This window comes from Salvelinus namaycush, chromosome 8 (genome assembly GCF_016432855.1).
Source record: "Salvelinus namaycush isolate Seneca chromosome 8, SaNama_1.0, whole genome shotgun sequence".
Classification (NCBI taxonomy): Eukaryota; Metazoa; Chordata; class Actinopteri; order Salmoniformes; family Salmonidae; genus Salvelinus; species Salvelinus namaycush.
The window spans coordinates 1,074,908-1,144,974 of record NC_052314.1 but is presented as its reverse complement, the minus strand read 5'-3'; the positions used below and the strand labels follow the sequence as shown (position 1 = coordinate 1,144,974).

Here is a 70,067-nt window from a genome sequence, read left to right as displayed (position 1 = left end):
ATTCACTTCCTTCGGATCTTAGTAGTAGAATTGAAACAATCAAAATGAATATCCTGCCGAGGTGACTGAATATCCTGCCGAGGTGACTGAATATCCTGCCGAGGTGACTGAATATCCTGCCGAGGTGACTGAATATCCTGCCCGGGTGACTGAATATCCTGCCCGGGTGACTGAATATCCTGCCGAGGTGACTGAATATCCTGCCGAGGTGACTGAATATCCTGCCCAGGTGACTGAATATCCTGCCGAGGTGACAGAATATCCTGCCCGGGTGACTGAATATCCTGCCCGGGTGACTGAATATCCTGCCGAGGTGACTGAATATCCTGCCGAGGTGACTGAATATCCTGCCCAGGTGACTGAATATCCTGCCCAGGTGACTGAATATCCTGCCGAGGTGACTGAATTTCCTGCCCGGGTGACTGAATAACCTGCCGAGGTGACTGAATATCCTGCCCAGGTGACTGAATATCCTGCCGAGGTGACTGAATATCCTGCCGAGGTGACTGAATTTCCTGCCCGGGTGACTGAATAACCTGCCGAGGTGACTGAATATCCTGCCCAGGTGACTGAATATCCTGCCCAGGTGACTGAATATCCTGCCCAGGTGACTGAATATCCTGCCGAGGTGACTGAATATCCTGCCCAGGTGACTGAATATCCTGCCGAGGTGACTGAATATCCTGCCCAGGTGACTGAATATCCTGCCGAGGTGACTGAATATCCTGCCCAGGTGACTGAATATCCTGCCCAGGTGACTGAATATCCTGCCCAGGTGAAAGTATTTGTTCCAGCCACTGCCCATAGAAACCCCCATAGAAACTAACAGTTTAGGGATAAACAGATATCAAGGTTTATCTCGAACAGTAAAAGACTAAGAATTAGATATACAACATTACAATTACCAAACACTGTGGGAGGGGGGGTATGGCCTTACCAAACACTGTGGGAGGGGGGGTATGGCCTTACCAAACACTGTGGGAGGGGGGGTATGGCCTTACCAAACACTGTGGGAGGGGGGGTATGGCCTTACCAAACACTGTGGGAGGGGGGGTATGGCCTTACCAAACACTGTGGGAGGGGGGGTATGGCCTTACCAAACACTGTGGGAGGGGGGGTATGGCCTTACCAAACACTGTGGGAGGGGGGGTATGGCCTTACCAAACACTGTGGGAGGGGGGGTATGGCCTTACCAAACACTGTGGGAGGGGGGGTATGGCCTTACCAAACACTGTGGGAGGGGGGGTATGGCCTTACCAAACACTGTGGGAGGGGGGGGGTATGGCCTTACCAAACACTGTGGGAGGGGGGGTATGGCCTTACCAAACACTATGGGAGGGGGGGTATGGCCTTACCAAACACTATGGGAGGGGGGGTATGGCCTTACCAAACACTATGGGAGGGGGGGTATGGCCTTACCAAACACTGTGGGAGGGGGGGTATGGCCTTACCAAACACTGTGGGAGGGGGGGGTATGGCCTTACCAAACACTGTGGGAGGGGGGGTATGGCCTTACCAAACACTGTGGGAGGGGGGGTATGGCCTTACCAAACACTGTGGGAGGGGGGGTATGGCCTTACCAAACACTGTGTGAGGGGGGGTATGGCCTTACCAAACACTGTGGGAGGGGGGGTATGGCCTTACCAAACACTGTGGGAGGGGGGGGTATGGCCTTACCAAACACTGTGGGAGGGGGGGTATGGCCTTACCAAACACTGTGGGAGGGGGGGTATGGCCTTACCAAACACTGTGGGAGGGGGGGTATGGCCTTACCAAACACTGTGGGAGGGGGGGTATGGCCTTACCAAACACTGTGGGAGGGGGGGTATGGCCTTACCAAACACTGTGGGAGGGGGGGTATGGCCTTACCAAACACTGTGGGAGGGGGGGTATGGCCTTACCAAACACTATGGGAGGGGGGGTATGGCCTTACCAAACACTGTGGGAGGGGGGGTATGGCCTTACCAAACACTGTGGGAGGGGGGGTATGGCCTTACCAAACACTGTGGGAGGGGGGGTATGGCCTTACCAAACACTGTGGGAGGGGGGGTATGGCCTTACCAAACACTGTGGGAGGGGGGGGTATGGCCTTACCAAACACTGTGGGAGGGGGGGTATGGCCTTACCAAACACTGTGGGAGGGGGGGTATGGCCTTACCAAACACTGTGGGAGGGGGGGTATGGCCTTACCAAACACTGTGGGAGGGGGGGTATGGCCTTACCAAACACTGTGGGAGGGGGGGTATGGCCTTACCAAACACTGTGGGAGGGGGGGGTATGGCCTTACCAAACACTATGGGAGGGGGGGTATGGCCTTACCAAACACTGTGGGAGGGGGGGTATGGCCTTACCAAACACTATGGGAGGGGGGGTATGGCCTTACCAAACACTATGGGAGGGGGGGTATGGCCTTACCAAACACTATGGGAGGGGGGGTATGGCCTTACCAAACACTGTGGGAGGGGGGGTATGGCCTTACCAAACACTGTGGGAGGGGGGGTATGGCCTTACCAAACACTATGGGAGGGGGGGTATGGCCTTACCAAACACTATGGGAGGGGGGGTATGGCCTTACCAAACACTGTGGGAGGGGGGGTATGGCCTTACCAAACACTATGGGAGGGGGGGTATGGCCTTACCAAACACTGTGGGAGGGGGGGTATGGCCTTACCAAACACTATGGGAGGGGGGGTATGGCCTTACCAAACACTGTGGGAGGGGGGGTATGGCCTTACCAAACACTGTGGGAGGGGGGGTATGGCCTTACCAAACACTGTGGGAGGGGGGGTATGGCCTTACCAAACACTGTGGGAGGGGGGGTATGGCCTTACCAAACACTGTGGGAGGGGGGGTATGGCCTTACCAAACACTGTGGGAGGGGGGGTATGGCCTTACCAAACACTGTGGGAGGGGGGGTATGGCCTTACCAAACACTGTGGGAGGGGGGGTATGGCCTTACCAAACACTGTGGGAGGGGGGGTATGGCCTTACCAAACACTGTGGGAGGGGGGGTATGGCCTTACCAAACACTGTGGGAGGGGGGGTATGGCCTTACCAAACACTGTGGGAGGGGGGGTATGGCCTTACCAAACACTGTGGGAGGGGGGGTATGGCCTTACCAAACACTGTGGGAGGGGGGGTATGGCCTTACCAAACACTGTGGGAGGGGGGGTATGGCCTTACCAAACACTGTGGGAGGGGGGGTATGGCCTTACCAAACACTGTGGGAGGGGGGGTATGGCCTTACCAAACACTGTGGGAGGGGGGGTATGGCCTTACCAAACACTGTGGGAGGGGGGGTATGGCCTTACCAAACACTGTGGGAGGGGGGGTATGGCCTTACCAAACACTATGGGAGGGGGGGTATGGCCTTACCAAACACTATGGGAGGGGGGGTATGGCCTTACCAAACACTGTGGGAGGGGGGGTATGGCCTTACCAAACACTATGGGAGGGGGGGTATGGCCTTACCAAACACTGTGGGAGGGGGGGTATGGCCTTACCAAACACTGTGGGAGGGGGGGTATGGCCTTACCAAAACACTGTGGGAGGGGGGGTATGGCCTTACCAAACACTATGGGAGGGGGGGGTATGGCCTTACCAAACACTGTGGGAGGGGGGGTATGGCCTTACCAAACACTGTGGGAGGGGGGGTATGGCCTTACCAAACACTGTGGGAGGGGGGGTATGGCCTTACCAAACACTATGGGAGGGGGGGTATGGCCTTACCAAACACTGTGGGAGGGGGGGTATGGCCTTACCAAACACTGTGGGAGGGGGGGGTATGGCCTTACCAAACACTGTGGGAGGGGGGGTATGGCCTTACCAAACACTGTGGGAGGGGGGGTATGGCCTTACCAAACACTGTGGGAGGGGGGGTATGGCCTTACCAAACACTGTGGGAGGGGGGGTATGGCCTTACCAAACACTGTGGGAGGGGGGGGGTATGTTCTTACCAAACACTGTGGGAGGGGGGGTATGGCCTTACCAAACACTATGGGAGGGGGGGTATGGCCTTACCAAACACTGTGGGAGGGGGGGTATGGCCTTACCAAACACTGTGGGAGGGGGGGTATGGCCTTACCAAACACTGTGGGAGGGGGGGTATGGCCTTACCAAACACTGTGGGAGGGGGGGTATGGCCTTACCAAACACTATGGGAGGGGGGGTATGGCCTTACCAAACACTGTGGGAGGGGGGGTATGGCCTTACCAAACACTATGGGAGGGGGGGTATGGCCTTACCAAACACTATGGGAGGGGGGGTATGGCCTTACCAAACACTATGGGAGGGGGGGTATGGCCTTACCAAACACTGTGGGAGGGGGGGTATGGCCTTACCAAACACTGTGGGAGGGGGGGTATGGCCTTACCAAACACTATGGGAGGGGGGGTATGGCCTTACCAAACACTGTGGGAGGGGGGGTATGGCCTTACCAAACACTGTGGGAGGGGGGGTATGGCCTTACCAAACACTATGGGAGGGGGGGTATGGCCTTACCAAACACTATGGGAGGGGGGGTATGGCCTTACCAAACACTATGGGAGGGGGGGTATGGCCTTACCAAACACTGTGGGAGGGGGGGTATGGCCTTACCAAACACTGTGGGAGGGGGGGTATGGCCTTACCAAACACTATGGGAGGGGGGGTATGGCCTTACCAAACACTGTGGGAGGGGGGGTATGGCCTTACCAAACACTGTGGGAGGGGGGGGTATGGCCTTACCAAACACTGTGGGAGGGGGGGGTATGGCCTTACCAAACACTGTGGGAGGGGGGGGTATGGCCTTACCAAACACTGTGGGAGGGGGGGTATGGCCTTACCAAACACTGTGGGAGGGGGGGTATGGCCTTACCAAACACTGTGGGAGGGGGGGTATGGCCTTACCAAACACTGTGGGAGGGGGGGTATGGCCTTACCAAACACTGTGGGAGGGGGGGTATGGCCTTACCAAACACTGTGGGAGGGGGGGTATGGCCTTACCAAACACTGTGGGAGGGGGGGTATGGCCTTACCAAACACTGTGGGAGGGGGGGTATGGCCTTACCAAACACTATGGGAGGGGGGGTATGGCCTTACCAAACACTATGGGAGGGGGGGTATGGCCTTACCAAACACTGTGGGAGGGGGGGTATGGCCTTACCAAACACTGTGGGAGGGGGGGTATGGCCTTACCAAACACTGTGGGAGGGGGGGTATGGCCTTACCAAACACTGTGGGAGGGGGGGTATGGCCTTACCAAACACTGTGGGAGGGGGGGGTATGGCCTTACCAAACACTGTGGGAGGGGGGGTATGGCCTTACCAAACACTGTGGGAGGGGGGGTATGGCCTTACCAAACACTGTGGGAGGGGGGGTATGGCCTTACCAAACACTGTGGGAGGGGGGGTATGGCCTTACCAAACACTGTGGGAGGGGGGGTATGGCCTTACCAAACACTATGGGAGGGGGGGTATGGCCTTACCAAACACTGTGGGAGGGGGGGTATGGCCTTACCAAACACTGTGGGAGGGGGGGGTATGGCCTTACCAAACACTGTGGGAGGGGGGGTATGGCCTTACCAAACCTAAAAGATTATTATGTGTCAGCCCAATTGAGACCTCTGGTTTGTTGGTGCAATTCAGAATAGGAATCCAAAATGGAAAGCCAGCGAGACTACTTTGACAGAGATACCCACACAGAGACACCCATACAGAGACTACTTTGACAGAGATACCCACACAGTCAGTTCTGGGTAAATAAGGACATGGAAATAGAAATATACAATAGACAAAAATGTGTGGATTAATTTCTCTCTGTTAAGACATGGTTTAGTGTAGTTAGGCAAATTAATTTAGACAGAGAGGTCAAACTGCTGAGTCGGCCCGCATACGACCGACCCCAGCTTCATCCCTGCAACTCAGGACAGCAGATTTAAACAGTGGACACAAAAAGGCATCACATCATTCAGTACAATTATAAGGAATGTGGACCTAGAAAACTTCCAGAACCAAAGTAAAAAAACATGGCTTGGATAAACAACACCCTTGTGGGAGAGAAATGCGGGGGGTTCGCGGGGGGTTCACGGGGGGTTCACGGGGGGTTCGCGGGGGGTTCGCGGGGGGTTCACGGGGGGTTCACGGGGGGTTCGCGGGGGGTTCGCGGGGGGTTCACGGAGGGTTCACGGAGGGTTCGCGGGGGGTTCGCGGGGGGTTCGCGGGGGGTTCGCGGGGGGTTCGCGGGGGGTTCACGGGGGGTTCACGGGGGGTTCGCGGGGGGTTCGCGGGGGGTTCGCGGGGGGTTCACGGGGGGTTCACGGAGGGTTCACGGGGGGTTCACGGGGGGTTCGCGGGGGGTTCGCGGGGGGTTCGCGGGGGGTTCGCGGGGGGTTCGCGGGGGGTTCACGGGGGGTTCGCGGGGGGTTCACGGGGGGTTCGCGGGGGGTTCACGGGGGGTTCACGGGCGGTTCGCGGGGGGTTCGCGGGGGGTTCACGGGGGGTTCACGGGGGGTTCGCGGGGGGTTCGCGGGGGGTTCGCGGGCGGTTCGCGGGGGGTTCGCGGGGGGTTCACGGGCGGTTCACGGGGGGTTCGCGGGGGGTTCGCGGGGGGTTCGCGGGGGGTTCGCGGGGGGTTCGCGGGGGGTTCGCACTCATATCTTTTGGTCCTGTCCCACAATTGAAATTTACTGGGGGAGAAATAAGATCTAACATTGGAAAAATAATGGGTTTTGACATAGAACAAACATTAACATTAACTTACACAATAGAGAAAAGTATCTGTTGAAGGTCCTACTGGCAGCCAGTAAAAAGGCTATCACCAGGAAATGGCTACAAAAAGACCCTCCCACTGCGACACACTGGATAGACATTGTTAAAGAAATACATTATAATGGAGAGTATGACCTTTGCTTTAAGAACTCATGAGGAGAGAGGCCAGGTGTAACGGCTGTCAATGTCATTCTCCTCCTCAGACGAGGAGGAGCATGGATCGGACCAAGATGCGGAGTAGTAGGTATTCATGCTTTAATGAACAAACAACAAACACTACAAATTACGAAACTCTACAAACGTGACTAACCTGAAAACAGTCCTGTGTGGCCCAAACGCTGACACAGGAACAAACACCCACAAAACACCAGTGAAACCCTGGCTGCCTTAGTATGACTCTCAATCAGAGACAACGATAGACACCTGTCTCTGATTGAGAATCATACCAGGCCGAACACAAAATCCCAACATAGAAATAGAAAACATAGACTGCCCACCCAAAACTCACGCCCTGACCAATAAACACATACAAAACAAGAGAAAACAGGTCAGGAACGTGACATAACCCCCCCCCTTAAGGTGCGAACTCCGGGCGCACCAGCACAAAGTCTAGGGGAGGGTCTGGGTGGGCGTCTGTCCACGGTGGCGGCTCTGGCGCTGGGCGAGGTCCCCACCCCACCATAGTCACTCCCCGCTTCCGTATCCCCCTCCCAATGACCACCCTCCAACTAAACCCACCTAAATGAAGGGGCAGCATCGGGATAAGGGGCAGCACCGGGATAAGGGGCAGCAGCTCCGGGATAAGGGGCAGCAGCTCCGGGCTGAGGGACTCTGGCAGGTCCTGGCTGAGGGACTCTGGCAGGTCCTGGCTGAGGGACTCTGGCAGGTCCTGGCTGAGGGACTCTGGCAGGTCCTGGCTGAGGGACTCTGGCAGGTCCTGGCTGAGGGACTCTGGCAGGTCCTGGCTGGACGGCTCTGGCAGGTCCTGGCTGGCGGCTGGCTCTGGCGGATCCTGGCTGGCGGCTGGCTCTGGCGGATCCTGGCTGGCGGCTGGCTCTGGCGGATCCTGGCTGGCGGCTGGCTCTGGCGGATCCTGGCTGGCGGCTGGCTCTGGCGGATCCTGGCTGGCGGCTGGCTCTGGCGGATCCTGGCTGGCGGCTGGCTCTGGCGGATCCTGGCTGGCGGCTGGCTCTGGCGGATCCTGGCTGGCGGAAGGCTCTGGTGGATCCTGGCTGGCGGAAGGCTCTGGCGGATCCTGGCTGGCTGGCTCCGGCAGCTCCTGACTGGCTGGCAGCTCCTGGCTGGACGGCTCTGGCTGGTCCTGGCTGGACGGCTCTGGCTGGTCCTGGCTGGACGGCTCTGGCTGGTCCTGGCTGGACGGCTCTGGCTGGTCCTGGCTGGACGGCTCTGGCTGGTCCTGGCTGGACGGCACTGGCTGGTCCTGGCTGGACGGCTCTGAAGGCTCGGGACAGACGGGCAGCGCTGGGCAGGCAGACAGTTCAGACCACGCTGGGAAGGCAGACAGTTCGGGCAGCGCTGAGCAGGCAAGCAGCGCAGGCGGCGTTGGGCAGACGGCCGACTCTGACCTGCTGAGGCGCACAGTAGGCCTGGTGCGTGGTGCCGGAACTGGAGGCACTGGGCTGGAGACATGCACCACAGGGAGAGTGCGTGGAGGAGGAACAGGGCTCTGGAAACGCACTGGAAGCCTGGTGCGTGGAGTAGGCACTGGTGGTACTGAGCTGGGGTGGGAAGGTGGCGCCGGATATACCGGACCGTGAAGGAGGACACGCGCTCTTGAGCACCGAGCCTCCCCAACCTTACCAGGTTGAATGGTCCCCGTAGCCCTGCCAGTGCGGCGAGGTGGAATAGCCCGCACTGGGCTATGCAGGCGAACCGGGGACACCACCTGTAAGGCTGGTGCCATGTACGCCGGCCCGAGGAGACGTACTGGAGGCCAGATATGTTGGGCCGGCTTCATGGCACCCGATGCCCAACCTAGCCCTACCAGTGCGGCAAGGTGGAATAGCCCGCACTGGGCTAAGCACGCGTACTGGGGACATCGTGCGCTCCACCGCATAACACGGTGTCTGACCAGTACGACGCCCTCTCACTCCACGGTAAGCCCGGGGAGTTGGCTCAGGTATCCAACCCGGCTTCGCCACACTCCCCTTTAGCCCCCCCCCCCCAAGAAATTTTTGGGTGAGCCTCTCGGGCTTCCGTGCTAGCCGCGTACCCTCATACCTTCGGTTCCTCTCTCCGGTTGCCTCTGCTCTCCTCGCTGCCTCCAGCTGTTCCCATGGGAGGCGATCCTTTCCAGCCAGGATCTCCTCCCATGTGTAGCAACCCTTGCCGTTCAAGACGTCCTCCCATGTCCATTCCTCTGTCTGTCTCTGCTGCTGTCGCTGCCCTTCTCCACTCCGCTTGGTCCTCTTGTGGTGGGTGTTTCTGTAACGGCTGTCAATGTCGTTCTCCTCCTCGGACGAGGAGGAGCATGGATCGGACCAAGATGCGGAGTAGTAGGTATTCATGCTTTAATGAACAAACAACAAACACTACAAATTACGAAACTCTACAAACGTGACTAACCTGAAAACAGTCCTGTGTGGCCCAAACGCTGACACAGGAACAAACACCCACAAAACACCAGTGAAACCCTGGCTGCCTTAGTATGACTCTCAATCAGAGACAACGATAGACACCTGTCTCTGATTGAGAATCATACCAGGCCGAACACAAAATCCCAACATAGAAATAGAAAACATAGACTGCCCACCCAAAACTCACGCCCTGACCAATAAACACATACAAAACAAGAGAAAACAGGTCAGGAACGTGACACCAGGTATACTGGGGGGAAATGGGCTTCGTACTTGAACATTGTGTCTAATTCAAAGATTATGTTACTGTAACTAATCTGAGGAAAACTAATCTGAGGAAAACTAATCTGAGGAAAACTAATCTGAGGAAAACTAATCTGATGAAAACTAATCTGAGGAAAACTAATCTGATGAAAACTAATCTGAGGAAAACTAATCTGATGAAAACTAATCTGAGGAAAACTAATCTGAGGAAAACTAATCTGATGAAAATTAATCTGAGGAAAACTAATCTGATGAAAACTAATCTGAGGAAAACTAATCTGAGGAAAACTAATCTGAGGAAAACTAATCTGATGAAAACTAATCTGAGGAAAACTAATCTGAGGAAAACTAATCTGATGAAAATTAATCTGAGGAAAACTAATCTGATGAAAACTAATCTGAGGAAAACTAATCTGATGAAAACTAATCTGATGAAAACTAATCTGAGGAAAACTAATCTGAGGAAAACTAATCTGATGAAAACTAATCTGAGGAAAACTAATCTGATGAAAACTAATCTGAGGAAAACTAATCTGAGGAAAACTAATCTGATGAAAACTAATCTGAGGAAAACTAATCTGAGGAAAACTAATCTGAGGAAAACTAATCTGATGCACGTATGATGTGTGCTTGTATTTTTTTTCCCCCAAGCTTTTCTTCCTGATAAGTATTGCTCTGCCTTCTGACCCTGAATTAGCTCTAGAATGGTTCACATCTATTTATTTTACTAGGCAATGCAGTTAAGAACAAATTCTAGGAACAGTGGGTTAACTGACTTGTTCAGTTGACCCAGAGGTGACTTGGCTGATTATCCTGTTAAAGTCTTATTACTGACCCAGAGGTGACTTGGCTGATGATCCTGTTAAAGTCTTATTACTGACCCAGAGGTGACTTGGCTGACGATCCTGTTAAAGTCTTATTACTGACCCAGGGGTGACTTGGCTGATTATCCTGTTAAAGTCTTATTACTGACCCAGAGGTGACTTGGCTGATTATCCTGTTAAAGTCTTATTACTGACCCAGAGGTGACTTGGCTGATGATCCTGTTAAAGTCTTATTACTGACCCAGAGGTGACTTGGCTGACGATCCTGTTAAAGTCTTATTACTGACCCAGAGGTGACTTGGCTGATGATCCTGTTAAAGTCTTATTACTGACCCAGAGGTGACTTGGCTGATGATCCTGTTGAAGTCTTATTACTGACCCAGGGGTGACTTGGCTGATGATCCTGTTAAAGTCTTATTATTGACCCAGAGGTGACTTGGCTGATGATCCTGTTAAAGTCTTATTACTGACCCAGAGGTGACTTGGCTGACGATCCTGTTAAAGTCTTATTACTGACCCAGAGGTGACTTGGCTGATGATTCTGTTAAAGTCTTATTACTGACCCAGAGGTGACTTGGCTGATTATCCTGTTAAAGTCTTATTACTGACCCAGGGGTGACTTGGCTGATGATCCTGTTAAAGTCTTATTACTGACCCAGAGGTGACTTGGCTGATTATCCTGTTAAAGTCTTATTACTGACCCAGAGGTGACTTGGCTGATGATCCTGTTAAAGTCTTATTACTGACCCAGGGGTGACTTGGCTGATGATCCTGTTAAAGTCTTATTACTGACCCAGAGGTGACTTGGCTGATTAAACATATAAGAGATTAAATAAATGTTGTAAAGTATGACGGGGGAGAAAGGAGTTGACGAGCGAGGGGAAGCGAACGATGCATAATTACGCAATCACCAACTGTAAATGAAGAACAGGGTCGGACCATTCTATTGTATTGTTCTATTCTAATTATAATCTCTAACTGGTATGTACCCGATATCAGTCCACCAATCCCAAACAGTCTTTTCAGTCTACTCTGGTCTACTTGGTGTACACAGTGTGTAATTTAGAACGGCAAGCAAGACCAAGACGAATGAATGCAGGTGCTGCGTTAGCGTTAGCGTTAGCGTTAGCTACAAAGATCTGAATGAAAACGACTCAGACGACGGGGGCAAGAAATGAATCATTACATCTCTGATGATTATTATTCTGGTTCTGTGCCTCAGCCTGAACCTCCGACCCTCCGAGGCCCGCGATCACCACCGAATGAAACGGTGACACCGGAGAGAGGAAGGGAAAGGTACTGTTTTGGAAAGAAGCCAGAATGCTACAGGGACGATTTATCATCACAGAGAGAGCAGATCCTACGCCTCAAGCAGAAAAAAACGACATTATCAACACCCTCGTCAGCGTTCCTTGTTTATGTGACATGGACAGGCTCCAACTGATGACGTGAAGACGCCATGTAAGCACAAGGTAACCTTTTTTTGGGGAGGGGACTGACTGCTGTCATATTGCCACTTACATTCATTTGAATCGCATTATTGCTTTTGTGCTGATTTCCACTATTTATCAAACACACTTGGTGCTTATAATGATGTTTGGGCTACTGATGTTTTCATCATTTGACCGTGAGTCTTGCTGACCGTGTGTCTTGGTGACCGTACGTCTTGCTGACCGTGTGTCTTGGTGGTTGAGGTATTTGTTTTGGCCTGGTGTCCCAGGTCTAAATCAGCCCCTGATTAGAGAGGAATCACCCACCTGGTGTCCCAGGTCTAAACCAGTCCCTGATTAGAGGGGAATCACCCACCTGGTGTCCCAGGTCTAAATCAGTCCCTGATTAGAGGGGAATCACCCACCTGGTGTCCCAGGTCTAAACCAGCACCTGATTAGAGGGGAATCACCCACCTGGTGTCCCAGGTCTAAATCAGTCCCTGATTAGAGGGGAATCACCCACCTGGTGTCACAGGTCTAAACCAGTCCCTGATTAGAGGGGAATCACCCACCTGGTGTCCCAGGTCTAAATCAGTCCCTGATTAGAGGGGAATCACCCACCTGGTGTCCCAGGTCTAAATCAGTCCCTGATTAGAGGGGAATCACCCACCTGGTGTCCCAGGTCTAAATCAGTCCCTGATTAGAGGGGAATCACCCACCTGGTGTCCCAGGTCTAAACCAGCCCCTGATTAGAGGGGAATCACCCACCTGGTGTCCCAGGTCTAAATCAGTCCCTGATTAGAGAGGAATCACCCACCTGGTGTCCCAGGTCTAAATCAACCCCTGATTAGAGGAGAATCACCCACCTGGTGTCCCAGGTCTAAATCAGTCCCTCATTAGAGGGGAATCACCCACCTGGTGTCCCAGGTGTAAATCAGTCCCTGATTAGAGGGGAATCACCCACCTGGTGTCCCAGGTCTAAATCAGCCCCTGATTAGAGGGGAATCACCCACCTGGTGTCCCAGGTCTAAATCAGCCCCTGATTAGAGGAGAATCACCCACCTGGTGTCCCAGGTGTAAATCAGTCCCTGATTAGAGGGGAATCACCCACCTGGTGTCCCAGGTCTAAATCAGCCCCTGATTAGAGGGGAATCACCCACCTGGTGTCCCAGGTCTAAATCAGTCCCTGATTAGAGGGGGAATCACCCACCTGGTGTCCCAGGTCTAAATCAGTCCCTGATTAGAGAGGAATCACCCACCTGGTGTCCCAGGTCTAAATCAACCCCTGATTAGAGGGAGACAATGACAAAAAGGAGTTACATTTGAGGGGCCTACAGTAACATAAACTAATGAAAATGCTATTGTGTTATTTGAAATAAAATAAAAATCTTATTCCAATATTACCTTCATATTTATTTATTATTTATTATTTATTATTTATTTATTTATTATTAACTAATTCATTTATTTATTAATTTATTATTAATTAATTATTTATTTATTTATTTATTTGCACCAAAGAAAACAAGGGATAGACAACAATACAGATTAACATAACCGGGGAAGCAAACGGTGTGCAGGTGTGGTTGTAAGCCCAAGGGTATATAGGAAAACCACACCTGACCTTCATAAACACAACCAAATTACTATTTTGTTGCGATTGTGTAAATAATACATTTAATATATGCTGTTAGAATGTTGCAGCTGTTCTCATGTTAAATGGTCCAATGCAGTAAGAATTATGTTCTGTTTTGTTGTGTATCATATAGTGGACTGATATACGCTGGCACCGCTTTGGTGCCCTTCCCCTCCCCCTCTCAGAGATTTTAAAAAGTATGGCTGCATTGTGGTTTTAAAATGCAGGAAATCCGTTTTCAAGGTTCACAACAACAACATTCCTCAAGACCACAGTCTAAACCTTTAGGAGACGATCCACCCCATTCCTCAAGACCACAGTCTAAACCTTTAGGAGACGATCCACCCCATTCCTCAAGACCACAGTCTAAACCTTTAGGAGACGATCCACCCCATTCCTCAAGACCACAGTCTAAACCTTTAGGAGACGATCCACCCCATTCCTCAAGACCACAGTCTAAACCTTTAGGAGACGATCCACCCCATTCCTCAAGACCACAGTCTAAACCTTTTGGAGACGATCCACCCCATTCCTCAAGACCACAGTCTAAACCTTTAGGAGACGATCCACCCCATTCCTCAAGACCACAGTCTAAACCTTTAGGAGACGATCCACCCCATTCCTCAAGACCACAGTCTAAACCTTTAGGAGACGATCCACCCCATTCCTCAAGACCACAGTCTAAACCTTTTGGAGACGATCCACCCCATTCCTCAAGACCACAGTCTAAACCTTTAGGAGACGATCCACCCCATTCCTCAAGACCACAGTCTAAACCTTTAGGAGACGATCCACCCCATTCCTCAAGACCACAGTCTAAACCTTTTGGAGACGATCCACCCCATTCCTCAAGACCACAGTCTAAACCTTTTGGAGACGATCCACCCCATTCCTCAAGACCACAGTCTAAACCTTTAGGAGACGATCCACCCCATTCCTCAAGACCACAGTCTAAACCTTTTGGAGACAATCCACCCCATTCCTCAAGACCACAGTCTAAACCTTTTGGAGACGATCCACCCCATTCCTCAAGACCACAGTCTAAACCTTTTGGAGACAATCCACCCCATTCCTCAAGACCACAGTCTAAACCTTTTGGAGACGATCCACCCCATTCCTCAAGACCACAGTCTAAACCTTTTGGAGACGATCCACCACATTCCTCAAGACCACAGTCTAAACCTTTTGGAGACGATCCACCCCATTCCTCAAGACCACAGTCTAAACCTTTTGGAGACGATCCACCCCATTCCTCAAGACCACAGTCTAAACCTTTTGGAGACGATCCACCCCATTCCTCAAGACCACAGTCTAAACCTTTTGGAGACGATCCACCCCATTCCTCAAGACCACAGTCTAAACCTTTTGGAGACGATCCACCCCATTCCTCAAGACCACAGTCTAAACCTTTTGGAGACGATCCACCCCATTCCTCAAGACCACAGTCTAAACCTTTTGGAGACGATCCACCCCATTCCTCAAGACCACAGTCTAAACCTTTAGGAGACGATCCACCCCATTCCTCAAGACCACAGTCTAAACCTTTTGGAGACAATCCACCCCATTCCTCAAGACCACAGTCTAAACCTTTTGGAGACGATCCACCCCATTCCTCAAGACCACAGTCTAAACCTTTTGGAGACGATCCACCCCATTCCTCAAGACCACAGTCTAAACCTTTTGGAGACGATCCACCCCATTCCTCAAGACCACAGTCTAAACCTTTTGGAGACAATCCACCCCATTCCTCAAGACCACAGTCTAAACCTTTTGGAGACGATCCACCCCATTCCTCAAGACCACAGTCTAAACCTTTTGGAGACGATCCACCCCATTCCTCAAGACCACAGTCTAAACCTTTTGGAGACAATCCACCCCATTCCTCAAGACCACAGTCTAAACCTTTAGGAGACGATCCACCCCATTCCTCAAGACCACAGTCTAAACCTTTTGGAGACAATCCACCCCATTCCTCAAGACCACAGTCTAAACCTTTTGGAGACAATCCACCCCATTCCTCAAGACCACAGTCTAAACCTTTTGGAGACAATCCACCCCATTCCTCAAGACCACAGTCTAAACCTTTTGGAGACGATCCACCCCATTCCTCAAGACCACAGTCTAAACCTTTAGGAGACGATCCACCCCATTCCTCAAGACCACAGTCTAAACCTTTTGGAGACGATCCACCCCATTCCTCAAGACCACAGTCTAAACCTTTTGGAGACAATCCACCCCATTCCTCAAGACCACAGTCTAAACCTTTAGGAGACGATCCACCCCATTCCTCAAGACCACAGTCTAAACCTTTTGGAGACAATCCACCCCATTCCTCAAGACCACAGTCTAAACCTTTTGGAGACAATCCACCCCATTCCTCAAGACCACAGTCTAAACCTTTTGGAGACGATCCACCCCATTCCTCAAGACCACAGTCTAAACCTTTTGGAGACGATCCACCCCATTCCTCAAGACCACAGTCTAAACCTTTTGGAGACGATCCACCCCATTCCTCAAGACCACAGTCTAAACCTTTTGGAGACAATCCACCCCATTCCTCAAGACCACAGTCTAAACCTTTAGGAGACGATCCACCCCATTCCTCAAGACCACAGTCTAAACCTTTTGGAGACAATCCACCCCATTCCTCAAGACCACAGTCTAAACCTTTTGGAGACAATCCACCCCATTCCTCAAGACCACAGTCTAAACCTTTTGGAGACGATCCACCCCATTCCTCAAGACCACAGTCTAAACCTTTTGGAGACGATCCACCCCATTCCTCAAGACCACAGTCTAAACCTTTTGGAGACGACCCACCCCATTCCTCAAGACCACAGTCTAAACCTTTTGGAGACGATCCACCCCATTCCTCAAGACCACAGTCTAAACCTTTTGGAGACAATCCACCCCATTCCTCAAGACCACAGTCTAAACCTTTAGGAGACGATCCACCCCATTCCTCAAGACCACAGTCTAAACCTTTTGGAGACAATCCACCCCATTCCTCAAGACCACAGTCTAAACCTTTTGGAGACAATCCACCCCATTCCTCAAGACCACAGTCTAAACCTTTTGGAGACGATCCACCCCATTCCTCAAGACCACAGTCTAAACCTTTTGGAGACGATCCACCCCATTCCTCAAGACCACAGTCTAAACCTTTTGGAGACGACCCACCCCATTCCTCAAGACCACAGTCTAAACCTTTTGGAGACGATCCACCCCATTCCTCAAGACCACAGTCTAAACCTTTTGGAGATGACCCCCCCCCCCCCCCCCCCCCACCCCATTCCTCAAGACCACAGTCTAAACCTTTTGGAGACGATCCACCCCATTCCTCAAGACCACAGTCTAAACCTTTTGGAGACGATCCACCCCATTCCTCAAGACCATAGTCTAAACCTTTAGGAGACGATCCACCCCATTCCTCAAGACCACAGTCTAAACCTTTTGGAGACGATCCACCCCATTCCTCAAGACCACAGTCTAAACCTTTTGGAGACGATCCACCCCATTCCTCAAGACCACAGTCTAAACCTTTTGGAGACGATCCACCCCATTCCTCAAGACCACAGTCTAAACCTTTAGGAGACGATCCACCCCATTCCTCAAGACCACAGTCTAAACCTTTTGGAGACAATCCACCCCATTCCTCAAGACCACAGTCTAAACCTTTTGGAGACGATCCACCCCATTCCTCAAGACCACAGTCTAAACCTTTTGGAGACGATCCACCCCATTCCTCAAGACCACAGTCTAAACCTTTTGGAGACGATCCACCCCATTCCTCAAGACCACAGTCTAAACCTTTTGGAGACAATCCACCCCATTCCTCAAGACCACAGTCTAAACCTTTTGGAGACGATCCACCCCATTCCTCAAGACCACAGTCTAAACCTTTTGGAGACGATCCACCCCATTCCTCAAGACCACAGTCTAAACCTTTTGGAGACGATCCACCCCATTCCTCAAGACCACAGTCTAAACCTTTTGGAGACAATCCACCCCATTCCTCAAGACCACAGTCTAAACCTTTAGGAGACGATCCACCCCATTCCTCAAGACCACAGTCTAAACCTTTTGGAGACAATCCACCCCATTCCTCAAGACCACAGTCTAAACCTTTTGGAGACAATCCACCCCATTCCTCAAGACCACAGTCTAAACCTTTTGGAGACAATCCACCCCATTCCTCAAGACCACAGTCTAAACCTTTTGGAGACGATCCACCCCATTCCTCAAGACCACAGTCTAAACCTTTAGGAGACGATCCACCCCATTCCTCAAGACCACAGTCTAAACCTTTTGGAGACGATCCACCCCATTCCTCAAGACCACAGTCTAAACCTTTTGGAGACAATCCACCCCATTCCTCAAGACCACAGTCTAAACCTTTAGGAGACGATCCACCCCATTCCTCAAGACCACAGTCTAAACCTTTTGGAGACAATCCACCCCATTCCTCAAGACCACAGTCTAAACCTTTTGGAGACAATCCACCCCATTCCTCAAGACCACAGTCTAAACCTTTTGGAGACGATCCACCCCATTCCTCAAGACCACAGTCTAAACCTTTTGGAGACGATCCACCCCATTCCTCAAGACCACAGTCTAAACCTTTTGGAGACGACCCACCCCATTCCTCAAGACCACAGTCTAAACCTTTTGGAGACGATCCACCCCATTCCTCAAGACCACAGTCTAAACCTTTTGGAGATGACCCCCCCCCCCCCCCCCACCCCATTCCTCAAGACCACAGTCTAAACCTTTTGGAGACGATCCACCCCATTCCTCAAGACCACAGTCTAAACCTTTTGGAGACGATCCACCCCATTCCTCAAGACCATAGTCTAAACCTTTAGGAGACGATCCACCCCATTCCTCAAGACCACAGTCTAAACCTTTTGGAGACGACCCACCCCCCCACCCCATTCCGCAAGACCACAGTCTAAATCTTTTGGAGACGACCCCCCCATTCCTCAAGACCACAGTCTAAACCTTTAGGAGACGACCCCCCCCCCCCCCCCCCCCCCCCATTCCTCATGGCCAAAATGATAGGCTCCTGTCCTGGCTTCTGTAAACTGTTTTTAAAAGAGCAGGTAAATAAAGCCACGTTCTTTTTGGGGCAGCTGAAAACCCCATAATAATCACGAGGGCACCAATGCTGAACGTACATGTTCTAACTCCATGGAAACCTTTTCTCGTGAGAAAACACTAAGGTTTTGGAAATGAAAACTTGCTAATTTGATAATAAGTGTCGGGGATGCCATGTGGATGATGGTGCTTCTACACCTGCATTGCTTGCTGTTTGTTTTTTTTAGGCTGAGTTTCTGTACAGCACTTTGAGATATCAGCTGATGTACGAAGGGCTATATAAAATAAATGTGATTTGAATTTGATTTGATTTGATGTTGGCTCTCACAGTAAGACGCCGTGACGTCCTCCTGTGTCTGTTAACCTGCATTTAGCTGGCACTTCATCACCCTCTAGTGGTTGGTAATAACACTGCACATTATAACACGCTCCGGTCCTAAAGAAATCAATAGTGATTCGATTTCCCTTCTTCTTCTCCCTCCGGGGGGCCGGTTTGAAGGACAACTATCCCACCTCATAACAGGAACACTTGACTCCTCTGTCCGTTCTAATCAACATCAACTAAACTCCCGAGACAATTTACTCTCTGAAGACAGGTAGATGGAGATTTTTCTCCGTAGGCCCGTCACTGCAGAATGGGGACACGTTCAGAAATGTGTATGGAAGGTGTGTCCGATGGACTAAGTGTCTGTCACTTTATTAATTGACACATTTTTACAGAGAGAAATCGACCTGAAATCTGCTGTTTGTTGATGATGTTTTTGTTTTTTACAGGGGAGTGGAACTGAGACCAGAGAGGAAGAGGCAAAGTGAGAGGTTCCACTCACACTTTGCGCAAAAAAAAAAAATCTGTCCAAAAAATAAGCAATAGGTCTGTGTTTTATCCACTACCTGTTACCCTGCTCCCCAATAGGTCTGTGTTTTATCCACTACCTGTTATCCTGCTCCCCAATAGGTCTGTGTTTTATCCACTACCTGTTACCCTGCTCCCCAATAGGTCTGTGTTTTATCCACTACCTGTTACCCTGCTCCCCAATAGGCCTGTGTTTTATCCACTACCTGTTACCCTGCTCCCCAATAGGTCTGTGTTTTATCCACTACCTGTTACCCTGCTCCCCAATAGGTCTGTGTTTTATCCACTACCTGTTACCCTGCTCCTCAATAGGTCTGTGTTTTATCCACTACCTGTTACCCTGCTCCCCAATAGGTCTGTGTTTTATCCACTACCTGTTATCCTGCTCCCCAATAGGTCTGTGTTTTATCCACTACCTGTTACCCTGCTCCCCAATAGGTCTGTGTTTTATCCACTACCTGTTATCCTGCTCCCCAATAGGCCTGTGTTTTATCCACTACCTGTTATCCTGCTCCCCAATAGGTCTGTGTTTTATCCACTACCTGTTACCCTGCTCCCCAATAGGTCTGTGTTTTATCCACTACCTGTTACCCTGCTCCCCAATAGGTCTGTGTTTTATCCACTACCTGTTATCCTGCTCCCCAATAGGTCTGTGTTTTATCCACTACCTGTTATCCTGCTCCCCAATAGGTCTGTGTTTTATCCACTACCTGTTACCCTGCTCCCCAATAGGTCTGTGTTTTATCCACTACCTGTTATCCTGCTCCCCAATAGGTCTGTGTTTTATCCACTACCTGTTATCCTGCTCCCCAATAGGTCTGTGTTTTATCCACTACCTGTTATCCTGCTCCCCAATAGGTCTGTGTTTTATCCACTACCTGTTACCCTGCTCCCCAATAGGTCTGTGTTTTATCCACTACCTGTTACCCTGCTCCCCAATAGGCCTGTGTTTTATCCACTACCTGTTATCCTGCTCCCCAATAGGTCTGTGTTTTATCCACTACCTGTTATCCTGCTCCCCAATAGGTCTGTGTTTTATCCACTACCTGTTATCCTGCTCCCCAATAGGTCTGTGTTTTATCCACTACCTGTTACCCTGCTCCCCAATAGGTCTGTGTTTTATCCACTACCTGTTACCCTGCTCCCCAATAGGTCTGTGTTTTATCCACTACCTGTTATCCTGCTCCCCAATAGGTCTGTGTTTTATCCACTACCTGTTATCCTGCTCCCCAATAGGTCTGTGTTTTATCCACTACCTGTTAGCCTGCTCCCCAATAGGTCTGTGTTTTATCCACTACCTGTTATCCTGCTCCCCAATAGGTCTGTGTTTTATCCACTACCTGTTACCCTGCTCCCCAATAGGTCTGTGTTTTATCCACTACCTGTTATCCTGCTCCCCAATAGGTCTGTGTTTTATCCACTACCTGTTACCCTGCTCCCTAATAGGTCTGTGTTTTATCCACTACCTGTTACCCTGCTCCCCAATAGGTCTGTGTTTTATCCACTACCTGTTACCCTGCTCCCCAATAGGTCTGTGTTTTATCCACTACCTGTTATCCTGCTCCCCAATAGGTCTGTGTTTTATCCACTACCTGTTATCCTGCTCCCCAATAGGTCTGTGTTTTATCCACTACCTGTTATCCTGCTCCCCAATAGGCCTGTGTTTTACGAACCCAATCAGAACCATCTATCAGATCAGATCACATTCACACATCTCCATTACGTTGCATTGCATTCTCACCACGGACATTGTCACCATAAAACCAGGAAGGTGAATCATTCTAATAAGTTTGGTCGTAATAAAATTTAATGAAAAACAAGTCATCTGTATTTTTATTTTTTTAACAACAACTATAAATACATGTAAAAAGTAATGACATCATAAAATCACCAGGATTTATTTTTTTAAAGACAAGCATTGCTGTTGAATTAACCTTTATTATAGTAGGCCTAAGGGAGGGGTTGGAACATATGAAATGGAAAAAACGAGCAATTGTTACGGGTTACAGATAACTTCTAAATACGAGGTTCACCGGTATTCACCGAGGTTCTCATCTCTCGTCTCCTGATGGACAGGTAGCCGACATCTTGGAGACGGTTTTACACACGTCCAAAACGGGACCTGCACGGTTAAAATAATCTGGGTTTGCCTACAATGCAGAGATAAAAAAAAAGGGGGGATGTCGGTTCACTGTTTTACTCCTCTGAAACTTTATATTTTAATAAAAATTATTATTATTATTATATTATTATTAATTATATTATTGATTGAGATTTATTTCCAAGCGGTCTCAGGAGCCAAACCCTTTATCGACAGCCTTGACTACTTCGCCATTGAATTGGGTAGGACAGAAAACAGCCTTCATTGAGGAAGGGAGACTATGTTTGGTTTTTAACCAAATAAAATGAAAACGTGGGGGGGGGGGGGGCAACAAAAAGCACGTTAGGCTACTCTTGTACCATGGGCATATGGGCAGTGTCACGGCTGGATATAGGATGCATTTCAGCTGTCAGAATTCATGCCATAATCAACCGCGTTCCCGCTAAAACCAGCTGTTGGTTGGATTTAAATATCCCTATCAGCTAATTAAAATAAATTAAAATAAATTAGCATTTTAGATCACGTTTTTAGAGACACACCCCTCCCATTCCACTCCCGCCATCTGAGCCCCTCCCATTCCTCCCCTCCCATCTGAGCCCCTCCCATTCCTCCCCTCCCATCTGAGCCCCTCCCATTCCACCCCTCACATCTGAGCCCCTCCCATTCCACCCCTCCCATCTGAGCCCCTCCCAATCCTCCCGTCCCATCTGAGCCCCTCCCATTCCTCCCATCTGAGCCCCTCCCATTCCTCCCCTCCCATCTGAGCACAAGCGAGCTGATATAAGACAGGAAAATTGCCTAACCTGGCGTTAGAGCTGAAAAATGCCCGTGTGCCAGTTTTTACATGACAAAATTGCAACCTAACGTTAGTTTGACACTAGCACCGCCTTAACGCCAGCCGAAAATACAGTCACAAATTGCTCAGGATTAACAATAACACCATGGCAACGATGGCGACACACGTGCATCATGACACGCAGGTTAAAAATATCAAAACCAACTGTGAACCAACTATATTCATTTGGGGACAGGTTCGAAAGACATTAAGATAGATAGCTGTTACTAGCAGTTTGTCCTGGGAGATGAACATTGGGTTTTTATTTGACCGGATCATAATTAATAATTATAATTATACTAATTATTAGCATATGGACCCCTTTTTAATTGGTTCAATGTAGAGTTTTGACCCGGATCATACAAAAAAATGGTGTGTTTCTTTACTCCAATGACTGAAATCCTTGTTTTTAGGTAGTTATCTTTGATTAATATCTCCTTGTCCCTCTTTCAAGTGACCACATGGATTTGAATGCCTGAAATCTGTCTCCCGCATTCATCCGAGCCCGGGGAACAGTGGGTTAACTGCCTCGCTCAGGGGCAAAAACGGCATATTTTTTACCTTATCTGCTCAGGGATTCTATCCGGCAACCTTACGGTTAACTGGCCCAGCGCTCCAACCCGCCAGGCTACTTGCCGCACCTACATCCAAGAAGGAAAGGACTTACAGCGCGTGAAACGTCTCAAATAGAACCAAGTTTTATTTTAGCGCTTGGCTACGCAGACGTTCGAACAGAAGCGGTGTTGGAGAAATGATTGAATAACATGTGCACACACAACATGGGTAGTGAGGTTTGCATGTTAAAGCCATAGCCCGCTAGAAGATGTTAGGAGTTGTGGGTACTGAGACTTTTTTCAGGGGTGATGCAGCACCCCTAGTTCCCGCGGCTATGGTTACAGGCACATGAGAAATCTATCCTCAATATTCTAGTCTATTTTGTAGCCGGAATCAAGTTCTACTACATTACATCATGCGGGATATTTTTTATTAATATACCAGAGCGCCTGGACAGACAATCTGTGCAATTTAAAGTAGATACTCGTTCTGAACTAGAGTTGTCAGTCATCTCTAAGTGAATCGTATCATTCATAACTATGCAGAACGCTAAAAAACCCAGAGGATGTTTAAGAACCCGATCATTCAATAAGTACACAGCAGCAATAACCAACCTATTGCACACAAATCAGTCTATCATTTTTTTTTTATATATATATATATATATATATACGAAACCGAGAGATAAAACATAAAGAAAATGCTGACAGACTGAATGAATATCCCATTCTCACCACCTCCTCGTCTCAGGGCATGCTGTATATTACTGCCCGACCAAACACAGACCACAAAGCAGGCGTATCTGGCAACATATTATCACAGAACATTTTGATTAAAAAAAGCAGATATACATGAAAACATAAAAGAATAAGAGTTATTAAAAAGGGTAAAAAAGGCAACTTACCGTTAGAAGACGTGAGATTCTTATCGACGACTTGAAAGTAACTGTTATTAGCCAGGAAGGTTCGTTCTCGGTAACGTTAGGCGATTGGACTACAAGGCAACAGACAACATAAATAATACGCTTTTCAAGGCAGAAAAAAAAGAGAGAACAATGTTGTATATGGACTTTCGAGAAGATTTAGTGTAGAGGGGGGAAAACAAAAGGAAATGTACCGAAGTCAATTCAGAGACAAGTATGTGTGTAACAGCGAAGAGATGAGAAGCATCCCTCCCTTCTCGGCAGTACGTCTCCTCTCCTCCCGCTGAGCAGAGCGCGGCCCACTTTAAACTTCTGGGACGTCACCACAGAGCGCTGCTGAGGTTGCACCAAGCAGGCAAACATCTGGCCCACAGCCACGTCCAATACATATTTCTGTCGACTTTCTTACCGCTCCGTATTTTTTAAATATTTTTTTTCAAAAGAAAAGTGCTCATTCAAAATAAAATCCATCCATCCCCCCCTAAAAAAAACTTCTCAAACAAAACAATCAAAATGTATGGATTTTGTCAATCTGAAGCAAATAAACCACCATTTTTTTAATCTATCACTCACATCAAACACTGTCGTCTAAATGAAATATGTTGTTGATCAAAACATCAAATAAAATAATATGTGGTGCTGCTGTAGGGCAAACTGCCAACTCACCCTGCTGGCTGGCCTGAATAATATTCACCTCCCTCTGACTGCTGCTCATTATACTGCTGTTTGCTGAGCCAGGCTGAGAGAGAGAGAGAGAGAGAGAGAGAGAGAGAGAGAGAGAGAGAGAGAGAGAGCGACAGAGACTGAGAGAGAGAAAGAGACAGAGAAAGAAACAGAGAGACAGAGAGAGAGAGTGAGAGCGAGTGAGAGCGAGAGAGAAACAGAGAGACAGAGAGACAGAGACAGGACAGAGACAGAGACAGGAGAGAGAGAGAGAGAGAGAGAGAGAGAGAGAGAGAGAGAGAGAGAGAGAGAGAGAGAGAGAGACAGAGAGAGAGAGAGAGAGAGAGAGAGAGTGAGAGCGAGTGAGAGCGAGAGAGAGAGAGAGAGAGAGACAGAGAGAGAGACAGAGACAGGAGAGAGACAGAGACAGGAGAGAGAGAGAGAGAGAGAGAGAGAGAGAGAGAGAGAGAGAGAGAGAGAGAGAGAGAGAGAGAGAGAGAGAGAAAGGACAACATTGTTACTCTGATAAGAGGAAGATATTCTCTCATCCAACCCTCCCTGGGTATCAATCTGAGATGTGCATTTGTCTATTTGTCCCTAAATAAACCTAAAGATCATTGCCGAAATCTGAGGGCCTCTTTTTCTAGTGGGTGGAAAATATAGGCTTTGTCCCAAATAGCACAGTAATCCACTGTGGTAAAGTTAGCTTTATATTAAAGATTTGCTCATCAATACCTCTTCTACAGAACATGCTAGGATGATAAGACATATTCTGGATCAGCTGACAAACTAGAAAAAGCTGCATCACTCTTTGTTCCGTTCTGTTTTTTTTTTTTAAAGGGTCTTTACAGTCATTTCCAATGGCTGATTCTAAGTTTATTCGCAGAGTCAACCAACGGAAATGACTGTAAAGTCCCTTGTTGAAAACACAACGGAACAGAGAAAACAAGGGGTGTAGTTTGTCTTAAAAGTGCAATTGGAACCGAGTTTTAACTGAACAACGTCAACCACATGACAGAACTCTCAGACCAACTGTAATAAGTTCAGGGACATTTCCTCTCCAAATCAACGACAATTACTTTGTATTTTTTATTTTTTTAACTTTGTCTATTTATTATGAATTTTTATAGAATTTATACTGAAAAAAGAATAAAACTGGAACATGTAAAGTGTTGGTTTCATGAGCTGAAATAAAATAACCATATAGCTTTGCGTTTATATTTTTGTTCAGTACATTAAAAATACTTCCTTAAAACTTCAATCGCTTCCAACCAATAAGACTTTCTTGAATACAACCAGCTGTTATTGGTTCAATTTGTAAGGACCGAAGCCGAGAGATGAGAAGCAGGTACAGGGAGTCAAACATTTAATCCGGAACAGACAGGGAACGAGACAGGAACAGCGTCAGCACACGCCTATACAAGGACATATGAACATTCATGCAGAAGCAGGGAACAGAGCGAGGAACAGACAGATATAGGGAAGGTAATGACAGAGGTGATTGAGTACAGGTGAGTCCAATAATCGCTGATGCGCGTGACGGGGGGAGGCAGGTGTGCGTAATGATGATGGTAGGAGTGCGTAATGATGATGGTAGTAGTGCGTAATGATGATGATAGGAGTGTGTAATGATGATGGTAGGTGTGTGTAATGATGATGGTAGGAGTGTGTAATGATGATGGTAGGAGTGTGTAATGATGATGGTAGGTGTGTGTAATGATGATGGTCGGAGTGCGTAATGTTGATGGTAGGAGTGCGTAATGATGATGGTAGGAGTGCGTAATGATGATGGTAGGAGTGCGTAATGATGATGGTTGGAATGCGTAATGATGATGGCAGGAGTGCGTAATGATGGTGGCAGGAGTGCGTAATGATGGTGGCAGGAGTGCGTAATGATGATGGCAGGAGTGCGTAATGATGGTGGCAGGAGTGCGTAATGATGGTGGCAGGAGTGCGTAATGATGATGGCAGGAGTGCGTAATGATGATGGTAGGAGTGTGTAATGATGATGGTAGGAGTGCGTAATGATGATGGTAGGAGTGCGTAATGATGATGGTAGGAGTGTGTAATGATGATGGTAGGAGTGTGTAATGATGATGGTAGGAGTGTGTAATTGTGGTGGAGCGGGGGAAGAGCGGGAGCAGGCATGACTCAATTACCTCTTCCCTCCAACAACGGAAATAACTTTAATATAACTTTAATATTTTTTTACGTTGTCTATTTCCTATCAATTTAAATTGACTTCAATTTTTTTTAAATACTTTCTTAAAACTTGAATAACTTCCATCCAATATGACTTGTGTTATGAAACCAATAACTAGCCTACTGATACTCTACCTCTTAGGTCTAGCTTCTTGGTCTGACTCATTATGTCTAGTGGTCCTCGGTCTAGTTACGTGGTCTGTAACCTGACTCGTTATGTCTAGGGGTCCTAGCTACATGGTCTGTAACCTGATTCATTATGTCTAGGGGTCCTCGGTCTAGCTACATGGTCTGTAACCTGACTCATTATGTCTAGGTGTCCTAGTTACATGGTCTGTAACCTGACTGTCTAGGGGTCCTAGCTACATGGTCTGTAACCTGACTCATTATGTCTAGTGGTCCTAGTTACATGGTCTGTAACCTGACTCATTATGTCTAGGGGTCCTAGCTACATGGTCTGTAACCTGACTGTCTAGGGGTCCTAGCTACATGGTCTGTAACCTGACTCATTATGTCTAGGGGTCCTAGCTACATGGTCTGTAACCTGACTCGTTATGTCTAGGGGTCCTAGCTACATGGTCTGTATCCTGACTCATTATGTCTAGAGGTCCTAGCTACATGGTCTGTAACCTGACTCGTTATGTCTAGGGGTCCTAGTTACATGGTCTATAACCTGAGTGAACATGTGTCTAGGGGTCCTAGTTACATGGTCTATAACCTGACTCGTTATGTCTAGGGGTCCTAGTTACATGGTCTGTTACCTGACTCATTATGTCTAGAGGTCCTAGCTACATGGTCTGTTACCTGACTCATTATGTCTAGGAGTCTTAGCTACAAGGTCTGTAACCTGACTCATTATGTCTAGGGGTCCTAGTTACATGGTCTGTAACCTGACTCATTATGTCTAGAGTTCCTAGCTACATGCTCTGTAACCTGACTCATTATGTCTAGGGGTCCTAGTTACATGGTCTGTAACCTGACTCATTATGTCTAGAGGTCCTAGTTACATGGTCTGTAACCTGACTCATTATGTCTAGAGGTCCTAGTTACATGGTCTGTAACCTGACTCATTATGTCTAGGAGTCTTAGCTACATGGTCTGTAACCTGACTCATTATGTCTAGAGGTCCTAGTTACATGGTCTGTAACCTGACTCATTATGTCTAGGAGTCTTAGCTACATGGTCTGTAACCTGACTCATTATGTCTAGGGGTCCTAGTTACATGGTCTGTAACCGGACTCATTATGTCTAGGTGTCCTAGTTACATGGTCTGTAACCTGACTCATTATGTCTAGGGGTCCTAGTTACATGGTCTGTAACCTGACTCGTTATGTCTAGGGGTCCTAGTTACATGGTCTGTAACCTGACTCGTTATGTCTAGGGGTCCTAGTTACATGGTCTGTAACCTGACTCGTTATGTCTAGGGGTCCTAGTTACATTTCCTTGGTCCAGGGCTGCTCTGTCTCTCTTAACCTCCTGTGCATCCAGCACAAACAGATTATTATCTGTTCAATTGTGTCAAAAAAATAAATATATCTCAAAGTAAAACAACAAAAACACATGCCCAACTAAAGAGTTTAACAAAGAAACAAAAAGGCAGGCTGAGAAGCTTCTGGCCTCCTCTCTCTCCCAGACTGACAATAAATCCTATTTACTCATACCTGTGTGCAAATAAAGGCTTGGCTCAGCACTTAGACTTGGTTGCTGCTGCCCCCTGGAGGATGGATTGTAGAAGTGTATCTTGGATAGTGTGTTTATATCTTAACACTAACCTTCCAAACATATCATAATACTTGATAGGAGGGAAGAGGTCCCTGAACCAACATATAATTAAATATTTGTTATTTATTTAACCTTTATTTAACCAGGAAAGTCAGTTAAAAACATTCTTATTTACAATGACGGCCTGACCTTGAAGACGCTGGGACAATTGTGCGCCGCACTACGGGACTCCCAATCAGAGCCAGCTGTGATGTAGCCTGGATTTGAACTAGGTACTGCAGTGTTTTAGACCACTGAGCCATTCGGGATTTCAGTTTGGATGTATTCATCCAACAGTAATTACTTTAACGAGTTTTGACTTTGTCTATTTTTTATGAGTTTTATTTCACTTTATGTCAAAAAGATTTCCTTAAAACGTCAACAGCTTCCACCCCATATGACTTTCATGAACACAACCAATTGTTGTTATATTGTAACGACCCTGAGTTTATTAACGCGGATATCGACTCTGCCGCTCGAGCATGCATTTGGGGCACAGTCGATAGCGCGCTGGACTTCGGGCTAGAAGGTCGAGGGTTCGAGACCTGCTCCCTGCCTGTTTCATTACAATATGTTCAGACACCTAATCCCTCCAAACAACCGCAATTACTTGTCACCTAATTTCCATGGATTTGAGAGAAGAGGTCTCTGAAAAATGAGCACGGTTACATGCACACAATAATACGATTCATGTGGATAGTCAGATGAATATAATAGTTTGTTTAAAACGTTTACATGCCTTGCAAGAATAACGATTTACCCAATAATCCTGTTTCCATGGACACATCTGAAATCAGGTGACCTGATGGGACTTTTAATAAATGCAGAAAATCACCACTCAAAATAAATGTTCTACCACAGTGACCATGATATTTTTACGAAATCTTTTTTGATTCTGAGTTTGGACTTGTATGTGAAAACTATTTATAAGATGCAAGAATTTCAGTTTTTCCTAAAACACTTCACTCGCGCAGAAGAGGGAGGTTTAACGCCACGGATGCTGGAACATGCGCTGATCAAACACATCGCTGGAACTCTGATTCAGGTGTTTACATGTTCTAATAATTCCAAAGATTGCTCTGAAAACCAGGTGTTTAAATCAACGTATCCTTACATCGATTTTGACCTTACGCTGATTAAAATAAGCAGAGTAAGGTGTTTTACGTGACAATTTCCACACGGCTAAAATCTGTTTAATATTGAATTATTACTGTGCATGTAAACATACTCATGGTCAAATGGGTTTGAGATTTTTATGTGTTAAAAGCTTCACTCAAAGTCTGGAGATCTGACCAAACACAAGCACATCCACCCTGAGGAGAGGCCATTTGAAGGTGCTGAATACCACCGACGGTTTCTCTCGTTGGTTGACAAGCAATTTACGTTTTTCATTAAGGGGGAACTACCTCCTAGAACCTTCTCTGGTTATAAAGGCCTATATGGCATCGATATGAGTCAGAAACATTCATTCTGGTGACAACATTGAATAATGAATAGGAGGATCATTTTGGTTATAAAATCAGTCTCCTCCAAAAACGAGATTTGGAAGTGAATGCGTCACAACAGGTATTGATTACTCACTTTTACCAATGATGTCTAATTGCCCAGACACAACAGGGGCGTGGTCCTGCCACAAGCTGACGTGTTGTGGACATGTTGCTAAGTCTGCAATGCACGCACACTTGCTAATGTAACGGATGTGAGTGCGCTACTAGCGTTTCAATCAGTTACGTCACTTGCTCTGAAACCTAGAAGTAGTGTTGCACCTTGCTCTGCAAGGGCCGCGGCTTTTGTGGAGCGATGGGTAACGATGGTTCGTGGGTGTCAGTTGTTGATGTGTGCAGAAGGTCCCTGGTTCGCGCCCGTGTAGGGGCGAGGGGACGTACTAAAGTTATACTGTTACACTAAGCATAGTAGTGAAAATGGGCTTCCATAAAGTTGGTGCAAACTTTAATACGTTCAACAATATTGTGCAAGATGTCAAGGAATGGATTTACATACAACAAACATTGATGGCTGTGACTGGTGTGAGCTAGCTAGCTACAGTATGATACTGTAGTGATCTTTATATGTACCACAGAAGAACCAAGAAATGAAGAGCAACGCCACGGCTGACTTTTTGGGCTTTTATGTAGATCTGCAATTACATTATGAAAAGACACGACAGGAAGATTATCAGTCTCCAATGCACCATCTGACAAGTTGTTCTTTAGAGGAGCATGAAGAACGGTAAAACACATATCCTGTCTCACATCTCCAATACATTTCTTGGTGCTTTCAGCGTTGACAGCATTCAAATACAACAACTCATGTACACAAAAACACTGTAATATAAACAAGATATAACATGAAATTGAATTTATCCCGTTTAGACCTTAGAGGGCTAAAACTACATCTCCCATAATGCAACGCCAGCATCTGTAAAACTATTATCAATAACAACGACAGAAGTCTGAAAGTTACATGTTTCAATAGTCTCACACTCCCTTATAACAATACCTATAGCATTAACTTTCGGATGCTTTATTTATTTAACGTTATGGACTTCTAGTCTGCGACAAATACCTTTCTCTCTCAGCGTTTTCTCAGACCGAGGAGAACCGGAGCTACGGGTAGTACCAAGGTGTTAGTAGGTGACGTAACCACCCAGATGAAATAAAATACATTTTAATGAAATAAAAACCGAAGATGTTAATATCATCCAGCTACTGTAGCTGCCTAGTTAACATCAACAGGCAACACTAGTAGTGCAACAATTGAAAATAGAAACTAAAAGTAAAATTACTGGCGATCATAGCGATCTGACTCCCCCCTCCTGTCTGAACTTGGAATATTCCTGTTCGCAGGCTTGGGCCACTGACCCATAAAACCTGGATATTCTCTTCTGCGTTGTGTACTATTCTAATAATTTAAAGTTTGATGGAATAATAACCTTTTTAACTCTCCAACAAGATAACTAGCCAAATACATAGCCTCTCCCTAATGTGTAATGTGATATCATAGAGAGGAATATTTGCATAGCTAATGATAGGATGTAACGTTAGCTAGCTTGCTATCGATACAAGTTCATCTCAATCTGGCTAACTGACAAGATCTCTGCTAGCTAATGTTAGCTAGCTAGCCAATTCATTTAAACTCAGACAAAGATATTGATAACTAACCCGGATTTCCAAGTTAAGTAGCTAGCTACGTTTATGAGAACAGGCAGGTTGTTTGGGTTAGCGCTTGCTCTCGATATAACTCAGGCCCTGACGGCATTCTGCCTTTACTGTACTGGGAGTCATGATCAACGGCTAGGTTAGTTGGCACTAGCTAGTTAGCATTCGGGAGCTTCGTCTGCTACTAGTGCTAAAACAACAAACATGTTCTCCTAAAAAAAATCTATTGTGTATTTTCAACGGCAAAAATACATGAAAGGTGGTACTTGTCTCGCCTGAGTACCAGTCTTCTTTATCTAACAGGCTACAAATACGTGTCAGCAAGCATTCAGCAACTTAACAGTACACAGCTGGTTGCATAGTAACCGGGTCAGCGCTACTGGCCTGAATCTATTCTGTACTTAGTCACTCAGTTTAGTATAATTACTTCCAAACTAGAGAAGTTATTTTTATCTCTATATGTTTATTGAGTGGTTATATATTTTTTCATTACAGTAACAGGGTACTTACAAAAACCTGGTGGATTTGTTGTTCAGCAGTGTTATGGGAACTCTCCAACGATATCAGGAGCAGAAGGCTGAGGCAGAACTTGGCAAGGCACCAGTCACATTTCAGGTTGGTCACATTGTTCTGGTTATAGGTCAAAATACTATCACTTGTCTGCCCTGGAATTCACCTAACAACCATCAATAATGTAATCAGTGCTGTGTTTTCTACAGATGGAGGACAGGAGAGATGGGTTGTCATGGAGTCCCCTGACTAACAGACAGGTTAATACAGATGGAGGACAGGAGAGATGGGTTGTCATGGAGTCCCCTGACTAACAGACAGGTTAATACAGATGGAGGACAGGAGAGATGGTTTATCATGGAGTCCCCTGACTAACAGACAGGTTAATACAGATGGAGGACAGGAGAGATGGTTTACCATGGAGTCCCCTGACTAACAGACAGGTTAATACAGACGGAGGACAGGAGAGATGGGTTGTCATGGAGTCCCCTGACTAACAGACAGGTTGATACAGATGGAGGACAGGAGAGATGGTTTATCATGGAGTCCCCTGACTAACAGACAGGTTGATACAGATGGAGGACAGGAGAGATGGGTTGTCATGGAGTCCCCTGACTAACAGACAGGTTGATACAGATGGAGGACAGGAGAGATGGGTTGTCATGGAGTCCCCTGACTAACAGACAGGTTGATACAGATGGAGGACAGGAGAGATGGTTTATCATGGAGTCCCCTGACTAACAGACAGGTTGATACAGATGGAGGACAGGAGAGATGGGTTGTCATGGAGTCCCCTGACTAACAGACAGGTTGATACAGATGGAGGACAGGAGAGATGGGTTGTCATGGAGTCCCCTGACTAACAGACAGGTTGATACAGATGGAGGACAGGAGAGATGGGTTGTCATGGAGTCCTCTGGAACAGATGTCTGAACTGGTAGAGACCTTGCTCTCAGCATTACAATGATACTAGTACTTTTCATCATCTTCTGTTATAATTGAATTGAATGGTAGTGACCCTGTGTATTCTTCAAACTTGTCAGGGAACTGTCTTATATGGGACACCATATGAAGGGATACTGACTAACATGTACCACCAGACAAAATGCGGATAGAAAGAGTATCTGTACCCGCTGTGAAGTACAAGAGAAGAAGAAAAACAAGTGTAGTATTTGCACATTGTTATATTAGCAGAGCACTGCTTCTACAGTATTACACTGAGTATACCAAACATTAAGAACACCTTCCTAATATGGAGTTATTTTGGCATAACTGTAATCTGTCAGAGAAATATCAGCTAGCTACAGCTGGCTAGCCTATCCCAAAACGATGCTAGCTAGCTAGATAGCTACAGCTGGCTAGCCTATCCCAAAACTATGCTAGCTAGCTAGATAGCTACAGCTGGCTAGCCTATCCCAAAACTATGCTAGCTAGCTAGATAGCTACAGCTGGCTAGCCTATCCCAAAACTATGCTAGCTAGCTAGATAGCTACAGCTGGCTAGCCTATCCCAAAACTATGCTAGCTAGCTAGATAGCTACAGCTGGCTAGCCTATCCCAAAACTATGCTAGCTAGCTAGATAGCTACAGCTGGCTAGCCTATCCCAAAACTATGCTAGCTAGCTAGATAGCTACAGCTGGCTAGCCTATCCCAAAACTATGCTAGCTAGCTAGATAGCTACAGCTGGCTAGCCTATCCCAAAACTATGCTAGCTAGCTAGATAGCTACAGCTGGCTAGCCTATCCCAAAACTATGCTAGCTAGCTAGATAGCTACAGCTGGCTAGCCTATCCCAAAACTATGCTAGCTAGCTAGATAGCTACAGCTGGCTAGCCTATCCCAAAACTATGCTAGCTAGCTAGATAGCTACAGTTGGCTAGCCTATCCCAAAACTATGCTAGCTGTTGTCAGGTTGGCTAAACACTAGGTCAGCACAGGCTTTAGCCTACACATAAAACTGAAATAGCAGATCATCTTGAGATGGCAAGTCAGTCAGGAGGGGAGAAGTCCTCAACTTTTAAAATCTTCCATAGCAAAGCTATCTTAGCTTACCTCTCTGTCACTAAGTTACTCACTACTGCCCTTGTTTGTTTGTTCTGATTGAATGGCAAAGACACACCCACATTAAACCACACCCCAAAGACTATTTTTGGACTTCAGTAATGGCCGCTGTATTTCATAATGAGCACCGTAAGAAATACATGCAGTTCACTTTTAACGTGCAATAGTATGCGTTGCAATTTTAAGACGGTCCCTTAACTCTCTCAGAGTGGAGGAGAGCAACATTTTAGCTACATTTCACCTTAAAAATGTTAATATGACACCGAATTTGAAAAAAAGGGATGTAACTTGTTCACTATCGTTAGCTGTTTCAGAATCTGCCATCTAAACTGAACGAAAATATAAATGTAAAGTGTTGGTCCCATGTTTCATGAGCTGAAATAAAAGATCCCAGACATTTTCCATCCGCACAAAAAGTGTATTTCTCTAAAATGTTGTGCACAAATTTTGTTTACATCCCTGTTAGTGAGCATTTCTCCTTTGCCAAGATAATCCATCCACCTTACAGGCGTGGCACATCAAGAAGCTGATTAAACAGCATGTTCATTACACATGTGCACCTTGTGCTGGGGACAATAAAAGGCCACTCTAAAATGTGCCGTTTTGTCACACAACACAATGCCACAGATGTCTCAAGTTTTGAGGGCAAGTGCAATTTGAATGCTGACTGCATGAATGTCCACCAGAACTGTTGCCATAGAATTTTATGTTAATTTCCCTACCATAAGCTGCCGCCAGCGTTGTTTTAGGGAATTTGGTAGTAGGTCCAACCGGCCTCACAACCGCAGACCACGTGTAACCTCGCCAGCCCAGGACCTCCACATCCAGCTTTACCTGCAGGACCGTCTGAGACCAGACACCCGGACAGCTGATGAAACTGAGAAGTATTTCTGTCTGTAATAAAGCTCTTTTGTGGGAAAAAAACGAATTCTGATTGGCTGGGCCTGGCTCCCCAGTAGGTTGGCCTGGCTCCCAAGTGGGTGGGCTTATCCCATGGCTGCACCCATACCCAGTCAAGTGAAATCTATACATTTTGGGCTAATGAATTTATTTCAATTGACTGATTTCCTTATATGAACTGTAAATCAGTCAAATTGTTGTATGTTGCGTTTATATTTTTGTTCGGTATATATTATTTTTTCACGTTCCGTTGAAGAGGTATTGGCGAGCAAAGTCTGAATCTTCAATATAAAGCTAACTTCACCTCAGTCCCTATATCGGTGGTTCTCAACCCTCTTCATAAAGCTAACTTCACCTCAGTCCCTAGTCCCTATATCAGTGGTTTTCAACCCTCTCCATAAAGCTAACTTCACCTCAGTCCCTATATCGGTGGTTCTCAAACCTCTCCACGTATCTAATCTACTCCAGAGCTAGCCTGATTGAACTTGTCAACCAATAATCAAGACTTGAATAGGTGAATCAGGTTAGCTAGCTCAGGGATGCTACAACAACATTGTGAAACATCTGGGAGGGGGAGGGGGTCCTTAAAGGAGAGGTTTGAGAACTAATACGGCTAAACACTGAGTGGACAAAACATTAAGAACACCTGCTCTTTCCATGACATAGACTGACCAGGTGAATCCAGGTGAAAGCTATGATCCCTTATTGATGTTGTTAAATCCACTTCAATCAGTGTAGATGAAGGGGAGGAGACAGGATATGAAGGGGAGGAGACAGGGTATGAAGGGGAGGAGACAGGGTATGAAGGGGAGGAGACAGGATATAAAGGGGAGGAGACAGGGTATGAAGGGGAGGAGACAGGATATAAAGGGGAGGAGACAGGATATAAAGGGGAGGAGACAGGATATAAAGGGCAGGAGACAGGATATAAAGGGCAGGAGACAGGATATGAAGGGGAGGAGACAGGATATAAAGGGGAGGAGACAGGATATAAAGGGGAGGAGACAGGATAGCCCTTTCCTGCAGTCAATGACCAAAGTGCCTTTTTTGCCCTCATGGATGGAATGTTAATAATATTTTTCATCATGAATAAAGATTATAATTTTTTAAATGATGAAATACAGTGTTTCAATGTCAAACAGTTTTGTTATGTTTCAGTCTTCTGTGATATATATAAAGTGTAATATTGGGATGCAAACTCAAAATTGAATATTTTTCAACTCTATCTGACATGGTACAAGTGTCTTATTTTTAAGCCCATAACAATGTGTGTGAGGTGTATACTCTTGTTTCAAAGTAGATTTGTTTCAGACTACCAATAAACACTTTGTGTGACCATGATTTAGTCCACTGCAGTAAAAGGTCATAGATGGATTTTTAAGTCTTGAGACAATTGAGACATGGATTGTGTATGTGTATCATTCAGAGGGTGAATGGGCAAGACAAAAAATGTACGTGCTTTTGAACAGGGGTATGGTAGTAGGTGCGAGGCGCACCAGTTTGTGACAAGAACTGCAACGTTGCTGGGGTTTTCACTCTCAACATTTTCATGTGTGTTTCAAGAATGGTCCACCACCCAATGCACATCCAGCCAACTTGACACAACTGTGGGAAGCATTGGAGTCAACATGGGCCAACATCCCTGTAGAACGCTTTCGACAACTTGTAGAGTCCCATGCCCCCGAGGAATTGAGGCTGTTCTGAGGGGAAAAGGCAACTCAATATTAGGAAGGTGTTCTTAATGTTTGTAATACTCAGTTCACTATTCTACAAAAGTTGTACACTAAATTGGGAAAAGGGTGCCATTTGGGACGCAATCATACAAAACAGCCAGAATGAAATCATAAACCTGATATCTATACAGTGATACAGTGAAACAGGCATCAGCCGTAACAGACACAGAGGAAGGACACGTTGAAACATCCAGCCCAAAGCAGGAGGTTTAAAAAATGCTTTCTTAAGTCGCCAAAGCATGTCTTTAATGTGATCTTGTGAAGATGCCAAATAGCAGTATTATTGTATTATGTTTGACAAACAACTGATCAGTAGGCAGTAGTCAATATGTTGAGATAGAATAGAAAATAACAGAATAGAATAGCATAGAACAGAATAGAATAGAACAGAGTAGAACATAATAGAATAGCACATAATAGAACAGAACAGAATAGAGAATAATAGAACAGAGCAGAATAGAGAATAATAGAACAGAACAGAATAGAGAATAATAGAACAGAACAGAATAGAGAATAATAGAACAGAACAGAATAGAGAATAATAGAACAGAGCAGAATAGAGAATAATAGAACAGAACAGAATAGAGAATAATAGAACAGAACAGAATAGAGAATAATAGAACAGAACAGAATAGAGAATAATAGAACAGAGCAGAATAGAGAATAATAGAACAGAACAGAATAGAGAATAATAGAACAGAACAGAATAGAGAATAATAGAACAGAACAGAATAGAGAATAATAGAACAGAACAGAATAGAGAATAATAGAACAGAATAGAATAGAGAATAATAGAACAGAACAGAATAGAGAATAATAGAACAGAGCAGAATAGAGAATAATAGAACAGAACAGAATAGAGAATAATAGAACAGAACAGAATAGAGAATAATAGAACAGAATAGAATAGAGAATAATAGAACAGAACAGAATATAGAATAATAGAACAGAACAGAATAGAGAATAATAGAACAGAACAGAATAGAGAATAATAGAACAGAATAGAATAGAGAATAATAGAACAGAACAGAATAGAGAATAATAGAACAGAACAGAATAGAGAATAATAGAACAGAACAGAATAGAGAATAATAGAACAGAACAGAATAGAGAATAATAGAACAGAACAGAATAGAGAATAATAGAACAGAACAGAATAGAGAATAATAGAACAGAACAGAATAGAGAATAATAGAACAGAACAGAATAGAGAATAATAGAATAGAGAATAATAGAACAGAATAGAACAGAGTAGATGTTATGATATGTTTCTAAGTTATTGCGTACTTCCTTTCTGTGACAAAGTTACCTAAATTGGATAGAATATGAAAACATCGCCATTGTACTTGTGCAACCAACCCTGTGAGAGAGAAACTACAGAGAAACGGGGGCAGAGCAAACGGCTTGGAACAACAGCTTAATAACAGTAATGGCCTCTTATATGTTTCTGCGGCAGTGACCCAGAAGAGAAGTGTGAATGAAATCAGGGGATATCAAATGCCTCCTCAGATTCAGATGCTATATTTGTGCTATATTTGTGCTCATGTCAATTTTACCCATTGAACCATGAAGAAAAGAAGACAGAAGACAGTGAAACGGTGTGTAGGTATTGAGACCTGCAGTTCTGTCCAAGTTTATTTTATTTATTTTCTCCATTAGATACAGATACAGTTGAAGTCGGAAGTTTACATACACCTTAGCCAAATACATTTCAACTTTTATTTCTGAACAGAGAGAGATTATTTAGCAAAACTAAATAAAAACTCTGAAACATAGTTTGTATGGAACCATCGCACAGGGATCCCAATAACTTGTTAAGTCCTGTCGGTGAGCACCAGTATCATTCTCTGTGGCGTCAAAGACAACAGCACACTGATTCAGTACTGCAGATTACACTGATCAACCACAATCAACGAGGTGCCGTGTTGGGATTTGAACCCGCGACTCTTAGGTTCAAAGGGCAGTGTCTTAACCACTGGTCCATCGAGAAACATTAGCAAATTCGTTGCCCCAATGAACTAAATACCCATCTCATCTAAGCCAGATATTAGGTTTTCACAAAGCAACAAAACAAGATAATTGAGTGAATGTTATGTCATTACGGATTAGATTAAAGTCATGCCTCTTATCATAATCAAGAATAGTTTGTTCAGCACGAAGCATAGACACACTTCTAACATGTCTGAAAAAAAATCGAACGGGATTTTCAACTAGGAAACATTTCGTTTCTTGGCTTGAATTGGGTTAGTCTTGTCAAGAAATCCTATTATTCTGTTATTTTGTAGAGTTATTCACGTACAGTATGGTAATACCACTGTGGTCCAATAGAGGGCGCACTTCTCCACACTACACTGTCCGGAAGACCGGTGTAAATATTGGCGACGTAACATCTCACAAACCATTCCCCACCAGTGCATCTTCTCATTAACAAGTAGAGAAGATATACAATAATCAACTATGTCTTTCAATGTCATCTAGTCTGTTCAGTAATCTAATATCTGATTATTTTTGCACAAATTCAGAGAATATCCGCGTGAATTAGCCTATCATTTCAATTGATTCACCTATCATTCGGGTGAGTTATTTAACCCCCACCGATTTTTCGGATTGTTTTTGACAGACAACAAAGTAAACAGCAGAGCGTAACAACACCCCGGTTATTTTGTCTGATCGGGTTTATCGTTTTTTTATAAACAAGTTAAAAGAGTGTGGAAGACAGGATGCAGAAGAGAAGAAAGCCTGAACCGATCCAACTCAACCCTATTCCCGATGGAAACACTATCAACGGCAGCGGTGCCACGGAGTGAGTAGCCCGGTCTAGAGACAGGACTATCTGGATGCGGTGGCAATGATTGATGTCAATCATTTCTGTCCCCATATTAGATATGTGAAATAGTAAAGTAATCTTTAGCCTAAATTTGTCCAATTTGTACTTTATTTGACTTGTATTAGATGGGTATAGTTTTGTGTTGTAATTATAGTCTTATTAGGGTATAAGCTAGCTAATGTTCCAATGTGATTATCACTTTCTCCTGTCTTATTGTGTGGGGGGGGGGGGGGGGGGGGGGGGGGGGGGGGGGCAGGCAGACGCACTCAGAGCCATACATTAAGAGAAAAAAAAATATATATAGCTTTGCTTGTTTGCGTCGGTGTGTTTACCATAGATGTTACAGGCTTTGGTTTTCCACTTATATTTCGAGGTTGGACGTTAGCACGTGGGGGCCCATCGATTGGCGTCAGTATGTGTTACACCTGTGCTGGTTGTCACCTCGTTAGTCAGTATGTTACACCTGTACTGACTTGTCATCTCGTTAGTCAGTATGTTACACCTGTGCTGACTTGTCACCTCGTTAGTCAGTATGTTACACCTGTACTGACTTGTCATCTCGTTAGTCAGTATGTTACACCTGTGCTGACTTGTCACCTCGTTAGTCAGTATGTTACACCTGTACTGACTTGTCATCTCGTTAGTCAGTATGTATTACACCTGTGCTGACTTGTCACCTCGTTAGTCAGTATGTTACACCTGTGCTGACTTGTCACCTCGTTAGTCAGTATGTGTTACACCTGTGCTGACTTGTCACCTCGTTAGTCAGTATGTTACACCTGTGCTGACTTGTCACCTCGTTAGTCAGTATGTGTTACACCTGTGCTGACGTGTCACCTCGTTAGTCAGTATGTGTTACACCTGTGCTGACTTGTCATCTCATTAGTCTGTATGTGTTACACCTGTGCTGACGTGTCACCTCGTTAGTCAGTATGTGTTACACCTGTGCTGACGTGTCACCTCGTTAGTCGGTATGTGTTACACCTGTGCTGACTTGTCATCTCGTTAGTCAGTATGTGTTACACCTGTGCTGACTTGTCACCTCGTTAGTCAGTATGTGTTACACCTGTGCTGACTTGTCATCTCGTTAGTCAGTATGTGTTACACCTGTGCTGACTTGTCACCTCGTTAGTCAGTATGTGTTACACCTGTGCTGACGTGTCATCTCGTTAGTCAGTATGTGTTACACCTGTGCTGACTTGTCACCTCGTTAGTCAGTATGTTACACCTGTGCTGACTTGTCACCTCGTTAGTCAGTATGTGTTACACCTGTGCTGACTTGTCACCTCGTTAGTCAGTATGTGTTACACCTGTGCTGACGTGTCATCTCGTTAGTCAGTATGTGTTACACCTGTGCTGACTTGTCATCTCGTTAGTCAGTATGTGTTACACCTGTACTGGTTGTCATCTCGTTAGTCAGTTTGTGTTACACCTGTGCTGACGTGTCACCTCGTTAGTCAGTATGTGTTACACCTGTGCTGACTTGTCACCTCGTTAGTCAGTATGTTACACCTGTACTGACTTGTCATCTCGTTAGTCAGTATGTGTTACACCTGTACTGACTTGTCACCTCGTTAGTCAGTATGTGTTACACCTGGTTGGTCACCTCGTTAGTCAGTGTGTTACACCTGTACTGGTTGTCATCTCGTTAGTCAGTATGTGTTACACCTGTGCTGACGTGTCATCTCGTTAGTCAGTATGTGTTACACCTGTACTGGCTTGTCATCTCATTAGTCAGTATGTGTTACACCTGTACTGGCTTGTCACCTCGTTAGTCAGTATGTTACACCTGTGCTGACTTGTCACCTCGTTAGTCAGTATGTTACACCTGTACTGGCTTGTCACCTCGTTAGTCAGTATGTGTTACACCTGTGCTGACGTGTCACCTCGTTAGTCAGTATGTTACACCTGTACTGACTTGTCATCTCATTAGTCAGTATGTGTTACACCTGTACTGGCTTGTCACCTCGTTAGTCAGTATGTTACACCTGTGCTGACTTGTCACCTCGTTAGTCAGTATGTGTTACACCTGTACTGGCTTGTCACCTCGTTAGTCAGTATGTGTTACACCTGTGCTGACTTGTCATCTCATTAGTCAGTATGTGTTACACCTGTACTGGCTTGTCACCTCGTTAGTCAGTATGTTACACCTGTACTGACTTGTCACCTCGTTAGTCAGTATGTTACATCTGTACTGGCTTGTCACCTTGTTAGTCAGTATGTTACACCTGTACTGGCTTGTCACCTTGTTAGTCAGTATGTTACACCTGTACTGACTTGTCACCTTGTTAGTCAGTATGTTACACCTGTACTGACTTGTCACCTCGTTAGTCAGTATGTTACACCTGTACTGGCTTATCACCTTGTTAGTCAGTATGTTACACCTGTACTGACTTGTCACCTCGTTAGTCAGTATGTTACACCTGTACTGGCTTGTCACCTTGTTAGTCAGTATGTTACACCTGTACTGGCTTGTCACCTTGTTAGTCAGTATGTTACACCTGTACTGACTTGTCATCTCGTTAGTCAGTATGTGTTACACCTGTGCTGACTTGTCAGTATGTGTTACACCTGTGCTGACTTGTCATCTCATTAGTCAGTATGTGTTACACCTGTGCTGACTTGTCATCTCATTAGTCAGTATGTGTTACACCTGTGCTGACTTGTCACCTCGTTAGTCAGTATGTGTTACACCTGTGCTGACTTGTCATCTCATTAGTCAGTATGTGTTACACCTGTGCTGACTTGTCACCTCGTTAGTCAGTATGTGTTACACCTGTACTGACTTGTCATCTCATTAGTCAGTATGTGTTACACCTGTCCGGTCTTGTCATCTCGTCAGTCAGAAGGTGTTTTTAACGGCTGGCCCAGTGTTCCAGTTGTTTTGAGAGATGTGGAGGGTTAACACCTTTTGTTGGCGCTCTCTATTTGATTTATTTAAAAAAACGATCCCTTTATCTGATTGTCTGTGTCTTGTTAAGTTTGGTGTGGGGTTTTTTCATTTTGTTTGCCTCTTCTTGGGCAAATGTATCAAGTTTAGCTCTTGGTGAGTGTCTTTTATGTTCCAGTTGTTTCTCGTCAACACCCCCATAAAGTGTCTTTCAGAACCCCGCCTATAATCCCCACCTGTTATGTTTTGGTTGTTGTCAGTGACTCTTTGTTAGTTCCCACTTCTGCTTAAGCGAACATTTTTTGATTTCTTGCTGGGGGAATGTAACAAAATTGGGGGGGCTCGTCTGAGATCTCGTCTCCCATCAGTATGGTAGTGTCTCTAGTCGCCTCTGCTGTGTTCAGAAGACACTTTTGATTCTGTCACTGACATCCACCCTGTGGGGGTATAAGATTGGAATCATTTTGAAAGTTGCATAAACACACAGACCCCCGCCCACCCCCCCCCCCCCCCCCTCCATAAAAGCCATGGACTTTAAGTTGGAAGCATTGGTGGAAAACCCCTACATGGGAGATGCTAGATAAATGTACGAAGGCGAAACCTGTGGCTGTGCATATTTCATGGAGGCTCGTCACAACATTAGCTCACTGAGATACATTAGTATGGAACATGTTAAGAGGGGGATACTGATCATCTATTATTGAGAAGAGAATTGTATTGTATCCACTGTTTGTCCACCGTGTCTCCTAGAGGTCTGAACCAGGAGGTTGATACCAGACCGTTTGTCCACCATGTCCCCTAGAGGTCTGAACCAGGAGGTTGGTATCAGACCGTTTGTCCACCGTGTCTCCTAGAGGTCTGAACCAGGAGGTTGATACCAGACCGTTTGTCCACCGTGTCTCCTAGAGGTCTGAACCAGGAGGTTGATACCAGACCGTTTGTCCACCGTGTCTCCTAGAGGTCTGAACCAGGAGGTTGATACCAGACCGTTTGTCCACCGTGTCTCCTAGAGGTCTGAACCAGGAGGTTGATACCAGACCGTTTGTCCACCGTGTCTCCTAGAGGTCTGAACCAGGAGGTTGATACCAGACCGTTTGTCCACCGTGTCTCCTAGAGGTCTGAACCAGGAGGTTGATACCAGACCGTTTGTCCACCGTGTCTCCTAGAGGTCTGAACCAGGAGGTTGGTACCAGACCGTTTGTCCACCGTGTCCCCTAGAGGTCTGAACCAGGAGGTTGATACCAGACCGTTTGTCCACCGTGTCCCCTAGAGGTCTGAACCAGGAGGTTGATACCAGACCGTTTGTCCACCGTGTCTCCTAGAGGTCTGAACCAGGAGGTTGGTATCAGACCGTTTGTCCACCGTGTCCCCTAGAGGTCTGAACCAGGAGGTTGATACCAGACCGTTTGTCCACCGTGTCCCCTAGAGGTCTGAACCAGGAGGTTGATACCAGACCGTTTGTCCACCATGTCCCCTAGAGGTCTGAACCAGGAGGTTGATACCAGACCGTTTGTCCACCATGTCTCCTAGAGGTCTGAACCAGGAGGTTGATACCAGACCGTTTGTCCAGCGTGTCTCCTAGAGGTCTGAACCAGGAGGTTGGTATCAGACCGTTTGTCCAGCGTGTCTCCTAGAGGTCTGAACCAGGAGGTTGGTACCAGACCGTTTGTCCACCGTGTCTCCTAGAGGTCTGAACCAGGAGGTTGATACCAGACCGTTTGTCCACCGTGTCCCCTAGAGGTCTGAACCAGGAGGTTGGTACCAGACCGTTTGTCCACCATGTCCCCTAGAGGTCTGAACCAGGAGGTTGATACCAGACCGTTTGTCCACCATGTCTCCTAGAGGTCTGAACCAGGAGGTTGATACCAGACCGTTTGTCCACCGTGTCCCCTAGAGGTCTGAACCAGGAGGTTGATACCAGACCGTTTGTCCACCGTGTCCCCTAGAGGTCTGAACCAGGAGGTTGATACCAGACCGTTTGTCCACCGTGTCCCCTAGAGGTCTGAACCAGGAGGTTGATACCAGACCGTTTGTCCACCGTGTCTCCTAGAGGTCTGAACCAGGAGGTTGATACCAGACCGTTTGTCCACCATGTCCCCTAGAGGTCTGAACCAGGAGGTTGATACCAGACCGTTTGTCCACCATGTCTCCTAGAGGTCTGAACCAGGAGGTTGATACCAGACCGTTTGTCCACCGTGTCCCCTAGAGGTCTGAACCAGGAGGTTGGTATCAGACCGTTTGTCCACCATGTCCCCTAGAGGTCTGAACCAGGAGGTTGATACCAGACCGTTTGTCCACCATGTCCCCTAGAGGTCTGAACCAGGAGGTTGATACCAGACCGTTTGTCCACCGTGTCTCCTAGAGGTCTGAACCAGGAGGTTGATACCAGACCGTGTGTCCACCGTGTCTCCTAGAGGTCTGAACCAGGAGGTTGATACCAGACCGTTTGTCCACCGTGTCTCCTAGAGGTCTGAACCAGGAGGTTGATACCAGACCGTTTGTCCACCGTGTCCCCTAGAGGTCTGAACCAGGAGGTTGATATCAGACCGTTTGTCCACCGTGTCCCCTAGAGGTCTGAACCAGGAGGTTGATATCAGACCGTTTGTCCACCGTGTCTCCTAGAGGTCTGAACCAGGAGGTTGATACCAGACCGTTTGTCCACCGTGTCTCCTAGAGGTCTGAACCAGGAGGTTGATACCAGACCGTTTGTCCCTCGTGTCTCCTAGAGGTCTGAACCAGGAGGTTGATACCAGACCGTTTGTCCACCGTGTCTCCTAGAGGTCTGAACCAGGAGGTTGATACCAGACCGTTTGTCCACCGTGTCTCCTAGAGGTCTGAACCAGAGGTTGATACCAGACCGTTTGTCCACCGTGTCCCCTAGAGGTCTGAACCAGGAGGTTGATACCAGACCGTTTGTCCACCGTGTCCCCTAGAGGTCTGAACCAGGAGGTTGGTATCAGACCGTTTGTCCACCGTGTCTCCTAGAGGTCTGAACCAGGAGGTTGGTATCAGACCGTTTGTCCACCGTGTCCCCTAGAGGTCTGAACCAGGAGGTTGATACCAGACCGTTTGTCCACCGTGTCCCCTAGAGGTCTGAACCAGGAGGTTGATACCAGACCGTTTGTCCACCGTGTCCCCTAGAGGTCTGAACCAGGAGGTTGATACCAGACCGTTTGTCCACCGTGTCCCCTAGAGGTCTGAACCAGGAGGTTGATACCAGACCGTTTGTCCACCGTGTCCCCTAGAGGTCTGAACCAGGAGGTTGATACCAGACCGTTTGTCCACCGTGTCTCCTAGAGGTCTGAACCAGGAGGTTGATACCAGACCGTTTGTCCACCGTGTCTCCTAGAGGTCTGAACCAGGAGGTTGATACCAGACCGTTTGTCCACCGTGTCCCCTAGAGGTCTGAACCAGGAGGTTGGTATCAGACCGTTTGTCCACCGTGTCTCCTAGAGGTCTGAACCAGGAGGTTGATACCAGACCGTTTGTCCACCGTGTCCCCTAGAGGTCTGAACCAGGAGGTTGATACCAGACCGTTTGTCCACCGTGTCCCCTAGAGGTCTGAACCAGGAGGTTGATACCAGACCGTTTGTCCACCGTGTCTCCTAGAGGTCTGAACCAGGAGGTTGATACCAGACCGTTTGTCCACCGTGTCCCCTAAAGGTCTGAACCAGGAGGTTGGTATCAGACCGTTTGTCCACCGTGTCCCCTAGAGGTCTGAACCAGGAGGTTGATACCAGACCGTTTGTCCACCGTGTCTCCTAGAGGTCTGAACCAGGAGGTTGATACCAGACCGTTTGTCCACCGTGTCCCCTAGAGGTCTGAACCAGGAGGTTGATACCAGACCGTTTGTCCACCGTGTCTCCTAGAGGTCTGAACCAGGAGGTTGATACCAGACCGTTTGTCCACCGTGTCCCCTAGAGGTCTGAACCAGGAGGTTGATACCAGACCGTTTGTCCACCGTGTCTCCTAGAGGTCTGAACCAGGAGGTTGATACCAGACCGTTTGTCCACCGTGTCCCCTAGAGGTCTGAACCAGGAGGTTGATACCAGACCGTTTGTCCACCGTGTCTCCTAGAGGTCTGAACCAGGAGGTTGATACCAGACCGTTTGTCCACCGTGTCTCCTAGAGGTCTGAACCAGGAGGTTGATACCAGACCGTTTGTCCACCGTGTCTCCTAGAGGTCTGAACCAGGAGGTTGATACCAGACCGTTTGTCCACCGTGTCTCCTAGAGGTCTGAACCAGGAGGTTGATACCAGACCGTTTGTCCACCGTGTCCCCTAGAGGTCTGAACCAGGAGGTTGATACCAGACCGTTTGTCCACCGTGTCCCCTAGAGGTCTGAACCAGGAGGTTGATACCAGACCGTTTGTCCACCGTGTCTCCTAGAGGTCTGAACCAGGAGGTTGGTATCAGACCGTGTGTCCACCGTGTCTCCTAGAGGTCTGAACCAGGAGGTTGATACCAGACCGTTTGTCCACCGTGTCTCCTAGAGGTCTGAACCAGGAGGTTGATACCAGACCGTTTGTCCACCGTGTCTCCTAGAGGTCTGAACCAGGAGGTTGATACCAGACCGTTTGTCCACCGTGTCCCCTAGAGGTCTGAACCAGGAGGTTGATACCAGACCGTTTGTCCACCATGTCTCCTAGAGGTCTGAACCAGGAGGTTGATATCAGACCGTTTGTCCACCGTGTCTCCTAGAGGTCTGAACCAGGAGGTTGATACCAGACCGTTTGTCCACCGTGTCCCCTAGAGGTCTGAACCAGGAGGTTGATACCAGACCGTTTGTCCACCGTGTCTCCTAGAGGTCTGAACCAGGAGGTTGATACCAGACCGTTTGTCCACCGTGTCTCCTAGAGGTCTGAACCAGGAGGTTGATACCAGACCGTTTGTCCACCGTGTCTCCTAGAGGTCTGAACCAGGAGGTTGATACCAGACCGTTTGTCCACCGTGTCCCCTAGAGGTCTGAACCAGGAGGTTGATACCAGACCGTGTGTCCACCGTGTCCCCTAGAGGTCTGAACCAGGAGGTTGATACCAGACCGTTTGTCCACCGTGTCCCCTAGAGGTCTGAACCAGGAGGTTGATACCAGACCGTTTGTCCACCGTGTCTCCTAGAGGTCTGAACCAGGAGGTTGATACCAGACCGTTTGTCCACCGTGTCTCCTAGAGGTCTGAACCAGGAGGTTGATACCAGACCGTTTGTCCACCGTGTCCCCTAGAGGTCTGAACCAGGAGGTTGATACCAGACCGTTTGTCCACCGTGTCTCCTAGAGGTCTGAACCAGGAGGTTGATACCAGACCGTTTGTCCACCATGTCCCCTAGAGGTCTGAACCAGGAGGTTGATACCAGACCGTTTGTCCACCGTGTCTCCTAGAGGTCTGAACCAGGAGGTTGATACCAGACCGTTTGTCCACCGTGTCTCCTAGAGGTCTGAACCAGGAGGTTGATACCAGACCGTTTGTCCACCGTGTCTCCTAGAGGTCTGAACCAGGAGGTTGATACCAGACCGTTTGTCCACCGTGTCCCCTAGAGGTCTGAACCAGGAGGTTGATACCAGACCGTTTGTCCACCGTGTCTCCTAGAGGTCTGAACCAGGAGGTTGGTACCAGACCGTTTCTTACCTGAATATGTCATTTGATTTGTCTTGCCTTCCTGGTCACCTACTTGGTCATTTTGTAAATATGTATTATTTTCTGTAGCTACTACATCTGCCCATCTCATTGTTATCACATGAGTAGAGATACACAAATTGTTTTTGAACCCACCGTGCGTCATGTCCGTAGTGGTCATTTGAGGTGAAATGTGTATATTTTGGGATGTGAACACTCAGTGTGTTTGACCTGACGAAGATCAGTTTCGGATTGAAACATCAATAAAGCAGGGAATTGTGGGGCTTTAATAGTGTGGGGGCCTTCTTGTTCTATACTAGTATTCTTCATTAGCCCTGCACTTATGTTTTTAAGGATGTGCGTATGACCACAAACGTTTCTATAGACAGGGTACTACCTTTTCATACGGCACTCCAATCTGCAAGACTCCATTACACCCTGCCATTTTGGGTGTGGACCTGAGATGGCAAAATAGGATTTTAACCTCCGTAAGACATTTGAATTCATTATGACAAGAGACTCTTTGTTTGACAATCATGTTGTATCCCGTGGAAACAACGGAATCACTACACTAAGAGACAAATACCTATATGACAGAAAGACATGTGTGAATCTCCACGCTGTCACTTTGACTAATTGCGCAATAAATGGATTCCACAAGGCCTTAGAATCCAGAGGGCAGCCACAATCGACAGAGACAATGAGACTTTCTGTGTGACCAGTGGTGGCAAATAACGAACAAATGCTAATTTGATCTCATGGCTCTCATTATCCAGGAAATAGCTGAGCAACTGGGTGGAATACGTGAGAAAATACAAGCGGTGAGATTACAACTGCATGCAGCTATAACTGACCCGCGGGGAGAAACTCACAAATATGTGAGAGTGTAACCGATGTGAAATGGCTAGCTAGTTAGCGGTGGTGCGCGCTAATAGCGTTTCAATCGGTGACGTCACTCGCTTTGAGACCTTGAAGTAGTGGTTCCCCTTGCTCTGCAAGGGCCGTGGCTTTTGTGGAGCGATGGGTAACGATGCTTCGTGGGTGACTGTTGTTGATGTGTGCAGAGGGTCCCTGGTTCGCGCCCGGGTCTGGGGGACGGACTAAAGTTAAACTGTTACAAGAGCACACTTTTGAAAATTCGAGACTGACCAGCAGGACATCAGATTAAGAAGTTCTAAAGGCACTCCAATGACTATGAACAGAATGAGGTGAATCTGTGGAGAGGGGATCCCCGGGCGAGGCCGTAGACAGACGCGCGGTGACGTCAGAGACTACCCTAAACAGGTTACCCTACCTCCGCACTCGAGTGCACCTTCTCTTGATGCAGATTCAGATTAAAGCTAGGATTCCCATAGGGGTGGATCTTTGTTAGGACACAAGCGAAGGGGGAAGAGTGTGACTTTGAGTATCTTCACGTCCCGTCACCACGTCATGTGACCTTGAGTAAAGGGTTCATCTTTCATCCCCCACTTCATCATGTAATGACTTTGACACCACTATTGAGTTACAGAAATTATTTCATTTACATTGAGACTTTTGTACATACAGACATTTCTGTAACTACTACATGTGCCCATCTCATTGATATCAAATTATTAGAGATACACAAATTGTTTTTGCCACCCACCATGCGTCATGTCCGTAGTGGTTATGTGAGGTGAAATGTGTATATTTTGGGATGTGAGCACTCACGTTTTTTTGTTTTGACCTGATGAGGTCCGCTTCCGTTTCGGATCGAAACGGAAGCGTAGCCTAGTGGTTAGAACGTTGGGACAAGTAACCGAAAGGTTGCTAGATTGAATCCCCGAGGTGACGAGGTAAATAATCTGTCGTTCTGCCCCTGAACAAGGCAGTTAACCCACTGTTCCCTGGTAGGCCGTCATTGAAAATAGGAATGAGTTCTTTTTTTTGTATTTTTTGTATTTTATTTATTATTTTACCCACTTTTTCTCCCCAATTTCATGGTATCCAATTGTTAGTAGTTACTATCTTGTCTCATCGCTACAACTCCCGTACGGGCTCGGGAGAGATGAAGGTCGAAAGCCATGCGTCCTCCGAAACACAACCCAACCAAGCCACACTGCTTCTTAACACAGCGCGCATCCAACCCGGAAGCCAGCCGCACCAATGTGTCGGAGGAAACACCGTGCACCTGGCGACCTTGGTTAGCGTGCACTGCGCCCGGCCCGCCACAGGAGTCGCTGGTGCACGAGGAGACAAGGATATCCCTACCGGCAAAACCCTCCCTAACCCGGACGACGCTAGGCCAATTGTACGTCGCCCCACAGACCTCCCGGTCGTGGCCGGCTGCGACAGAACCTGGGCGCGAACCCAGAGTCTCTGGTAAGAATTAGTTCTTAACTGACTTGCTTAGTAAAATAAAGGTACAATAACAATTAAAAAAACGTCAATAAAGCAGTGAATTGGCAGCTTTGAAAGTGTGCGGACCTTCTTAACCAGTTTCTCTTAACCATCAGCCACTTATTTCCCCGAGGCAATTCCACTGACGAAAATCACGGCTCACAGTATTGTTTAAGGCCCGGGTGAAATTATTTTCAATGTTTGGACTATCGCTAGTAGTGCAATCAAACCAAGGTTTGAATTTCATGTCAGAGGTCTTCCAGGAAGTACTACAACAGTTGTGTGTAACCCATTGCTCCTTTAGTGCCCAGAGTCTCAAGGTGCTCTTGAGAGATTTCATCAGACTTTGAAGTCTACGTTGAGAGCTTACTGCTTTGAGTTTGAGAAAGACTTGGATGAAAGGGTCTTGTACTGTTTGCAACACTGGAGCTTGTTCAAATATCTTTCGGTTTTAATCCGAATTAGCTTGTGCTAATGACGTCATGTCAGTGGTCCTTTTGAGCTTGCCGAGAGAGAGGTTATTGCATGCTAACACCTTATTAACCACAAAAATACATCTGTTGTAGCACGGTAGCTCTTTTTGATAAAGAATTGCATCGCGTCTGTGAGTTTGCCAGTGAGAATCTGGAGAAGGCGCAAAACGAAAAGGAAAAGGCCCAAAGCTGCACTTTCGATGTGGGTGACCAAGTCCTGGTTTTGTTTCCTGTTTCGGGGTCGTTTTTAAAGGTTCTTGCCCCATAGTGAAAAAAGAAATGGTAATCTGGATTACGTCATCGCAACACCGGAGTGCCGTCGTGGTATCGGCTTGGCAACAACTGACAAGAATTCTCTTGGGAATACATTCTGGGTTATTGTGATGTCATTCTGGGGTATTGTGATGTCATTCTGGGGTATTGTGATGTCATTCTGGGGTATTGTGATGTCATTCTGGGTTATTAATATCGTCGGCATTTGATTGTAAGGAATTCTAGGCCGGGTGAACAGAAGGACTTGAGTTCCTGTATGTTGTTATGAATACACCATGAGTTGTTAATCATGAAACATACACCTCCGCCCTTCCTATTCCCAGAGAGATGTTTATTTCTGTCGGCGCGATGAATGAAGACTCCCGGTAGCTGTACTGACTCTGACAATATATCCCAAGAGAGCCATGTTTCTGTGAAACAGAGAATGTTACAATCTCTGATGTCTCTCTCTGGAAAGCAACCCTTGCCCTAATTTCGTCTACCTTGTTGTCAAAAGAGACTGAACATTGGCGAGTAATATACTGTGAAGCGGTGGGTGGTGTGCCTTCGAAGTCTGACCAGGAGACCCCTCCGTCTACCTCTCCCGCAGCGACTTTGTTTTGGGTCGGCGTCTGGGATTAGATCCAATGTCCTGGGTGGTGGTGCGAACAAAGATCCTCTTCGGGGATAGTCGTATTCCTGGTCGAAATGTTGGTAAATTGACATCGCTCTAAAAATCCAATAGTTCTACCTGACTCTATGTAATAACACTTAAGATTTTCTGGGCTAACAATGTAAGAAATAAAACATAAAAAAATACTGCGTAGTTTCCTAAGGACTAGAAGCGAGGCGACCATCTCTGTCGGTGCCATCTTGCCATCATGCGCCCTTATCCAGGTAAGATAAGAATGTTGAATAGGCCTGGCCTAGCTACTCAACTGTGCTCAAACGTTTGTAACATTGTTTGACTAGCTGGACCTTGCTACCAAACTTTGACTTTGATGTTACCAATGTGGGAAGGTTATGATTTCTGACAAAATTATGTTTGATCTAAAGTTGGAAAATATCTTTAGTTTAGTTGGTTGGCATGCTTTCTGAATCCACACTGAGTTTCGGGCTTCTTCTTCTATGGTATATTGGTAATCGCACAATTTAATGTGCATCCCGCCACCTACTGTGCGTGACGGAAACAGGACCCCCCTCCAAAAATAAACTACCAAAAATGTATAAATTCACGTAACTACATCAAACAACTTTTCTGTTAAAAACATAAAACAGATCTGATCCCTACCCTGACCCTGGGCAACCTGGGAGGACTGGTCTTCCGGCGCCAATACCCCTTGCAAGTCTTAAGATGTAAAATCCCAAAAACCTTTTCTGCCAAAAATACTGTCCAGTTTCTTAGACTTCTTTGAGACTTGTGCCCTATAATAACTGTGGCAATGAACGCCACAAAATCCACCTTTTTCAACACACAGGGGGATATCTTTCAACTGGCAGCAAACCATCAATTGTTTTCTCAATTATTTTATTTGTCTCCTCACAGGAGATTCAATTAACTGCTCCTAACTTTTTTTGCCACGTCGATCTCATTCACCCTTACAGGGTCAGATCCAGGAACTCGGGGAGCATGATCCCCCACCTCAATCTCATTCACCCTTACAGGGTCAGATCCAGGAACTCGGGGAGCATGATCCCCCACCTCAATCTCATTCACCCTTACAGGGCCAGATCAGGAACTCGGGGAGCATGATCCCCCACCTCAATCTCATTCACCCTTACAGAGCCAGATCCAGGAACTCGGGGAGCATGATCCCCCACCTCAATCTAATTCACCCTTACAGGGCCAGATTCAGGAACTCGGGGAGCATGATCCCCCACCTCAATCTCATTCACCCTTACAGGGTCAGATCCAGGAACTCGGGGAGCATGATCCCCCACCTCAATCTCATTCACCCTTACAGGGCCAGATCCAGGAACTCGGGGAGCATGATCCCCCACCTCAATCTCCTTCACCCTTACAGGGTACTCCAGGAACTTGGGGAGCATGATCCCTCACGTCAATCTCCTTCATCCTTACAGGGCCAGATCAGGAACTCGGGGAACCCCCCCACCACAGGAACCCCCCACCACAAATTCAACACCGTCGTCCTTCTACACACCGTTCTTCAATATACTCTGTCCGTCTGCACGCACTCGAAACATGGCCAAATCCTTTACAATTCTTACACTGCAGTGGTTTGGGGACAAAAGCTCTTACAGCGTATCTTACATAACCAAGCTTCACATGCGTAGGTATTTGTTCTTTAGCAGAAAACAACAGGACCGACAGGCTTTCTTCTTTTCCTCCAGTCACCCAGCGGGTCAGACGCCGGGGCACCAACCACACCGGGTATTCAACCTGGACATCCGTTGTCACCCCTGAGACGACTCCTTTGGACGGGTGTCTCTACTTCACACATCTGAGCAATCTTTTTTGCAGGTGCATGACAACAACAATGACAACAAGATGAAGGAAGAAAAAAAACGCACAAAAGGAAACCGCAAATTTTTTTTAAATCACAAAAGCTCTGACGAAGGCCGTGTGGCCGATACGTAAGCTTATTAAATATCGGTGATACTATCAAGAGCAGTGTGCGGTTTTCCTTTTTCCTTCATCTACTCCGAAGTTCAAAACACAAAACGTCTAATGTTCGGATTCTTTTGAAGCTCACTGCAATCTTTCCTCTGTTCTTCAGAAATACAATGAATCAGAATAAGACCGCTCCTGTTCACTCTGACTGACGCCACTTTTTCCAAGTACACACTACACAATTTTCGACACGTCAAACGGGTTTCCCCCACATATGCATCTTTACTCAACAAAACGCATCCCAACAAGAAGCGATTCATTATCATTCATAAACGTATCCTCAACTCCAATTTTAGCTCATTTCCTTTTTTGTTCCAGTTTTTTTCGCTACTACTGTTGCCCATTCAGACCCATTCTTCCTCACCAACTTTGTTCGATGCACTGCTCGATTGGATCTCTGTACCTACTTCCGCCATCTTTCTCCCCCTGAGTTTGATGCTGAATCAACAAGAAGATGAAACTCGCGTCACCCCTACAGTTGACCAATCACGGACGAAGGGGCGTAGACTTCGACTCTGTACGCTGTAGCGTTAAGATTTCCCCTCACTGGAACTAAGGGGCCTAGATCATTATTCCTCATCCACCAAACTTTACAGTTGGCACTATGCATTGGGGCAGATAGCGCTCTCATGGCATCTGCCAAACCCAGATTCAGACTGCCAGATGGTGAAGCGTGATTCATCACTCCAGAGAACGCATTTCCACTGCTCCAGAGTCCAATGGCGGCGAGCTTTACACCACTTCAGCCGACACTTGGCATTGTTCATGGTGATGTTAGGCTTGTGTGCCCATTTCATGAAACCCATTTCATGAAACTCCCTGCGAACAGTACTTGTGCTGACGGGTCGGCTCTAGCAGGGCAGAAATGTGATGAACTGACTTGTTGGAAAGGTGGCATCCTATGACGGTGCCACGTTGAAAGTCACTGTGCTCTTCAGTGAGGTCATTCTACTGCCGATGTTTGTCTATGGAGATTGCATGGATGCGTACTCGATGTTATACACCTGGCAGCAACGGGTGTGGCTGAAATAGCCGAATCCACTCATTTTAAGGGGGTGTCCACATACTTTTGGTCATGTAGTGTATTATTATATTGTGTGTAGTGTATCATCTCGAATACATTACATTTATATACTATCTGCACCATCAACTGTACTCAGTAGCTTTTAGACTAGGCAGTGAGAGGCTGGCTGTACTGTTGGAGCTGTGATGTGTGAGTCTCATAGAAAGGCTATCATGTAGACATGCCAAATTGCACCCTCTTCGCTACATAGGTCACTCTGAAGTGGACAGAGTGCCATTTGAGATGCATAATGTGATGTCGTCTTCCAGAACAGTCCACTGACTGGATGTCCTTGGGCTTTGTGGGTGGAATACAGAAGGCCTGAGTCACGTTGCCTGCTCCAAGCTCCTCATCACTTTAGTGTGTGGGCTGCGGTGTTCCAGCTATTGTTGTCCCTCCCACGCCTCTCCTTGTCAAGTGTTACTTTGCTCCTCTCCCCTCCCGTCTCCTCGTCCACCCTCTCTTCTCCTTTCCTCTCCTCCCATCTCCTCTCCTTCCCTCTCCTCTCATCCTCTCTCCTACCCTCCCCTCTCCCCTCCTCGTCTATCCTCTGCCCTTCACCTTGCCTCCTCTCCCGTCTCCTTTCTCCTCTCCTCTCGTCCTCTCCCCTACCATACCCTCTCCTTTCCCCTTCTTCTCCTTTCCTCTCCTCCCTTCTCCTTTCCTCTCTACTCCTCCCCTCTCTTCCCCTCCTATCTCCACTCTTCTTATCTCCCGTCTTCTCCTCTCTAAATGAGGAGCTAAGCTCTAGGCTGAACATCCTGTGTGTGTGTGTGTGTGTGTGTGTGTGTGTGTGTGTGTGTGTGTGTGTGTGTGTGTGTGTGTGTGTGTGTGTGTGTGTGTGTGTGTGTGTGTGTGTTCCTGCTTGTTCCTGCCTATCTCATTCTAGTACCTCTCCAATTACTGAGTGGTGCTATAGCTAATTAGCTGTCCTGGAGACATGAAAGAACATCATATTATTATCACACTATGACTACATTTGAATTCAAGCGGAGAAAAGAAGAGCAGCTTTCACACTGATGAGAAACTGATTTAGCATCTAAACAGATGAAGAAGCTGCTTTTAGCTGTGGGTCAGTGAGTAGAGTTGTTAGAACATGGAACCACAGTAGAGTTGTTAGAACATGGAACCACAGTAGAGTTGTTAGAACATGGAACCCACAGTAGAGTTGTTAGAACATGGAACCACAGTAGGGTTGTTTGGAACATGGAACGACAGTAGGGTTGTTAGAACATGGAACCACAGTAGGGTTGTTGGAACATGGAACCACAGTAGGGTTGTTTGGAACATGGAACCACAGTAGGGTTGTTTAGAACATGGAACCACAGTAGGGTTGTTGGAACATGGAACCACAGTAGGGTTGTTTGGAACATGGAACAATAGTAGGGTTGTTGGAACATGGAACCACAGTAGGGTTGTTGGAACATGGAACCACAGTAGGGTTGTTTGGAACATGGAACAATAGTAGGGTTGTTAGAACATGGAACCACAGTAGGGTTGTTTGGAACATGGAACAATAGTAGGGTTGTTGGAACATGGAACCACAGTAGGGTTGTTGGAACATGGAACCACAGTAGGGTTGTTGGAACATGGAACCGCAGTAGGGTTGTTTGGAACATGGAACCACAGTAGGGTTGTTTAGAACATGGAACCACAGTAGGGTTTTTAGAACATGGAACCACAGTAGGGTTGTTGGAACATAGAACCGCAGTAGGGTTGTTAGGAACATGGAACCACAGTAGGGTTGTTGGAACATAGAACCGCAGTAGGGTTGTTTGGAACATGGAACCACAGTAGGGTTGTTGGAACATGGAACCACAGTAGGGTTGTTGGAACATGGAACCGCAGTAGGGTTGTTTGGAACATGGAACCACAGTAGGGTTGTTAGAACATGGAACATGGAACCACAGTAGGGTTGTTTGAACATGGAACCACAGTAGGGTTGTTTAGAACATGGAACCACAGTAGAGTTGTTAGAACATGGAACCACAGTAGGGTTGTTGGAACATGGAACCGCAGTAGAGTTGTTAGAACATGGAACCCACAGTAGGGTTGTTGGAACATGGAACCACAGTAGGGTTGTTAGAACATGGAACCGCAGTAGAGTTGTTAGAACATGGAACAATAGTAGGATTGTTTAGAACATGGAACCACAGTAGGGTTGTTTGGAACATGGAACCACAGTAGGGTTGTTGGAACATGGAACCACTGTAGGGTTGTTAGAACATGGAACCACAGTAGGGTTGTTAGGAACATGGAACCACAGTAGGGTTGTTGGAACATGGAACCACAGTAGGGTTGTTGGAACATGGAACCACAGTAGGGTTGTTTGGAACATGGAACAATAGTAGGGTTGTTGGAACATGGAACCGCAGTAGGGTTGTTGGAACATGGAACCACAGTAGGGTTGTTGGAACATGGAACATGGAACCACAGTAGGGTTGTTTGGAACATGGAACCACAGTAGGGTTGTTGGAACATGGAACCACAGTAGGGTTGTTAGAACATGGAACCACAGTAGGGTTGTTGGAACATGGAACCACAGTAGGGTTGTTGGAACATGGAACCACAGTAGGGTTGTTTGGAACATGGAACCACAGTATGGTTGTTGGAACATGGAACCACAGTAGGGTTGTTGGAACATAGAACCACAGTAGGGTTGTTTGGAACATGGAACCCACAGTAGGGTTGTTGGAACATGGAACCACAGTAGGGTTGTTAGAACATGGAACCACAGTAGTGTTGTTAGAACATGGAACCACAGTAGGGTTGTTTGGAACATGAAACCACAGTAGGGTTGTTGGAACATGGAACCACAGTAGGGTTGTTGGAACATGGAACCACAGTAGGGTTGTTAGAACATGGAACCACAGTAGGGTTGTTAGGAACATGGAACCCACAGTAGGGTTGTTGGAACATGGAACCACAGTAGGGTTGTTGGAACATGGAACCACAGTAGGGTTGTTGGAACATGGAACCACAGTAGGGTTGTTGGAACATGGAACCGCAGTAGGGTTGTTGGAACATGGAACCACAGTAGGATTGAGTAAAACCAGATCGTGACTCCAAATTGTTATAGAAATTCTACACAGGGACACTCGAAGTCTATATTAAATAAATCACTCTTTATTAACAGTAAACTGGAGAGTTCAAAGTCAAACTTAGATGCATAAAGTACCAGTCTGAAGTGAGCTCTCCCAGGCAGTCTCATTAGTTCTCTTATATGCTGCTTAAACAGACTAGCTACATAGAACATGGTTCATAGGGTTGGTTCCTGCGTGTGTCTGGCACCGTCTCCTATCTTAACTTATAGAACATATTCACACAATAAAATGTCATTCACAAGACCTAAAGAGTCTGACTACAGAGATAAAGAGTCTGACTACAGAGATAAAGAGTCTGACTACAAAGATAAAGAGTCTGACTACAGAGATAAAGAGTCTGACTACAGAGATAAAGAGTCTGACTACCGACCTAAAGAGTCTGACTACAGAGATAAAGAGTCTGACTACAGAGATAAAGAGTCTGACTACAGAGATAAAGAGTCTGACTACAAAGATAAAGAGTCTGACTACAGACCTAATGAGTCTGACTACAGACCTAAAGAGTCTGACTACAGAGATAAAGAGTCTGACTACAGAGATAAAGAGTCTGACTACAGAGATAAAGAGTCTGACTACAGAGATAAAGAGTCTGACTACAGAGATAAAGAGTCTGACTACAAAGATAAAGAGTCTGACTACAGAGATAAAGAGTCTGACTACAGACCTAAAGAGTCTGACTACAGAGATAAAGAGTCTGACTACAGAGATAAAGAGTCTGACTACAGCGATAAAGAGTCTGACTACAGAGATAAAGAGTCTGACTACAAAGATAAAGAGTCTGACTACAGAGATAAAGAGTCTGACTACAGAGATAAAGAGTCTGACTACAGAGATAAAGAGTCTGACTACAGAGATAGACCTAAAGAGTCTGACTACAGAGATAAAGAGTCTGACTACAGACCTAAAGAGTCTGACTACAGATATAGACCTAAAGAGTCTGACTACAGAGATAAAGAGTCTGACTACAGAGATAGACCTAAAGAGTCTGACTACAGAGATAAAGAGTCTGACTACAGAGATAAAGAGTCTGACTACCGACCTAAAGAGTCTGACTACAGACCTAAAGAGTCTGACTACAGAGATAAAGAGTCTGACTACAGAGATAGACCTAAAGAGTCTGACTACAGAGATAAAGAGTCTGACTACAGAGATAAAGAGTCTGACTACAGACCTAAAGAGTCTGACTACAGATATAGACCTAAAGAGTCTGACTACCGACCTAAAGAGTCTGACTACCGACCTAAAGAGTCTGACTACCGACCTACAGAGTCTGACTACAGACCTAATGAGTCTGACTACAGACCTAAAGAGTCTGACTACAGAGATAAAGAGTCTGACTACCGACCTAAAGAGTCTGACTACAGAGATAGACCTAAAGAGTCTGACTACCGACCTAAAGAGTCTGACTACCGACCTAATGAGTCTGACTACAGAGATAGACCTAAAGAGTCTGACTACAGACCTAAAGAGTCTGACTACAGAGATAAAGAGTCTGACTACAGAGATAGACCTAAAGAGTCTGACTACCGACCTAATGAGTCTGACTACAGAGATAGACCTAAAGAGTCTGACTACAAAGATAAAGAGTCTGACTACAGAGATAAAGAGTCTGACTACAGACCTAAAGAGTCTGACTACAGAGATAAAGAGTCTGACTACAGAGATAAAGAGTCTGACTACAGCGATAAAGAGTCTGACTACAGAGATAAAGAGTCTGACTACAAAGATAAAGAGTCTGACTACAGAGATAAAGAGTCTGACTACAGAGATAAAGAGTCTGACTACAGAGATAAAGAGTCTGACTACAGAGATAAAGAGTCTGACTACAGAGATAAAGAGTCTGACTACAGACCTAAAGAGTCTGACTACAGATATAGACCTAAAGAGTCTGACTACAGAGATAAAGAGTCTGACTACAGAGATAGACCTAAAGAGTCTGACTACAGAGATAAAGAGTCTGACTACAGAGATAAAGAGTCTGACTACCGACCTAAAGAGTCTGACTACAGACCTAAAGAGTCTGACTACAGAGATAAAGAGTCTGACTACAGAGATAGACCTAAAGAGTCTGACTACAGAGATAAAGAGTCTGACTACAGAGATAAAGAGTCTGACTACAGACCTAAAGAGTCTGACTACAGATATAGACCTAAAGAGTCTGACTACCGACCTAAAGAGTCTGACTACCGACCTAAAGAGTCTGACTACCGACCTACAGAGTCTGACTACAGACCTAATGAGTCTGACTACAGACCTAAAGAGTCTGACTACAGAGATAAAGAGTCTGACTACCGACCTAAAGAGTCTGACTACAGAGATAGACCTAAAGAGTCTGACTACCGACCTAAAGAGTCTGACTACCGACCTAATGAGTCTGACTACAGAGATAGACCTAAAGAGTCTGACTACAGACCTAAAGAGTCTGACTACAGAGATAAAGAGTCTGACTACAGAGATAGACCTAAAGAGTCTGACTACCGACCTAATGAGTCTGACTACAGAGATAGACCTAAAGAGTCTGACTACAGAGATAAAGAGTCTGACTACAGAGATAAAGAGTCTGACTACAGAGATAAAGAGTCTGACTACAGAGATAAAGAGTCTGACTACAGACCTAAAGAGTCTGACTACAGAGATAAAGAGTCTGACTACAGAGATAAAGAGTCTGACTACAGACCTAAAGAGTCTGACTACAGAGATAGACCTAAAGAGTCTGACTACTGACCTAAAGAGTCTGACTACCGACCTACAGAGTCTGACTACAGACCTAATGAGTCTGACTACAGACCTAAAGAGTCTGACTACAGACCTAAAGAGTCTGACTACCGAGATAGACCTAATGAGTCTGACTACAGACCTAAAGAGTCTGACTACAGACCTAAAGAGTCTGACTACAGACCTAAAGAGTCTGACTACCGAGATAGACCTAAAGAGTCTGACTACAGAGATAGACCTAAAGAGTCTGACTACAGAGATAGACCTAAAGAGTCTGACTACAGAGATAGACCTAAAGAGTCTGACTACAGACCTAAAGAGTCTGACTACCGACCTAAAGAGTCTGACTACAGACCTAAAGAGTCTGACTACAGACCTAAAGAGTCTGACTACAGACCTAAAGAGTCTGACTACAGAGATAAAGAGTCTGACTACCGACCTAAAGAGTCTGACTACCGACCTAAAGAGTCTGACTACAGAGATAGACTTAAAGAGTCTGACTACAGACCTAATGAGTCTGACTACAGAGATAAAGAGTCTGACTACCGACCTAAAGAGTCTGACTACAGACCTAAAGAGTCTGACTACCGACCTAATGAGTCTGACTACAGACCTAATGAGTCTGACTACCGACCTAAAGAGTCTGACTACAGACCTAAAGAGTCTGACTACAGACCTAATGAGTCTGACTACCGACCTAAAGAGTCTGACTACAGACCTAAAGAGTCTGACTACAGACCTAAAGAGTCTGACTACAGACCTAAATAGTCTGACTACAGAGATAGACCTAAAGAGTCTGACTACAGACCTAAAGAGTCTGACTACAGACCTAAAGAGTCTGACTACAGACCTAAAGAGTCTGACTACCGACCTAAAGAGTCTGACTACAGAGATAGACCTAAAGAGTCTGACTACAGACCTAAAGAGTCTGACTACCGACCTAAAGAGTCTGACTACAGAGATAGACCTAAAGAGTCTGACTACAGACCTAAAGAGTCTGACTACCGACCTAAAGAGTCTGACTACCGACCTAAAGAGTCTGACTACAGACCTAAAGAGTCTGACTACAGAGATAGACCTAAAGAGTCTGACTACCGACCTAAAGAGTCTGACTACCGACCTAAAGAGTCTGACTACCGACCTAATGAGTCTGACTACAGAGATAGACCTAAAGAGTCTGACTACAGACCTAAAGAGTCTGACTACCGACCTAAAGAGTCTGACTACCGACCTAAAGAGTCTGACTACCGACCTAAAGAGTCTGACTACAGAGATAAAGAGTCTGACTACCGACCTAAAGAGTCTGACTACAGACCTAAAAAGTCTGACTACAGACCTAAAGAGTCTGACTACCGACCTAAAGAGTCTGACTACCGACCTAAAGAGTCTGACTACCGACCTAAAGAGTCTGACTACCGACCTAAAGAGTCTGACTACAGACCTAAAGAGTCTGACTACCGACCTAAAGAGTCTGACTACAGAGATAAAGAGTCTGACTACCGACCTAAAGAGTCTGACTACAGACCTAAAGAGTCTGACTACAGATATAAAGAGTCTGACTACTGACCTAAAGAGTCTGACTACAGACCTAAAAAGTCTGACTACAGAGATAGACCTAAAGAGTCTGACTACAGACCTAAAGAGTCTGACTACAGACCTAAAGAGTCTGACTACAGACCTAAAAAGTCTGACTACAGAGATAGACCTAAAGAGTCTGACTACAGACCTAAAGAGTCTGACTACAGACCTAAAGAGTCTGACTACAGAGATAGACTTAAAGAGTCTGACTACAGACCTAAAGAGTCTGACTACAGACCTAAAGAGTCTGACTACAGACCTAAAGAGTCTGACTACAGACCTAATGAGTCTGACTTCAGAGATAGACCTAAAGAGTCTGACTACAGAGATAGACCTAAAGAGTCTGACTACAGACCTAATGAGTCTGACTACAGACCTAAAGAGTCTGACTACAGACCTAAAGAGTCTGACTACAGACCTAAAGAGTCTGACTACAGAGATAGACCTAAAGAGTCTGACTACAGACCTAAAGAGTCTGACTACAGACCTAAAGAGTCTGACTACAGATATAGACCTAAAGAGTCTGACTACAGACCTAAAGAGTCTGACTACAGAGATAGACCTAATGAGTCTGACTACAGACCTAAAGAGTCTGACTACAGACCTAAAGAGTCTGACTAGCTGTATCAGCGTTGTCTAGTTGTAACTGGTAACCTAGCTGTACCGGTGTTGTCTAGTTCTGTAGAGGGGGAAGGAGAAGAGCAGGTCAGTTACATGTGTAAACTGTAGATAGAATTTGTACCTAGTTAGGGTTCCTGAAATACCACAGAGATACAGATATAATATCAACTGGGTGGTCCGAGCCCTGAATGCTGATTGGCTGACAGCCGTGGTAAATCCGACCGTATACCAAGGGTATGATAAAATATGTATTACCACTGCTCTAATTACGTTGGTAACCAGCTTATAATGGCAATAAAGCACCTCGGGGGGGTTGTGGTATATGGCCAATATACCACGGCTAAGGGCTGTATCCAGGCACTCCGCGTTGTGTCGTGCTTAAGAACAGCCCTTAGCCGTGGTATATTGGCCATATACCACAACCCCCTCGGGTCATATTGCCATTATAAGCTGGTTACCAACGTAATTAGAGGGATGTGCAGGGTACTGAAAGAGGACACGGGGGATTCTGCTTAAGGTGAAGGTACTGAAAGAGGACACGGGGGATTCTGCTTAAGGTGAAGGTACTGAAAGAGGACACGGGGGATTCTGCTTAAGGTGAAGGTACTGAAAGAGGACACGGGGGGATTCTGCTTAAGGTGAAGGTACTGAAAGAGGACACGGGGGATTCTGCTTAAGGTGAAGGTACTGAAAGAGGACACGGGGGATTCTGCTTAAGGTGAAGGATACTGAAAGAGGACAAGGGGGATTCTGCTTAAGGTGAAGGAACGGAAAGAGGACACGGGGGATTCTGCTTAAGGTGAAGGTACTCAAAGAGGACACGGGGGATTCTGCTTAAGGTGAAGGTACTGAAAGAGGACACGGGGGATTCTGCTTAAGGTGAAGGTACTGAAAGAGGACACGGGGGATTCTGCTTAAGGTGAAGGTACTGAAAGAGGACACGGGGGATTCTGCTTAAGGTGAAGGTACTGAAAGAGGACACGGGGGGATTCTGCTTAAGGTGAAGGTACTGAAAGAGGACACGGGGGGATTCTGCTTAAGGTGAAGGTACTGAAAGAGGACACGGGGGATTCTGCTTAAGGTGAAGGTACTGAAAGAGGACACGGGGGATTCTGCTTAAGGTGAAGGTACTGAAAGAGGACAAGGGGGATTCTGCTTAAGGTGAAGGTACTGAAAGAGGACACGGGGGATTCTGCTTAAGGTGAAGGTACTGAAAGAGGACAAGGGGGGTTCTGCTTAAGGTGAAGGTACTGAAAGAGGACACGGGGGATTCTGCTTAAGGTGAAGGTACTGAAAGAGGACACGGGGGATTCTGCTTAAGGTGAAGGTACTGAAAGAGGACAACGGGGGATTCTGCTTAAGGTGAAGGTACTGAAAGAGGACACGGGGGATTCTGCTTAAGGTGAAGGTACTGAAAGAGGACACGGGGGATTCTGCTTAAGGTGAAGGTACTGAAAGAGGACACGGGGGATTCTGCTTAAGGTGAAGGTACTGAAAGAGGACACGGGGGATTCTGCTTAAGGTGAAGGTACTGAAAGAGGACACGGGGGATTCTGCTTAAGGTGAAGGTACTGAAAGAGGACACGGGGGATTCTGCTTAAGGTTGAAGGTACTGAAAGAGGACACGGGGGATTCTGCTTAAGGTGAAGGTACTGAAAGAGGACACGGGGGATTCTGCTTAAGGTGAAGGTACTGAAAGAGGACACGGGGGATTCTGCTTAAGGTGAAGGTACTGAAAGAGGACACGGGGGATTCTGCTTAAGGTGAAGGTACTGAAAGAGGACACGGGGGATTCTGCTTAAGGTGAAGGTACTGAAAGAGGACACGGGGGATTCTGCTTAGGGTGAAGGTACTCTGCTTAAGGTGAAGGTACTGAAAGAGGACACGGGGGGGATTCTGCTTAAGGTGAAGGTACTGAAAGAGGACACGGGGGATTCTGCTTAAGGTGAAGGTACTGAAGAGGACACGGGGGATTCTGCTTAAGGTGAAGGTACTGAAAGAGGACACGGGGGATTCTGCTTAAGGTGAAGGTACTGAAAGAGGGACACGGGGGATTCTGCTTAAGGTGAAGGTACTGAAAGAGGGACACGGGGGATTCTGCTTAAGGTGAAGGTACTGAAAGAGGACACGGGGATTCTGCTTAAGGTGAAGGTACTGAAAGAGGACACAGGGGGATTCTGCTTAAGGTGAAGGTACTGAAAGAGGACACGGGGGATTCTGCTTAAGGTGAAGGATACTGAAAGAGGACACGGGGGATTCTGCTTAAGGTGAAGGTACTGAAAGAGGACACGGGGGATTCTGCTTAAGGTGACGGTACTGAAGAGACGGAACGGACGCTGCTCTTCGATCTAGGTTGTGTGTCAGCTGCTCGTCAGCTAGGTTGTGTCAGCTCGCTACGTCAGCTAGGTTGTGTGTCAGCTGCTCGTCAGCTAGGTGTGTGTCAGCTGCTCGTCAGCTAGTTGTGTGTCGCTGCCGTCAGCTGTTGTGTTCAGCTAATGTCAGCTAGTTGCGTCAGCTCTCGTCAGCTAGGTTGTCAGTCAGCTTATCGTCAGCATAGGATGTGTGTCAGCTACTCGTCAGCTAGGTGTGTGTCAGCACTCTACGTCACTAGGTTGTGTGTCAGCTCTTCGTCAGCTAGGTTGTGTGTCAGCTGCTCGTCAGCTGGTTGTGTGTCAGCTTTGTCACTAGGTTGCGTCGCTACTCGTCAGCTAGGTTCTGGCAGCTATCCGTCAGCTAGGTTGTGTGTCGAGCTACTCGTCAGCTAGGTTGTGTGTCAGCTAATCGTCAGCTAGGTGTGTTCAGCTATCGTCGCTAGGTTGTAGTGTCAGCCTCGTCAGCTAGGTTGTGTTCGCTGCTCGTCAGGTGGTTCGCTGCTCGTCAGCTAGGTTGTGTTCAGCTATCGTCAGCTAGGTTTGTGTCAGCTACTCGTCAGCTGGTGTTGTGTAGCTGCTCGTCAGCTAGGTTGTGTGTCAGCTTTGTCGCTAGGTTGCGTCGCTACTTCAGTTGCGTCAGCTTCGTCAGCTAGGTGTGATTTCAGCTACTCGTCAGCTAGGTTGTGTGGCAGTGCTCGTCAGCTAGGTTGTGTGGTCAGACTAGCTCGTCAGCTAGGTGTGTGTCAGCTACTCGTCAGCTAGTTGTGTGTCAGCTATCGTCAGCTAGGTTGTGTCAGCTACTCGTCAGCTAGGTTTGTCAGCTAACTCGTCAGCTAGTTCGTCAGCTAGTTCGTCAGCTATCGTCAGCTATGTTGCTCAGCGCTCGCAATAGGTTTGTTGTGTCAGCTACTCGTCATCTAGGTTGTGTGTCAGCTATCGTCAGCTAATGTTGGTCACTATTGTCAGTCTAGGTTGCGTCAGCTACGCAGTAGGTTGGTTCAGCTGCTCGTCAGCTAGTTTGTGTGTCAGCTATGTGTCAGCTAAGGTGTGTGCCTCAGCTAGGTTCGTCAGCTAGGATGTGTGTCAGCTACTCGTAGTCAAAGGGTTGTGTGTCAGCTAACGTCAGCTAGGATGTGTGTCAGCTACTACGTCAGATAGGTGTGTGTCAGCTATCGTCACTAGTTGCGTCACTACTCGTCAGCTATTGTCAGCTAGATTGCGTCAGCTAATCGTCAGCTAGGTTGCGTCAGGCTATCGTCAGCTTAGGTTGCGTCAGCTATTCGTCAGCTAGTTTGCGTCGCTATTCGTCAGCTATTGTGTTGCTGTTCAGCTAGTTCTCGCTAGTATGCGTCAGCTTCGTCAGCTAGTGTGTCGTCAGCTATCGCAGCTAGTTGCGTCAGCTGCTCGTCAGCTAGGTTGGTGTCAGCTGCTCGTCAGCTAGTTGTGTGTCCAGCTGCTCGTCGCTAGTGGTGTGTACAGCTGCTCGTCAGCTAGGTTGTGTGTCAGCTAGTCGTCAGCTTAGTTGTGTGTCAGCTAAGTCGTCAGCTAGGATGTGTGTGTCAGCTACTCGTCAGCTAGGTTGTGTGTCAGCTAATCGTCAGCTAGTTGTTCAGCTAATCGTCAGCTACGGTTTGCGTCAGCTACTCGTCAGCTATTCGTCAGCTAGATTGCGTCAGCTAATCGTCAGCTAGTTGCGTCAGCTGCTCGTCAGCTAGTTGTGTGTCAGCTGCTCGTCAGCTAGGTTGTGTGTCCAGCTACTCGTCAGCTAGGTGTGTTCAGCTACTCGTCAGTTGGTGTCAGCTACGTCCGCTAGGTTGTGTGTCAGCTAATCGTCAGCTAGGATGTTGTCAGCTACTCGTCAGCTAGGTTGTGTGTCAGCTATCGTCAGCTAGGTGCTCAGCTACTCGTCAGCTATTCGTCAGCTAGAGTGCGTCAGCTGTCGTCAGCTAGGTTGCTCAGCTAATCGTCAGCTAGTTGCGTCAGCTGCTCGTCAGCTAGGTTTTGTGTCAGCTGCTCGTCAGCTAGGTTGTGTGTCAGCTGACTCGTCAGCTAGGTTGTTGTGTCAGCTGCTCGTCAGCTATGGTTGTGTGTCAGCTGCTCGTCAGCTAGGTTGTGTGTCAGTCTAATCGTCAGCTAGGTTGTGTGTCAGCAATCGTGCAGCTTAGGTTGTGTGTTCTCGCTATCGTCAGCTAGGTATGTGTGTCAGCTATCGCTCAGCTAGGTTGTGTGTCAGCTAATCGTCAGCTAGGTTGTCGCTAAGCGTCAGCTAGGGTTTGCGTCGCTATCGTCAGCTATTCGTCAGCTAGATTGCGTCAGCTAATCGTCAGCTAGGTTGTCGTCAGCTGCTCGTCAGCTAGGTTGTGTGTCAGCTGCTCGTCAGCTAGGTGAGTGTGTGTCAGCTACTCGTCAGCTAGTTGTGTGTCGCTATCGTAGCATGTTGTGGTGTCTACGTCAGCTAGGTTTGTGGTGTCAGCCTAATCGTCAGCTAGGTGTGTGTCAGCTAACTCGTCAGCTAGGTGTGTGTCAGCTAATCGTCAGCGGAGTTGCGTCAGCTACTCGTCACTATTCGTCAGCTAGTTGCGTCAGCTATCGCAGCTAGTTGGTCAGCTATCGTCAGCTAGGGTGGTCAGCTTGCTTCGTCAGCTAGGTTGTGTGTCAGCTGCTCGTCAGCTAGGTTTGATGTGTCAGCTGCTCGTCAGCTAGTTGTGTGTCAGACTTGCTCGTCAGCTAGGTTGTGGTGTCAGCTGCTCGTCACTAGGTTGTGTGTCACTAATCGTCAGCTAGGTTGTGTGGCAGCTATCGTCAGCTTAGGTATGTGTGTCGCTGCTCGTCAGCTGTTTGTGTGTCGCTGTGTCAGCTAGGATTGTGTCAGCTACTCGTCAGCTAGGTTGTGTGTCAGCTAATCGTCAGCTAGGATGTGTGTCAGCTACTCGTCAGCTAGGTTGTGTGTCACTAATCGTCAGCTAGGTTGCGTCGGCTATTCGTCAGCTATGTTGCGTCAGCTATTCGTCAGCTAGGTGTCGTCAGCTATTCGTCAGCTAGGTTTCGTCAGCTATGCGTCGCTAGATTGTCAGCTAATCGTCAGCTAGGTTGTGTCAGCTATTCGTCAGATAGGTTTGGTTCGCTTTCGTCAGCTAGTTGGTCAGCTAATCGGTCAGCTAGGTTGCGTCAGCTGTCCTATGTTTCGTGCTCGTCAGCTAGGTTGTTGTCAGCTGCTCGTCAGCTAGGTTGTGTCAGCTGCTGTCAGCTAGGTGTGTGTCAGCTCTCGTCAGCTAGGTGTGTGTCAGCTGTCGTCGCTGGTGTTCAGCTATCGTCAGCTAGTGTTTTGTGTCGCTGCTCGTCAGCTAGTTGTTTTCAGCTAATTGTCACTAGGTGCGTCAGCTACTCGTCAGCTAGGTTGCCTCAGCTTATCGTCAGCTAGGATGTGTGTCAGCTACTCGTCGCTAGTTGTGTGTCAGCTGTCGTCAGCTTGGTTGCTCGAGCTATCGTCAGCTAGGATGTGTGTCAGCTACTCGTCAGCTAGTTTTGGTCAGCTATCGTCAGCTAGGTTGCATCAGCTAGTCGTCAGTCTTAGGATTGTGCGTCAGCTACTCGTCAGCTAGGTTGCGTCAGCTTCGTCAGCTAGGTGTGTGTCAGCTGCTCGTCCGCTAGGTTGTGTGTCAGCTAATCGTCAGCTAGGATGTGTGTCAGCTACTCGTCAGCTAGGTTTTGTGTGTCAGCTAATCGTCAGCTAGGTGTGTGTCAGCTTCGTCAGCAGGTTGTGGTGCACTAATCGTCAGCTATGTTGTTTCAGCTAATCGTCAGCTAGGTTGCGTCAGCTACTCGTCAGCTATTCGTACAGCTAGATTGCGTCACTAATCGTCCTAGGTTGCGTCAGCTCACGTCGTCAGCTTTAGGTTGTGTGTCAGCTACTTCGTTCAGCAGGTTGTGTGTCGCTAACGTCAGCTAGTTGTGTGTCAGCTAATCGTCAGCTAGGATGTGTGTCAGCTACTCTCAGCTAGGTTGTGTGTCAGCTAATCGTCAGCTAGGTTGCGTCAGCTACTCGTCAGCTATTCGTCAGCTAGATTGCGTCAGCTAATCGTCAGCTAGGTTGCGTCAGCTAATCGTCAGCTAGGTTGCGTCAGCTGCTCGTCAGCTAGGTTGTGTGTCAGCTGCTCGTCAGCTAGGTTGTGTGGTCCTGCTCGTCAGCTAGGGTGTGTCAGCTGCTCGTCAGCTAGGTTTGTTGTGTCAGCTGCTCGTCAGCCTAAGGTTGTGTGTCAGCTAATCGTCAGCTAGGTTGTGTGTCGTCGTAGGAGCTGTCAGCTAGGTTGTGTGTCAGCTAGCTCGTCAGCTAGGATGTGTGTCAGCTCTCGTCAGCTAGATTGTGTGTCAGCTGCTCGTCAGCTAGGATGTGTGTCAGCTACTCGTCAGCTAGGTTGCGTGTCATGCTAAGCACTAGTGCGTCTACTGTCAGCTAGTTGCGTCAGCTATCGTCGCTAGGTTGCGTCAGCTAGGCTTGCGTTCAGCGGATTGTGTCAGCTTACTCGTCAGCTAGGTTGCTGTCAGCTATTGTCAGCTAGAGTTGTGTGTCAGCTACTCGTCAGCTAGGTTGTGTGCAGCTAATCGTCAGCTATTTTGGCGTCAGCTACTCGTCAGCTAGGTTGCTGCTCGCTCAGTGGATTGTGTCAGCTAGTTGCGTCAGCTACGTCGTCGTATCGTCAGCTAGTGCGTCAGCTATTGT

At 46.9% G+C, this 70,067-nt stretch overlaps 1 non-coding gene across 1 annotated transcript; it reads right to left on the bottom strand.

The window, feature by feature from the left end:
- Positions 1–38,623: 38,623 nt before the first annotated feature.
- Positions 38,624–38,754, bottom strand: LOC120053083. Its single transcript, XR_005477448.1, has one exon.
- Positions 38,755–70,067: the final 31,313 nt, after the last annotated feature.